Genomic DNA, 60,948 nt, shown 5'->3' on the forward strand with positions numbered 1-60,948 from the left:
ACCCTGATGTTTTTCCATGTCACATCCTGGAACCCCAATATTCCTCATTGTCATGCTGTCATACCCAGTGACCCCAATGTTCCTCTATGTCACACCAGTGGCCCCTGATGTTCCTCCATGTCATGCTCAGAGAGACCCTGATGTTTTTACATGCCACACCTGGGGACATCAATCCCCCATGGCACACAAAGGGACCCCAATTCATCAGGGCACACATTATGACCCCGAACCCCTGTTACACCCAGTGACCCCTATCCCCCATGTCACACCTGGTGACTCCGATTCACCATGACAAATCTGGTGACCCAGATTCCCTTTCACACCAGGGATCCTCCATGTCACACCCCGGGACCCCGATCCCCTGTTCTGGGGACACCCACTGGGCAGTATGAAGAGAGTGTTCTGCACTCTGCCCTCCTTCACCGTGATTCCTTTTCCCAGGACGCTCCTCTCCTGGACCACAGTGCTCACCACGGCTCCAACCGACTCGTGGTGGATGGAGAAGCAGCAGTCAGTGCCGAGCTCTGGCTCAGGTTCAGCTCTCCTCCGCTCCCTGCTTAATATCGACCCAGGGACGTGAACGGCTGCCCACCAGCTCAGTGCAGAGTATCACTTCCTGCTCGGGGTTTAGGCCACTCAGCTCCAGCCGAAGAGAATCACCATGCAGGCAGCACTCCGGTGGGCTCCCTTCCTGCCTATTGGGGCCCCCCCAAACAGCGGTGGAAAGCTAAGGCCTGGTAGTTCTGCCACTGCCCCAGACACCTATCATCTTCCTCTGTCCCTTCTTCCTCGCCCACTGCCGCCTCTCTCCTCAGCTCACAAGGATCATTAATGATGGAGAGAGAGTGCGGACTCATGGCTGCGCCCCTAGGTGGCAATGCGCCCTAGGCGGCTGCCTAGTTTGCCTAGTGGAAGCACCGGCCCTGCCTGTCAAAACTAGGTACCCGCTCCCCCCCCAAAAAAAATGACATGCCAAATGTGGCATGTCAGGGGGTTAGGACCACCTAAAGTGGAAGTTCCACTTTTGGGTGGAACTCCGCTTTAAATGTGTGGGAAGTGTTACCGGTACTGATGGCAGACCCACCTCAGGCCCCAGGCCTGGGAATATTGCTACACCAATAAACAACAAAACAAACACCCCTAGACTGTTCATTTATGTGACAAGCCGGAGGGAACAAGGAGGGATTCAGGGATTTGTTCAAGTAAATGTGTGGTGGTAACCAGGGGAGCCCATCAAGACAATACTCAGCAGTTCCTGCGGGGACAGTGCTACACCGGTTTTCAGCTTTCAGCGCTCTCACACTTCGAATGACAATTGCACGGACATGCAACGCTGTACTCAAATTAAATTGTTATCATTTTTTCACACAAATAGAGCTTTATTTTGGTGGTATTTAATCACAACTGGGGTTTTTTTTTTTTTTGCTAAATAAACAAATAAAGACCAAAATTTTTGAAAAAAAACAAAACATTTTTCATATTTTGTTAAAAATTTTTGCAAATAGGTAATCTTTCTCCTTCATTGATGGGCACTAATTAGGTGGATCGGGTGGACACTGATAGGCTGCACTGATAGGCACTGGTATGCTGCACCAATGGGCACTGAGGTGGCACTGATGGGCAGTGATAGGTGACACTGATGGGCACTGATGAGGCTGCACTGATGGGTGGCACTGATAGGCGGCACAAAGAGGTAGCACTGTTAGGCAGCACTGATGAACACTGATGGGCAGCACTGATTAGTGACACTGATGATGAGGCACTGATGGGTACTGATAGATGGCACTGGTGGGCACTGATTAGCAGCACTGGTGGGCACTAAGGGGACCGATGTACCTCTAACAGAAGCTGGTTAACAGTGTTTTTCTTTTCTTTGCGCTGACAGCGTGAAGAAAAAGAAAGAAGGTAACCAGCTTTTGTTTACTTCCGTGATCAGCTGTTATTGGCTGACAGCTGATCTCGTGGTAAAGGGCCTGCTGTGATTGGCCCTTTACCCTGCTCTGTGATCAGCGCGAGAACGGGATTTATGCCCTCTCTGCATTTTAAGCCCACGCTGTAGCCGTCTTTCGGCTGTAGAGCGAACGCTAAGTGGTTAAGGGCCCTTTCACACTGATGTGCTTAAAAACCCAGTATGTATTTGAAAAATGCATATCGCATTTTTAGTGTGTTTTCAGTGTGTTTTTTTGGTGCGTTTACTGGATTCCTGACTCCCAGCATGCACCTGTGAAACTTGGACATGTGACTCAAAAAACGCTGGTGTGTTCTCTGTTGGGTTCCCAATGAATTACAAAAGCACACCAAGGATGCAGCACACTTATGTGAAGAGTTACATGGGATTTAAAAGGGTATACTTTTCCTGGGCTTTTGTCATGCTGGAAGCCAGGGTGTGTTTTAGCCCAGCAGTGTGACAGGACCCCAAGGATCTTACATTTTTGTGACAGAAAAAGAACTTGTGCACAACTACTTATTTCAATAAAGTTTATTTGAAATTAAAAAAAAAGAACACAGACGTCCACACAAGCCTTTTGCGCAGGCGCAGTCATTTGGTCACATATAAAGACGATTGTGTCCGGTCGGCCATGTTGCATACTGGCAGCTTAAAATGTTTTTTTTACAAACTAGATAAAGTTACAAGCAACCCTCGATGGTCTATTACACGCGTTCATGCTTATACTTTTGCAGTGATAATTGACATTTGATTCAGGGGGACTTTTTTCTCTCATACAGCACCGAGCTGAGTCCACGTCAGCAGCTGAGGAAAATCACGTGACCGGACTCACTCCCTGCAGGCCCCAGCCTCCTGTTCGTAGACTCCTGCCTTCAAAGCTGCTCTGCCCGGAAGGCGGAAAACCACATGATCTCAGCTCTTTGATCCCATTGGGGAAGGCGCTCCGTGCTGTCCAATCGGTACAGAGCAGTGTTGCCATGCGCCTTGCCCTCTAGGCAGAGCTGCCTGGCAGGCGTCGCGGGTCTCCTGTTCCCCTGGATGTGGTCCGGAGTGATGACGTTGCGAAGTTAGGCCCTGGGCGGAGCCGGCTTTTCTCCAGTCGTTCTCCCCCTCACCCCGGCTTTCCTTCTCCGCCACTGACACTCGCAGCAGTTCCCGGGGCCGGGCAGGAAGGAAGGCCCGCTGCTCCTCATTCACCATGGTGTCCGGCTGGCAGGAGGCGGCGGCCCAGCATGCCGAGGAAGTGTCGGCCCGGCTGAGGCAGCTGCTGACCTCAGGCCTGGGTCTCCTCCGCACCGAGCTGGGAGTGGAGCTCGGCCTGCAGCCCCAACTCTACCCGTCCTGGGTGTTCCTGGCCGTGCCGGCCTTCCTGGCTCTGCTGCTCCTCCTGCTGCTGCTGCACTGCGCCTCGGCCCGGGGCTCGCCCACCAGGAGAGCGGCTACAGTGGAGGAAACCGAGCCGGCCCTCCACCTCACCAAGGCAGCACCCCTGCCCAGCAAGACCGGACGGCTGGAGGAGGCCAAGAAAAAGAGCAAGAAGAAGGCGGCTGACAAGGCCAAGGTGAGGGCACTGTGTGTACATACATCACACCATCTGATCGGGCCAGGTCTGCGCCCACATCACACGATCCGATCGGACCAGGTCTGTGCCCACATCACACGATCCGATCGGACCAGGTCTGCGCCCACATCACACGATCCGATCGGACCGGGTCTGCGCCCACATCACACGATCCGATCGGACCGGGTCTGCGCCCACATTGCCCGATCGGACCGGGTCTGCGCCCACATTGCCCGATCGGACCGGGTCTGCGCCCACATCACACGATCCGATCGGACCGGGTCTGCGCCCACATTGCCCGATCGGACCGGGTCTGCGCCCACATTGCCCGATCGGACCGGGTCTGCGCCCACATTGCCCGATCGGACCGGGTCTGCGCCCACATTGCCCGATCGGACCGGGTCTGCGCCCACATTGCCCGATCGGACCGGGTCTGCGCCCACATTGCCCGATCGGACCGGGTCTGCGCCCACATTGCCCGATCGGACCGGGTCTGCGCCCACATTGCCCGATCGGACCGGGTCTGCGCCCACATTGCCCGATCGGACCGGGTCTGCGCCCACGTTATCCGATCGGACCGGGTCTGCGCCCACATTGCCCGATCGGACCGGGTCTGCGCCCACATTGCCCGATCGGACCGGGTCTGCGCCCACGTTATCCGATCGGACCAGGTCTGCGCCCACATTGCCTGATCGGGTCTGTGCCCACATTGCCCGATCCGATCGGACCGGGTCTGCGCCCACATCGCCCGATCCGATCGGACCGGGTCTGCGCCCACATTATCCGATCGGACCGGGTCTGCGCCCACATTATCCGATCGGACCGGGTCTGCGCCCACATTATCCGATCGGACCGGGTCTGCGCCCACATTATCCGATCGGACCGGGTCTGCGCCCACGTTATCCGATCGGACCGGGTTTGCGCCCACGTTATCCGATCGGACCAGGTCTGCGCCCACATTGCCCGATCGGGTCTGCGCCAACACTGCCCGATCCGATCTGACCGGGCCTGCGCCCACATCGCCCGATCGGACCGGGCCTGCGCCCACATCGCCCGATCTGATCGGGCCAGGTCTGCGCCCACATTATCCGATCTGCATCATGCAGATATGTCAGTATATCTGTGTACCTGTATATATTCTCTAAGGGCAAACGGATGCAAGGACCGGAAGAATCAATGATCTACCACAGCGCTGTGGTAGTTCATTGAGATCTACAAGACGACAGCTGCTAAGGATGTTGGGGATTGTAGTTTATTCAGACACAGAGCTGTGTGGATGCCGGATAGAGCCCCGCACGACCTGGAACTTCTCCCTGTACTCCTGTCACATGAAGGGGTGCAGCATTGAGAACATGCTAAAGACGGGTGGAACATGTTCCCAAAGGTGAACCTATCCTTTAAAGTAGATTGTACAATCAGACGGTTACATCAATGGTCTGCCTAAAGCCTTGTCACACTAGTAGTTTATCTTTTATTCTATTTGTTCAACCCAGCGCTGAGCCAAAAAAAAAAACGGTCAGGTCAGAGCTGCTTTGCAAACAATCTGATGTTAGTACAGCGATCTCCCCTGCTGTTCTCTTGTGTTTTGACAGGGGTATGGCCTCCCCGCCATTGGCTGAGAGCGCTGATTTGGAGCTGGTCGTCTGCTGGTTTTCCAGCATGCTCATATGACAGAAGCCATCTAAACGGCCAGTTTGTCACACCAGCTGACATACACACGGGCTGAATGTCGGACGTTTTTTATTGAACCAGCTGATGCTGCCTGAAATTTGCCCCCGATGTGTACTTGGCTCAAAGCCGGCCATACGCCTTACAGTCAGCTTCATGTGAACTGTCATATGAGGGCCTACCTGATCTCTACAGTCAGTCAGGCAGACCCATACATTACACCGGTGCAGGGAGATCTAAAGGTACTCCCCCTGCCGCTAGGGGGCAGTAAAAATCGGCATGTGATTAACCTCTTAGGATATGTTTACGCCAGTGGTGATAGGGGGCTGTTAAAGAACATTTACCATCCCTCAGCCACTCCCCCCCTTTAGCTGGAAAGGCAGTGGCCAGGGGAAGGGTAGACATGCCTTGGCTCTGATGCATTGTTTCCGATATTCTACATCCCCCGCGGGTGCTACTGCATGCCAAATACAACCCATGCAAAAGAATGGGGCTGCAAATGCACACAGTAATGGAGCAGTAGTCAGGCATTGAAGTATAACCGAAGCTTGTTTGGCTGTACTTCTGTGAATCACAGGAGTGCAGTTCATTTTGCACTCCCGTGACCCGTTTTCAGCAGACATGGGGCTGAAGCCCCTGCTGAGGTCACAGAGCCAGTCTAGGCTCCGAAAAGATCGGAACCATATGATCAGGATAAGCCCACATGCTTGGACCGCCACCCCGGTTCAGCCTCACAGCGAGCCAGTGAGAGCCTGAGATTGCAGCTCTTGCCACCTCCACAGGCCAGCGCTCCAGTGAGTACTGGAGGGGCAGAGCAGAGAGCCGGTGACTGACAGTTGCCAGCTTTCTGCTCAGGGAGCTCTGAGAACCAAGTGATCAGCGGTGTTTGATCGCTCGCTTATCAGTTTTAGATTTGGCAGGGGACCAATGCTGCATCCACCTAGGTAAGAATGATTAAAAAAATATATATTCCATTACTTCTCTTTTAAAACGGGTGGTGAGGAGGCCATACAACGCCTTCTCACCGCCTGTCAAATGCTCTCTAAAGAGCAATCCAAACAGATGAAGAGGCTGTAGGGACTTCTAACTTCAGTTTGTTCAGATAAACTTTGACAAAAAACCCTGGAAGGTAATTTGTTTCTTTGCAGAGCTGCACCAGATTCTGTACACTCCAGTTTCGTAAATCAACCCCAGTATGCGGTGACAGACATCTGGCTGCATTGTAAAACATCTGTCACCACAAGGGCACACAGGAAACAATAGTTCCCCATGTGTCTTCATTCACATTGCAAGGCTGCCCAGGAGTGCACTGCAGTGTCCTGTGATAAAATGCAGACATGCAGAATTTTATTGCAGCGCACTGTGCCAAAGTGCACAGCAATGCAGCGCATTACACTGCTTGCTGTATGTTGCTATGAATCCAGTGTAGGTTATGTACACTTTTTACTTAAATTTTATACAAAAAAAGGAGGGGGTGGAGCCATGCAATGCGCTGAATCGCACACTACACTGCACCCTATCACAGCCAGGTACGGAAAGCTGCCGGAGCGGTAATGCATTGCAGTGCAGCTCTCTCTGTTCCTGTGTGAATTCACTCTGAAAGAAACAAGATGATAAAAAAATGGAAAGGTGAACTAATGACGGACATGTGACTGCACTGACCAATGAGAATCCCTTTTGAGCCTTCTTTCTTCCAGAACCGCATCCCAGAAGAAAGAAGACATTGTCATTGGTCAGCGCAGTCCTGTGGCTTTGCTGACGAATCACAACTAGCAGTTGCAAGTGTGTGGTTTGTTACCCCAGCTGTCAGTGGTGGTGGGTGTTGGGATTTTTAACTGCTAAGTGCAGGGACCAGAGGAGGAGGGGGTTGTCAATTCCTTTTTTTTTTTTTTCATAGGAAAAGGTGAAATGATTCTTTAATTACATTTCCAGGATAGATAATATATTTGAGATCATTCGTAGGTGTGCATGGAGTTCAGAGTGAAGGCCCATACACACGTGCAGATTGTCAGCCGAAAAGATTCGGCCGACGACCGATCGGCCGATTTTCGGCTTGTTAGTATGATGCTTCCGGCAGCGCACTTTCGGCCGAACAGAATCTGTCGTGCAAGCATTAAAATTTTTGTATGCCGACACCAGAACGGCCGATTGTTCGCCAGTCAGTACAGATTTCGGCCGACAGACAGCACATTTGCAAGACTGGGCATGCTCAGAAAAGAAAAAAGACAAGGAAAGTTAACCATCACATGACATCACTTCTGCAGTCAGATGTTGTTGGCCGACAAAATTAGTGTGCAGTCTATTGCAGTTTTCAACAGACAAGACAGCCCGTGGACAAAAGACGGCCGATCGTTCGGCCGACGATCGGTACGTGTGTACGGGGCTTTAGGCTGCCCATACATGTTCAATTTTCTGTTCGATTTACCAAAAACCATATAATATGGGCTCAAAACTAAGCAACACTTTTAATTGTATTGTATAAGGCAGGACTTTGTGCTACATAGTTGAAGGTAAATCTAAAGACCATTGTATCATGTATAGCTAGCCTTAGTCCCCTTTCACACTAGTGGACCGTTCAGATCTGCCTGTCAGTTTTTCAGGTGGATCTAAATGCATGCCTATGCATCTCTATGGGGGATTGGATGTTCGGCAAAGACATGTCCGCTGACATACGATCCGTCAAATCTGGACGGATGGAAACCCTATTTTCCATCCGTCCAGCAGATTGGATGGGATGAGAATGGACAGGTGGTCCGTTCTCATCCGATTCCCCCATAGAGAACAGCGGGGACCTTACAGCTCTGTCTCTACACACAGCGCAGAGACAGAGCTGCCATCCACCTACCTGCTCAGCGGGGGATCGGTGGATGGATCCCCCGCTGAGGAAAACTGAGTCCGCAGACGGACTCTAAAGTGTGAAAGGGGCCTTAGGCTTTAAATGATAGCTTCAAAGAACAATGTTTCCTCAGTGTAAAAAAAAAAAAAAAACTGACAAGTATATATGTCAGTCTTTATAGAAATGTTGTTAGTGTTGAGCTCTCGTCAGTATTTGAAGGACTCATAATTCATATTTTTATTTTTTAATGAATCTCCTATATTATGAAGTGTAATGTACTTCTAATATTGTAACATACAATTGGTCCACAAGCCTCTACATGGTGCATGAAGTCTCTCCAGCCTTTAATATGACAGCCATGTTCAACATTCTGTTATTGTGCAGGCGGCTTTCTGCTGCAATCTGGTTGCTGTCTGTTCCTTTGACGTGATCTGATTGCTGTGTACATAGCCCGGAGGTCTGCACTGCTCTGTACATTGTGTCCTGTATACATCTACAGGGGATGTACAGCTTGCTCTTCATTGACGCTGGGTTATTGGGTGGAATTTATAAGCTGCCTGGTTCAGAGGAGCCCTCCAGTAGAGTATTTATTTAAAAGAGAAGTTTGGGATTTATTTTTTATTTATTTTTTTGGAATCATACTTACCTAGGTGGGTGCATCATTGGTCCCCCCACCGGCATGAACACTGTGAACCGAGCGATCAAACACTGTGCATCGCTCTGTGAGCAGAGAGCTGGTGACTGTCAGTCACACCGCCTCCTCGGCATGGCTCTCTGCAGCCAAAAACTGGGAGCTGGCCGCACACTAAACCAGAGTGTTTGGCATACGGGCAAGTCTGTGACAGCTGTGAAGGTTAATGGATCTTCTTCTGTTCAGTACACAGAAGAAAGTGAAGTGAGACATTGCCCACATGGCAAGACATTTGTTAGCTGCTGTGCTGACCACATGTGTCCTATTGACCCCAAGTGAGACCTCCCCCCCTCCCCCAATCATCTGTCATACTAATAATGGTTAACTCCCCAGTGACCGATCACACTGACTTTAAGTGACAGAAATTAACACCAGAGACTTAACTGAACAACCGAAACCCCAAAAAGGGTCCCAGCAGACAGCGGCCGGGTAGAGTTGTGGTCAGCAGCTGATATTTTCTTTCTTTTTGTTTGCCTTGACGCTTTTACTTGAAATGATGCAGCTGCCTGACCTCTGCCCCTTCCCACTGGATTTTTTGGCTTAAGAAAATATAGCATAAAAAAGCCTTTTTACTGTAACTGCTGCAGATGTGTGACCGCTTCTTGTTTTTGGTGTCCAGCATTTTTAGATAGATATGTTTATTGCCTTGGCTTCAGAAAGAGAACCAAAGTCCTGATCTTAATCGGAGAATAATTATGTATAAAGATTATGCACACCTCTGTGATATCGGCTGGTTCCCTGTGTTTTATCCCTTTAAAGGATACGTTCACCTTTTGGAACATATTCCAGCAGCTGCAGCTCTCCCCTCCTCCCCAGTGACAGTGAGTGGGCACCTTCTCCGGCGTCCGCTGTCACTACTTTAAAATACAGTGGCTGTGTGAGGCTTCACCTGCCCGTCCACATCATTAATTCACAGTTCTGTCAGTGGGAAACTACAAATACCGACTGCCATTGCGGCTGTCTGCTTGGAGTTTTAATGAACTACTGTGGTGATAAGCGCTTTGGTATTTCATTCGCTCTTCTTGTCAGTGTGTATCTTGTCTGCCTGTACGAGGTACGACACAGACAAGTCTGCATGAGACCTGCATGGCACCTGTCATCTGCTGATCATGGGTGCGATGCTTTCCAGGCTCTAATGCTGGATACACACAATACAAGTATCTTTAGATTTACCAAAACCATATAATATGAGGTCAAACCTAAACACTTTCAATGTGTATGCAATCAGGCAGGCCCCTGCACTACATAGTTTAAGGTAAATCTAAAGGAAATTGAACAAAAGTTGTATAGTGTGTATCCAGCCTAAGGGTCCTTTCACACGGCCGCTCCGTGTGTCCGCAAATCATCCAATCCGTTTGCGGATAATTTGCGGACATAATGTAAGTGAATGGCACTGCGGGTGTCAGCGGAATACCATCCGCTGACACCCGATTTTCCTCCTGTCAGTTCTGTTCCGTTTTTACGAATGGAACAGAACCCCATTTTTCCTTCCGTGTAAAAAACGGAAAGGAAGGAAAATCGAATGTCAGCGGTGTCATCCGCTGACATCCGCAGTGCCATATACTTACATTATGTCCGCATATCATCCGCAAACGGATGGGATGATATGCGGGCACACGGAGCGGATGACAGAAATGTCATCCGCTCCGTGGAAAAAAAAAAAAAAAGTCCTGCAGCGGACCTTTCACACGGAGCGGCCGTGTGAAAGGAGCCTTAGTAAAAAAAATAAAATAAACGTACATTAACCTGCAAAAAGACGTGCATTTATTTATTTATTTTGGAAAAGGTAAACTTATCGATTTAAAAGATAGAAACATGGGAGATTTTTTTAAAGTTGCAAGGCTGTCCTCATTGCTTCACTGCTTTTTAAGTCCATGACCGGGAGCATGAAGGCCACTCAGGGGGTCCCGACTTCCCTGGATACATGTTCATGGTTATTAATCCAAAGATGATGATCATACTGGCATGTACAATTAAGGGTTTTGGAGTCTCAAAGTTTACCGGATGTGTCAGTTGATGGCCTGTGAAGACTTGACATTACTCCATTGTCTTCCATATTGTCAGTGTGCTGTCTGAGCACAGGCAGAAACTGTCCAAATTCATGTGACCTCTGACAGCCATACACTGCGGCGGAAGAGTGGGGCACAGACAGAGCAAGTATAGATAAAAATGGGGGAAATGTAGATGTTTTGTAAACTTACACCACTATAATTAAAGCCTAAGGCTAGGTTTATGATCTGATTTGATCTGATTTTCAGCACAATTATGTAGTGCTTTGCTTGTTTTAAATTTTAAAGTAATTGTAAAGTCTCATGATGTTTATAATTTAAAAAAAAAAAGAGCAGCCCGGATTCTCTTCTTCTCGGGTCCCTCTTCGCTGCTCCTGGCCCCTCCCTCCTGCTGAGTGCCCCCACAGCAAGTAGCTTGCTATGGGGGCACCCAAGCTAAGCTGCAGCTCTGTGTGTCCATTCAGACAGAGCCACGACCCGCCCCCGTCCCCTCTCTCCTGATTGACTAACTGACTTTGACAACAGCGGGAGCCAATGATGCCACTGCTGTATCTCAGCCAATCAGAAGGGAGCGTCCTGGACGGCCGAGGGGCTCGTAGACATTGCTGGATAGAGATTGGGCTCAGGTAAGTTCTAGGGGTGCTGGAGGGGGGCTGCTACACACAGAAGGCTCTTTATCTTCATACATAGAATGCATTAAGATAAAAAAAACCTTCTGCCTTCAATGCCTTAACATTGTCTTCAGTTACTTCCTGCTTTCCAGGTCTAGACAAATGATGTCATACATCCCAGAAGTCTTCGGAAGGGGAGGTATTTTCAGTTAAGCACACCCTCCTCCCTGCATGCCTGAGCAAAGGGCAGATGAATTTCAGGAAGTAAATGCTAAATAAATGCAATTCAATGCTACATGAATCATTTCCCCTACTCAAGATGACCACTGCCTGCTAGGATTTTTTTTTTTTTTCCCAAAGTGATTTATCAGCAAAATAAAGAATGGAGACATGGATGATTGGGTGAGTTTGTCGTGCTCTTATACAGTGAAGTTCCAATTTGGGGAGCTGGTACCCAACAGCCAATCACTCATACGTGCTGATAGCAGAATGTAAACGAGCCTGTCAGTGAAAGTTTAAAAAAAAAAAAACGTTGTCGGGTTCCCTCCACGATCCAAACCAGGCTTGTCTGGTATGTATTTTAAGGGGGACCCCACACCTAAGAACACACAAAATGGTATGGAGTCCCCTTCCAAAACCCATACCAGACCCTTTAGCCATCTGTGTCCCATTTGGAATATTTTTTTTCATCTCCTGTCCCATACCTGCAACAGGAAGTGAGAGGAAATCCCTCTAAAGGGAGGAAAATCTGTGGAAATCTTTAGGGTCACCAGAACTTGTGTTCCCATTGGAAGATTGCTCCTTTGTTACTGTTCTCATAATAACAAAATCTTTGGGATTTTCCTTTACTTTCACTAATCAGTCCCCAGGGCAAATGAAGGGGGTGAATCTCCTTAATGGGGACACAGACCGCATTAAAAACCCCTCTACTCTAAAACTAAAAAGTGAAATAAAGTGTTGAGTACAGTTATATTGCAAGAAAGAAGACTGTATAATAATCATTGAAGGAGAAATATGGCCAAAACTTTATTTGTCTGTACTTCTATGGATTACAGGAGTGCAGTTTGTATGAGTTGGGAAGCCCATTCATTGAGCATTTTTTTGTTTTAATGGCGACCCTTCCCGCTCTGGTATTGCATACAGACAGAGGAGAGCCTTCCCCACCACCAGGATGCCATGCAGTGATCAGTGATGCTGGCTATTGCCGGCATGCACTGATCATTTGGGAAAAACCTGACAGGCTGGACTGTACACAAATGAATCGATTAACTTTTGTACAGCCAGCCTGCCCATTCATGGATCAAAATTCAGATTCAGCCAGTCCCTGCTGAACCAGCCAAATTTCACTCCATGTATAGCCACCTTTAAGCCAGCCATAGACTGTTCGAATCTTGGACAGTTCAGCAGGAACAGGCAGTCCCAGGGGGTATACTCCCACTCTCAGCTTTAGGCATTCAGTTTTTTTTTTTTTTTTTTTTTTTTTTTTGCCTAGTCAGGAGTTAGGCCCTAGTTCCTTGCTGGGATTTCTGGTCCTGGCATTTTTTTTTCCTATCTTTGTTATTTTGTTCCTGTGAGAATCTACTATCAACTGCCAGACTGGGCAACGGACTGGATAATCTAGATCCAGAGGGTCCCCCCAGTCTGGCCAGCGAGCGCACACAGGTCTCAGCTCTGCGCTAGGTTAGCCACGTCCTAGCCTCACTGGATGGCGGCTGGCCTGTGAGTTAAACGATGGCACATACGACCTGGCCTCAACCCGATCGCAGCTCATTAGAGGCCTTTTCGTCCCTCAGGGTACAAGGGATCTAAGCCCTTCAGAGCCTCCACCGGAGGTTTCAGGAGTACCTGGTCTGGCAAGTCATGTCCACAGGTCTGGAAGAGCCTGCTCAAGGCTTCCTCTGCATGAAGGGGCGCCCTCACCCGTATCTGGGGTGGGGGGGATGTCTTTGCTGGTTTCTGAATCCGTGGACCTCCCTGGTAAAAGACAAGTGGGTCCACAAAGTCATTCAGTCCGGCTACAAAATCGAGTTTCGGTCTTATCCTCTGGAAATAATTTTTCCTTCCAACCTGCGCTTGTCCGTAGATCCATTGGACAGTTTGCCTTCAGGGGCGTCCAGTATGCATTCAATCGGACAATGCCATGGCCTATATTAATCACCAGAGGGGCACATGGAAGTGCTCTGGTGGCTCGGGAGGTAGCTGGTATTCTAAGGTAGGCAAAACGATTTGTCCCAGCCCTTTCTGCCATACACATTTCAGGGGTGAAAAATTGGCAAGCAGATTATCTTAGTAGACAGGTGTTGGACCAGGGGAAAGAGTCGCTTCATCCAGAGGTGTTTCATCAGTTGTGCCGCCGGTGGGGTACTCCACCTGAGGCCTCTAGTCTCAACAGGAAGGTACAGAGGTTTGTGGCACGGTCTCGGGATCCTCTAGCTGACGCCACAGATGCTTTAGTGGCTCCTTGGAGCCAGTATTGTCTGATTTACGCCCCCCTCCCCAGTAAAACGTCTGCCAAGACTCCTGCGCAGGATCGAGGCAGAAGGGATTCCGGTGATTCTTGTGGCTCCAGACTGGCCTCGCTGGTCTTGGTACGCCGATCTGATACAGCTGGTCGCGGATGCTCTTTGGAGATTTCCTCTCGGGGAAGATCTGCTATCCCAAGGGCAAATCTTCCATCCTGCTTTACAGTCGCTGGCTTTAACGGCTTGGCTGTTGAAAGCCAGATGCTAAGGGATAGAGGCTTGTCTGATTCAGAGATTCCTACCACGTTAAAAGGCTAGGCAATCTACCTCTAGAAAGATCTACCATCGTACTTGGAAGATGTGCATTGCGTGGTGTGAGTCTCTTGGGGTTCACCTTCACTCTCTTTCTGTGGCTCGGATATTGGCTTTCCTCCAGTGGGTGGTTGAGCAGCGCTTGGCCTTGTGTATCAAGGGCCAGGTTTCGGCCTTGGCGGTTTTCAACGTCCATTGGCCACAAATACCTTGGAGTGCGTCCCTTTATCCAGGGAGTTCGACACTTGGTTCTTCCAGTGCGGTCTCCATTGTCGACGTGGGACCCTCAATTTGGTGCTGTCTGTTCTTCAGAAGCCTCCCTTTGAAATTCTTTGGTGGGTTCCCCTGCTTACATTGTCCCAGAAGATGACCTATTTGGTGGCTATTATCTGTGCCCAGGGTGTCGGAGCTGGCTGCATTGTCTTGTCTTTTACCTTACCTGGTGGTTCACAGAGATAAGGTGGTTCTTTGTCCCTGTCCGTCGTTTCGTCCAAAGGTCGTCTTTGATTTTCATTTGAATGAAGACCTTGTGTTGCCTTCCCTGTGTTCCAGGCCTAAACATCCTTAGGAAACTGTCTTGCATTTCCTGGATGTGGTTCGGGCAATCAGGTTGGACCTGACAGTACAGAGTCTTTTCGGAAGTCAGACTCACGATTTGTCTTCACAGATGGACCTCGGAAAGGATTGACTGCTTTTGCTTCAACCATTTCCAGATGGATCAGACAAACTGCGATTCAGGGTCAGTTCCTCCTTTCCCTATTAAGGCGCACTCTACTCAAACGATTAGTGCTTCCTGGGCCTTCCGTCATCAGGCGCCAGTGCTGCAGGTTTGCAAGGCGGCCACCTGGTCGTCTGTGCACACTTTCACAAAGTTTTATACAGTGGATGGAAACTGGATGCTTCCTTTGGCGGCAAGGTTTTGCAGGCTGCTGTTTAGAGAACCTGGTCCTCTTTGAGGGTGTATTGTTTTTTTTCAGGTGAGCTACAGTTTATAGTTGAGCTCCATGTTACCATGTTGGCTACGGTTTAGCCTGGGGAATTTTTTCTTGCTGTTCCCACCCCTCATGTTTGACACTACTTTGGGACGTCCCAACTATCAAGAAGATAAGGAGCTGTGTCTGTCAATGAACGAAAAATAAAAATGGGATTTTTAACTTATTATAAAATCCATTTCTCTGATGTTCGTTGATGGATACAGCACCCACCCCACTATGGAGTTGGTTTTCTTCTGACACTGCTTGTAACAAAACTGAATGCCTATAGCTAAGTAGGAGTATACCCCCTGGCACTGCCCCATAGGCGTAGTCGTGTTTTTTTTTTTTTCTCCCTGCCTAGTGTCCTACTCCTGTAGGCGGCAGCATAACCCAACTGTCAAGATAAGGAGCTGTGTCCGTCAATGAACATCAGATAAATGGATTTTATGGTAAGTTAAAAAAAATCCCATTTTTTTTTTTTTGCTAGGAAATGACTTGGAACCCCCAAACATTTATATATATATATATATATATATATATATATATATATATATATATATATATATATATATATATATATATATATATATATATATATATATATATATACACACACATTTTATTTATTTTAGAAGAGACCCAAGAGAATAAAATGGCAATCGTTGCAATATTTTGTCACACCGTATTGTGCAGTGGCCTTTCAAATTATATTTTTTGGGAAGAAATACTTTCCTTGTAGTGACAACCGAGCCGCTGCTAAGCCACATCGATTGTCTTTATAAGAAAGTCGACCGTCTGCTCTAAACAACGGTACCAGGGTGATGCCTCTAGCTGCAGGCATCACCCTGGTAAAACCCCCTGAAGCTGAGGTCGCATATTTTGCGTTCTGTTGGAGTGAAGGGGTTAATATAATTTCAGGGAGTTGCCAGATTGCAGTACCATTGGTTGTGGTTTTATTAGTAATCAGTGTGACGAGGAGAGCTTTTCTTTCACTAGAAGAGATGCTGTTGTAAATGTGATAGCCAATTGTGTCATTTTGTATTGGGGATAGATTACAGTCCGAGTAGTGATGTGCAGTGGTCAGTAACTGGCAATATGATTTGCTGCTATGGACGGCACTTTGATTTGATTTTTACTTTTCTATCGAAGACTGAATGTTTCTTGTGGAATATGTGTAAATTGTCCAATACGGAAAGTGAGGCTGTGAGTTTATACAAGCACGAGGTGGAAAAATACTTAGCCGTATTCTGAGATCCAGCCGCTGTAGCATTTCCACACATGGCCGAAGTTCAAACTTGCCTCCTACAGAATGAATGTGCCTGAGATGTCCTCGTAGCAGCTGAGAATTCTTGGTAGGGGCATGCATGGCTGCTTGGTGTGTCAGCCTTTTCTGTTAGAAGAGACTAGATTGTCACGGGGGTGTCAGAGGTCTGATGCAAGAGGTTTGCCATTTTTAGTTACTTGGAAATCTGTGTACTGGTAATTCTTTGTATGTACTTTATCATTTCTGGAGTGTTTTACACTTTTAGGAGAGCGTGCATCTGACAAAATTCAAATTATCTTCGCTCAATATCACTAAATGGTGGCTATACACGCTTTGATTTTTTTTTTTTTTTTTTGAAGTTTAATCAAAACGGTTCAAAAAAATAAATCAAATAGTCAGGACTTCCCTTCTAAATTATTCAGACTCAGTTTTGATCAAATTCAACCAAACTGCTTTGATCAGGCAGGGCAGAAAATTATCAATTTTGATCGATCGGCAGCACAGAGATACTTTTGTGAATATGATTTTGTATTTGATCAATCAGATTGTGAGATTACATGATGGAAACAGATGTGATTGTTGACTTTTTGATAGGAAATTACGAATGTATCTTAATCGTTTTAAAGTGTTTGTTACCCCCAACATTTCATATTCCCGATTGTGTCTTCTGTGTGTACCATGTACTTGTATTGCTTCCTTTATGTGAAATCCCTGGTGTTCTGTCAGTCCCTCTGCTTTCCTATTAAAAACTGACCACACTGTGCACCATGGTCAGTTCTCTAGCTATGCTGGGAACTCTGTGTACTCTCCTCAAATGATCACCAATGATCAGACTTGTCAAAAGTGTTTTTATACCTTTTTTATAACTTATGATGTCTGATTATGCCCTACTAAGTTTGATAACATTTTGGACAATGGGTCATCATTTGTAGTAAAGTGGAACTACACTTCATCCAAGCACCACAAACCAAAAACGAAATTCATTTTTAATATTCAAAGCAAACTCCCCCCCCCCCCCCCCCCATCCATCCATGTCTCCGTGCTTTTTGTTGAGAAATCACTTTGAAAAACACCCCCTAGCATTTGTAAAGTAAGGCACTATCTTGAGTAAGAGCAGATAATTCTTGCAGCATTTACTTTCTGGAATCCATCTGCCCTTAGCTCAAGCATGCATGCAGGAGTGTGCGCTTAACTGAGAGAACCCCTCCTCCTCTCCTTAAGACACCTGGGATGTATGACGACATTTGTCTAGGCAAGAAACCAGGAATTAACTGAAGAAATGTAAAAATACTATTTTAAAACAAGCAAATGTGATCTACTTGCCTATCTATTTACGAATGCCAACAACCTAAGGATTAAAAAGTCGATTTTTGACTATTGTGTTGAGTTGCAGTTGAGTGGGAGGATGAGCTTCCACTTTAACTGATGTAACATCAGCCTTTGGTGTGATTATTTCCACTCATAAAAGCACCTTATTGAGACCCTTCACTCATACAAAACACCTCATCCCTACACTCTTCTCCCCTCCGGCTGGGAGGACCTTGTCTTGTGGCATGTCATTAGGGGGCCGCCTGCCTGAACCAGGAAAAGACAGCCAGCTTCTGCTGACGGCAGGAAAGCAGCAGCGGAACAATGCTGGATTTACTAAATTTATGTTTTTTGGAGGAAAACCCAGCAGACAAAGTAATAGAGGAAAGAACAATATAGAGTGAAGTTCCTCTATAACAATAGTTCCCATATACAGTGGATATAAAAAGTCTACACACCCCTGTGAAATTGTTTGATTCCTGTGCTGTAAAAAAAAATGAGACAGGGCTATTTATAACTTTTTCCACCTTTTTTTTAATGTGACCTATAAATTCTACACCTCAATTGAAAAACAAACTGAAAAAGTAAAAATAAAAAACGAAATGTGGTTGCATAAGTCCCCGTTCACACTAAGGCCACAGGTCGCCTCCCATAGGGAAGCTGCGGACCCGTTCTAATAAGGGCGACACAAGTCGCTCCGACTTAGAAAAAGGGTCCGGAGCTTCTTTGGGGTGACCAGGAGGCGACCGCCATAGACTTCAATGTTATGAAGTCCGTGGCGGCCGCTCCGAGGTCGCGGCGCACTGCTCGCACCGCGACCTCCGAAGTAGCGTCGCCCCTATGTGAACGGGGCCTAAGGCTGACCATACATGTAAAATGTTTCTTTAGATGTACCAAAAACCATCGTTAGGCAGGCCCTTGCACTCCATAGTTTAAAGTAAATGTTTTGTAAAGTTGTACAAAAAATTGAACAGTTATCTTTGGCTCATTTTTTTTCCATCACAGAAACCTGATTTCTCTTACGTCCTCCGACAGTCGCCGCCTCTTCATATTCGTCACATATGGGGTATTAGACTTTGCTCCGAAGGAGTAGCTAGGCAACAGAATATGTTAACAATAAAGCTTTAACATATCCCACCCTCAAGGGGTGGTCCCCTCAGTCAATACCCTCCTACTTCCTGCAACCATATCCCAGTTTTAATGTCTAGCTTGTCAGGAGTGGCTGGCTCTCTCTGTGCTGGGACTTTTTGTCCCAGACTCTTTCTTCTTTTTGATATTTTGTTTGAGTTTTCTCTCTACCTTTACTTAGCTGTTATTTTTGTCAGCATTAGTTAGTTCTTCGGACGAAGAGGATCATGCGGACTGGGTCTCGGGCTGATCCCCCTGGTCGCAGGTCGTGGGTCAGTGGCTTCCCAGTCTGCCATCGAGCGTTCAGCCAGGTAACGCTCCTGGCACGGTGAACGACCCATCCCTGTTCGGTGCAGGGATGATTGGTGAGGTGGCTACCTCACCGGACGCTGTGCGGTTTCTGAACCGCCATTGTGTGCGTCTTGAGTAGCGACTCTCCCTGCCTCATGTGCAGCGGCTTGTTCGCCTGTGCGGGTTCCCCACGCCATGTGAGGTAAGTGTATCTATGTGGGGACCTGTCTGTCGGGGGGGGTCTCAGTCTGGGACTGTGTAACCTGCCTTTAATCACACTGCTTGTCTCCCTATCTCTCGGCTGCATGCTGTGGGCTGCAAGGGGGGGGGGGAGCTGTATGACACTGAGTATGTCAGGCTGGGCAGTGTGAGGAGCTGTGTGCTGTGGGGCATGTTTTTAATGGCATGTTGGGGCATATACAGCGATCGCTGCGGCGATCTAACATATATCCATATTATGGGATGATATTGTGTGTGATTTTATGCACTGTGGAGCGGCGATTTCGGCGCCAAACGGCGCCATTTTACCGGCGCCCGCTCCGGCCGCATGGTTTACATGCACGGCGGCCATTTTCTTGTAGCCTCCATAGGCTTACATAGAGCGCCCTGGCAGCATCACTTCCTCTCTCCTGGAAGCACCGATCGAGGCAGCAGCAGCAGCGGAGTCTCCTCAGGTTTTATCCTTCTATTCCTGTGTTCCATTGCCTGTATTCAGTCTGTATATTCCCTGTGGGGGTCTCATTGTGCCTGAGTGTGGTGCGGTGGGCTGCGCTTGCCGCGCTTGCTGTAAGGGGGCAGTTAACCCTTGGTTGTCTGGCATACAGGGGCAATGGATTCTCAGGAGGGCTAATTTCCCACAGTCTTGGTGGAAAGCCAGGGGACCGCTGTTTCCCCCCCAGGGGGGGATTTGGCCACTATTGTGGCTGGCCTTGCTGCACAGGTGCAAATGCTGGTGGCTGCTCAATCTACTAAACGGCCCAGAGTTGCTCTGTCCTCTGATTCTGAGGGTGAAGGTGATGGGGCTGTTCTGGCGGGGACCCCCCTATCGGGGTCCCGCTCCTCTCTGGATCTAGTGGGGTCTGAGGTAGAGGCTGAAGTTGAGGGGGTTGATAATTCTCCCCCTGGCTCGCCTGAAGAGCTTGCAATCATGGATGAGTTGATTGCTTCCATTAAGCAGACGCTACGTTTGCAGGACGAGGTGTGTCCCCCAGCTGCCTTGGCGGCTTATGGGACGCAGAGAAAACGCAGGACGCCGCAGGTCTTTCCCTGCAATGCTGATTTTCAGCGCGCTGTTAAGGACCAATGGCGCGATTTGCGCAAGCCTTTTGCGGTACCAAGTAAATTTAAGCTGCGTTATCCTTTCTCGCCTGCCACTGATGAACGGTGGTGTGTGCCTCCGCCAGTAGATCATGCTATTGCGGTTTTGAACAAAGCCACTGCGATCCCGGCAGAGGGATCCCCTATTTTCCGTGATGCCACGGATAGGAGACTGGAGTCTCTTGCCCGTCATACTTATTCTGTTACGGGTTCTATGCTTAAGGCTCTGTTTGCTTCTCTCATGGCGGCCCAGGCGATCGCAAGTTGGACGCAGATGCTTAGGCGCGTCCTAGTGGCCGATTCGGCCTCAGCGGCGACCCTGGATATGGTGGATCAGATCCACCAGGGTGTCATGTATCTGTGTGATGCGGACCTGGACCTGATTCCGTTGGCCGCGCGTGTGCACAGCGTGGCGGTGTTGTCTCGCCGCCTGGTTTGGTTGAAATGTTGGTCGGTGGACCAATCTTCACGTAAAACCTTAGCCAATCTGCCTTATGATGGGTCTCGCCTTTTTGGGGAGTCCCTGGATGTGTTGATTAAGGGGATTACTGGGGGTGAGAGCACTCTCTTGCCCCATTTCCCCAAGGCTAAGGGGGCTTCTGGGAAGAAGCATGCTAATTTTCGGCCCCCTCAGGGGTCCTTTCGTGCCTTTCGGCCGCACTACAAGGGCAAACCGTTCAAGGGCCAGGGCTCTCAGAAGAAGCCCTGGTCTGGAAAACAGAAGTCCGGCCAATCCGGACCTGCGGCCCATAACAGTTCGGCCTGAAGGGGCGCCCTCACCCAGTTTTGGGGTGGGGGGACGCTTGCTCGGTTTTCTTCAGCCCTGGTTGGCCCGTGTGCGGGACAGATGGGTTCTGGAAATCGTTCGATCTGGTTACAAGATCGAGTTTCTCTCTCGGCCAGAGAGCAGATTTTTTCCCTCAAATCTACAACTGTCTCCAGAGCGCCTGCGGGATCTGCGCCTGGCGGTGCGGGACCTGAGGGCTCAGGGAGTGGTGGTTCCGGTGCCTCATCGGGACAGATTTCGGGGGTTTTATTCCAATCTGTTCACTGTGCCCAGAAAGGAGGGCAAGGTTCGTCCAATTCTGGACTTGAAAGCTCTGAACCGCTCTGTGCGGGTTCGCAAGTTCCGCATGGAATCCCTGCGCTCGGTGGTGGCTGCCCTGGTTCCGGGGGAATTCATGGCCTCCATCGATTTGAAGGATGCGTATCTTCACATCCCCATATTCGAGGGTCATCAGAGATACCTTCGATTTGCCATTGCGGAGGATCACTACCAGTTCGTGGCGTTGCCCTTTGGGCTCGCCTCGGCTCCGCGGGTCTTCACCAAGGTGCTTGCACCGGTTCTGGCATTATTGAGAGCCCAGGGCATTTCTGTCCTGGGGTATCTGGACGACATTCTGATTCGGTCTGCGACCAGTCAGGGTCTGGAGAAGGACCTGTCTGTCACGATGCAAACTCTGCAGGAGTTCGGTTGGACGATAAATGTTCCAAAGTCGACTCTGAGTCCGTCGGTTCGTCTTCCCTATCTGGGAATGATACTGGACTCGGTGCAGGCGAAGGTCTTCCTGCCGGAAGACACACTCAGGACTCTTCAGGAGGAAGTCAGGTCCCTCAGGGACGTTCCGAACTCGTCTCTGCGGACGTGTATGAGATGTCTGGGATTGATGGTCTCGGCTTTCGAGGCGATTCCTTTCGCGCAGTTTAACACGCGGGGTCTCCAAGCGGAGATCTTGTCCAAGTGGGACGGGCGACCTCAATCTCTGGATCTTCAGATCTCGTTGAGTCATCGCACCAGGGAAAACCTCCTGTGGTGGCTCCAGTCCCCGTTGGTGTCCGGGGGCAAGTCGTTTCGTCCGATCTCGTGGACGATAATCACCACGGATGCCAGCCTGTCGGGCTGGGGTGGTGTTCTGGGCGTTCTGTCCGCCCAGGGGACCTGGTCGGAGGGGGAGTCTTCCCTCCCGATCAACATTCTGGAATTGCGTGCGATAAGGCTCTGTCTTCATCGCTGGACGGACCGGCTGCAGGGCTGCCCGGTTCGGGTGCAGACGGACAATGCCACGGCGGTGGCCTACATCAACCACCAAGGGGGCACCAGGAGTGCCCGAGCGGCTCGAGAAGTGGCCGACATTCTGTCTTGGGCCGAGACTCATGTCCCGGCGATAACGGCGGTTCACATTCCGGGAGTGGAGAACTGGCAGGCGGACTATCTGAGTCGCCAGACCCTGGATCAGGGGGAATGGTCTCTCCACCCGGCTGTCTTCCAGATGTTGTGCGCGAAGTGGGGTCTTCCAGATGTGGACCTGTTCGCGTCTCGCCTCAACTACAAGGTGAAGAGGTTCGTGGCAAGGACGCGCGACCCTCGGGCGGACGCGTCGGACGCGTTAGTGGCCCCGTGGCATCAGTACAGGCTGATGTACGCGTTTCCACCGATTCAGTTGCTGTCCCGGTTCCTTCGCAGGTTACACTCGGAACGCAGCACGGTGATTCTTGTGGCACCGGACTGGCCTCGCCGGTCCTGGTACGCAGACCTCGTGAATCTGGCGGTCGACGCCCCCTGGCGTCTGCCTCTTCGGGACGATCTACTATCTCAAGGACCGATTTACCATCCTGCTTTACAGTCGCTGGCTTTGACGGCCTGGCTGTTGAGACCGAGGTCCTGAAGGAGAAGGGTCTCTCTCCAGAGGTTGTTCATACCTTGATCAACGCGAGGAAGTCTTCCTCGGGAAAGGTTTATTACCGTACTTGGAAGGCCTATTTTGCCTGGTGTGAGTCCAGGGGGTTTTCACCCCGCACGTACTCGGTTTCCCGTGTGCTGTCTTTCCTTCAGACGGGTGTCGATCAGCGTTTGGCGCTGGCTACGATAAAGGGTCAGGTGTCTGCGCTGGCCGTTCTGTTTCAACGTCCCGTAGCTTCCAACTCCTTGGTTGGCACTTTTATTCAGGGTGTGCGGCATCTGGTTCCTCCTAGGAGGGATCCCTTGCCCCCTTGGGACTTGAATCTAGTCCTGTCTGTGTTACAACGTGCTCCTTTTGAACAGATCAGGGAGATCTCGTTGTCTATGTTGTCCAAAAAGGTCGCCTTTTTGGTGGCGATCACTTCGGCTCGCAGAGTGTCGGAACTGGCGGCTTTGTCCTGCAAGTCTCCGTACCTGGTTGTTCATTTGGATAAGGTGGTCTTGCGACCTAATCCTTCTTTTCTGCCGAAACGAGTTTCGGAATTCCATCTTAACGAGGATATTGTTTTGCCTTCGTTGTGCACGAAGCCTAAACATCCTAAGGAGGTGAGATTGCATTCTCTGGATGTTGTTCGAGCGATTAGGGTTTACCTTAAATCGACTGAGTCTTTTCGAAAGACGGACTCCTTGTTTGTTCTTCCAGAGGGTCCTCGGAAGGGCATGGCGGCTTCCGCCTCTACCATTGCCAAATGGATCAGGCAGACCATTGAACAGGCTTATGCCTTGCAGGGGAAGGTTCCCCCTGTGCCTGTGAAGGCGCACTCTACTAGATCTCTGAGTACGTCTTGGGCCTGTCGTCATGGGGCTTCTGTAGCCCAGGTGTGTAAGGCGGCGACTTGGTCGACCGTGCACACTTTCACAAAATTCTACAAAGTAGATGTTCAGGCATCGGCGGATGCTTCCTTTGGCCGCAAGGTTCTTAGTGCGGCTGTTCCCTAGGGTCCCTTGTTGGGGACTCCTGGCTGTTGGGATAAGTTTTGTATCCCCTGGTTTTTTGTCTTTTCCTGGGTTGTTGCTCCTGTTGAGCACTTATTTTTGCTGTTGCCCAGCTAGTTCCTTCCTTTGGTAAGGTTCCTTTCTTTGATGTGGAGACTGCGTTGCCTTTCGGCGCGGATGCGTTTCCCACCCCTCATGTTTGCACTGCTTTGGGACGTCCCCATATGTGACGAATATGAAGAGGCGGCGACTGTCGGAGGACGTAAGAGAAAACGGAATTTTTGTAAAATCTTACCTGTAAAATTCCTTTCTCTGAGTCCTCCGACAGTCGCCGCCCCCGCCCCTCTTTTGGGGTTTGTATGTATACTCTACTGCTATTCCACTAAAACTGAGATATGGTTGCAGGAAGTAGGAGGGTATTGACTGAGGGGACCACCCCTTGAGGGTGGGATATGTTAAAGCTTTATTGTTAACATATTCTGTTGCCTAGCTACTCCTTCGGAGCAAAGTCTAATACCCCATATGTGACGAATATGAAGAGGCGGCGACTGTCGGAGGACTCAGAGAAAGGAATTTTACAGGTAAGATTTTACAAAAATTCCGTTATTTTAACAGGGGTGTGTAGACTTTTTATATCCATTGTATATGTACATACTGTGTTCTCCTTCCCTGAATCGCATTTTCAGTTTTAATACTTTCTGTGAAAAAATGTTAAGGTTTCTATACCTGGAATATATTTTATTTTTTCCCCTCATGAAGTGGGGCTGTGCCCACACTGTATGGGTCAATGTATCGTTTTTTTCCTAAGGGTGAGCATGAAGTTCATACTTGCCTAATCTGCCAGTCCTCTGGAAAGCCGCGCTCCTCCGCAGTCCAGCAGTAGACTTTTCCTGTATATGGTGCATGATGACATCAAGAACAGTCCAATTTTAAGACTGCTGGAACGCAGGAGGGCCAAACTGGTTTTGTGCAGGGAAGATCAGTAGGTCAAGCAAGTATCTCCACTGTTTTGCTCCCAGAACAAAATGAATAATTGTAGCTCATGTAGTACGGGCACAGCCCCACTGCACAGGAGGAGAAAAGACTTGCCTGGAGTTCTGCTTTAAAGTTGGATGCTTTAGAAGAGGGTAATGTGTGTAAATAAACATACCTGTCTGCTGTAATTATGCAGATCTTGCAGTGCTCATTTCCAATGTCCAGGGACATATAACTGTCAGTCTTTCCACACATGCCAGGGTGCTAGGGGTAACCCTGGACCCTGAACTGTCCTTTCAGGCCCACATCCAATCCTTGTCAAAATCATGCCGCCTAAACCTCCCTAACATCTCTAAAATACGCCCCTTTTTAACCAACAACACACCAACCTGCTAATTCATTCCCTGGTTATATCTCGTCTCGAGTACTGCAACTCCCTCCTCATTGGATTACCTTTACATAGACTATCCCCTTTAGTCCATCATGAATGTTGCTGCTAGACTCCTCCACCTTACCAACCGCTCAGTGTCTGCTACTCCTCTCTGCCAATCCCTCCACTGGCTTCCACTCACCCAACAAATAAAATTCAAAGTACTAATAGTTTACAACGCCATCCACAATTCTGGCCACAGCTACATCACTAACCTGATCTCAAAATATCAACCAAGCAGTTCTCTTTGGTCCTCCGAAGACCTCCTACTCTCTAGCTCCCTTGTCGCCTACTCCCACGGTCACCTCCAGGACTTCTCCAGAGCTTCTCCCATCATTTGGAACTCCCTACCCCAATCTGTTTGACTGTCTCATAATCTAGCTATATTTAGATGATCCCTGAAAACCCTTCTCTTTAAAGAAGCCTATGTGGATTCTAACTAATATACTGTTTCACTTTCTCCATCAGCTCACCCCCCACAGCTATTATCTTTTTATTCAATTGACCCTCCCTCTTAGATTTTAAGCTCTAACCAGCTGGGCCCTCGGATTCCTTTTTGTACCAAATTGTACATTTGTTTATTTTGTGAAGCGCTGTGCAAACTGTTGGGGCTATATAAATCCTGTATGTTAATAATTATTATAATACAGCCAGACTTAGGCCACCTGATCTATAGCAGCTCTGGATTATGTCTTCATTCACAGTGACTGAAGATGCTGTTGATGTCAGCACCACATCTGCTTCAGGTCTTGTGATACTGAAACTTTAGCACAGCATTAGTTAATTATGGAGTTAACGGGTACATTTCTATAAATTCTAACTCTACAACCCTCCCTTATACCATCTTAAATATTTACAGAAGACCAAAACCTTAAATTAAAATAAGGTTTTGTCCATTATTCGAGATTCTCCTCCCTTCGTTTTACCAGGTTAGGGAAAAATGTTTTCAGAGAAGACCAAAATACGCAATCCTATTCTTATTCTATTCCATAGTGGATACCGTAATCCCTTATGACCACTAGCTAAATACGTTTGTTAGTAATGCAGAAATTGGTTAGGAGGGAGCGTGTAGCCATTGACAGACATAGAAGTCTGTTGTGATATTTACAAATTTATGGAAAATTTTCCACGAACGCTGCCCTATACGACATCATTGGGAAAGGAATGCTTGCCACCGCCAGTAAACAGAAAAGTGTGGGGTTACCTTGCTGAGCTGCAGGGGTTGCAAGCGATTCCAGGATTAAGCAAGGCAAAGCAATCCTTTATCCAATGCCGGTTGTAGATGGGATATTACTACTCCAAAACTAAAAGACCGGTCCCACGCTCTGATTTCTTTCACACAGCAACGCCCCTTTCTTCTTGTGTTGGCTCAAAACAAGGTGCTCCACCAACTAGGACTGTAAATCCAATGGAAACCAGACTAAAGGAGTCCAATTGGACCGCTGCTAGACTTATAGTATGCTGATTGCTTTGCCTGGAGTTTAGCGCAGCCGATGGGGCCTAATGGTGCATCAAATGGTAGTTGCATTTAGGGCAGTTTGCACCCAGAGATGAATGCTTGGGACGCAGACTGCATTTGTGCATTCATCTTTGTGTGCTCATTGCTCTAAATGCAAATACTGCTCTGTGGACCACTCAGCCACAGCAGCTGACAGCCTCTCATAGACTTTTATAGGCAGCCAGTAGCAGGGTTAGACGTTGCGCCTGCACCTAAACGCCAGAGGCTCATGCTGTTGGGCTGAACTTCCAGTGTACATGAGGCCTAATATGTGCAATGAGCAGGAAATAAGGCTGTCCGGGTAGCAAAATTAGCAACAGCAGAGTATAATTATTAAAAACATATATACTTCTTTAGGACTTTGGAGGCTTTTTTTTTTCTCTTGGTTCCTTGCCAAAAACTTTGGTTGCACTTTTGCATTTTTTGCATATCTAACATTCTTGACTTTTTAATCTTCCGATTTACCTTTTTTAATTTAGAGTCTCTCATTTTGTTTTTTCTTTTTGCAGCCTAACGGTCGCCCAGTAGAGCTTGCTGAGGAAGAGGTGATTGTTCCAGTCAAAAAAGAAAGTCCAAAGCAGCCACTTGACGCTGACAAGAAGAATGAAAAGGTGACTTAATCTGCAAGTGTTACATATTCATTTATTTGGGTAAAACAAAACGTGCACTAAATATGCAGCATTCTAAGATTCCTTTTAAGTATTTTAATGAGCAGTTCAGTCCCCTTGATATGCTTGCTGCAGCCCGCTGTGCTGTTTTGTAAATAAATTTAACATTTATTTACATGCCCATTTGTAGCAGACTTGGCACTAAACGAGGGAAGGTTTAATGACCGACTTTCAAAGGCTTAATTGTTACAGGGGTGTGAAATGCAATTTTCTGCTTTACAGTGACTCTACGCTTTTATCACTGTAAGGCCTGTCGCCTTTAATCTTTCAGTCTGCTCAAAGACTAATAACTTGTACTTCTGGTGTGGGGGAGCGATAACTGCTTTTAAGCTCTAAAGCCTAGTACACATGGGCCGAATGTTTAGCAGCATCGTCCGGTTCAATTGAAATGGGCCAACATTCGGACCATGTGTACTACAGTTGATCTGACAGAAGCTGGGCATCCAGCCGCCTTCTGTCGAAGGGGCATGACTGAAAAGGTCTGCCAATCAGCGCGCTTAGCCAATGGCTAAGATTATTGGCAATACACATTTTGACAATAATGTGCATATAAAGTTGTATGTGCAATAGAATTATTAATTTAAAAAGAAAATGATGCAACTTAGGGGCCCTTTCTGGGTTAGCATTGTGTTAGGGCAGCCCGTGATTTCTAAATAGATTCCCAGTACACCACTATGTAAGAGACCTGGTCTGCAGCAAACTTTAAATGCAATTACTGTGGGGAAAATAAATAACTGATCCCCTGCGTGTTTGCCCACTTACAAAGAAACAAAGGGTCTATAATTTGTATCATAGATGTATTTTAAGTGATCAAGGCAGAATATCAACCAGAAAAAACATGGTTGAATAGTTAGGTTGAAAAAAGTCTGTCTACTTCAACCAATAAATAAAAAATAGCATGCAATCCCATAAACACAATCCTATAACCATAGTTGATCCAGAGGAAGGTAAAGAAGTCCAGCAAAGCATGATCCAATTCGCTCCAATAGGGGAAAAATACCTTCCGAATACCCCAAGACACTTTATATAAATGTTTATAAATTGAGTTGCAGTTTAGTGAGCAAAATATGTTTTGCTTGGGGATCACATACTTGACTTAGTGCTTGGTGGTGAAACCCTTGTTGGCAAGTACAGTTAATGTCCAGGTTTGCGCACATCTCGGGGGGATTTTGGTTCACTATTCTTTACAGATCATCTCCAAATCCTTAAGGTTTCTTGGCTGTCGCTATGCAACTCAGTTTCAGCTCCCTCCATACATTTTCTATAGGATTAAGGTCTGGGGACTGTCTAGACCACTCCATGACCTTAATGTGCTTCTTCTTGAGCCACTCCTTTGTTGCTTTGGTGGTGTGTTTCGGGTCATTGTCATGCTGGAAGACCCATCCACAACACATCTTAAGTGTTTTGGCTGAGAAAAGAAGGTTCTTTTTCAAGATTTTACACTACATGGCCCCTTCCTTTAGCCCCTCAATGCTGCAAAGTCGACCTGAACCTTTAGCAGCGATATGGCCCCAAAACATAATGTTTCCACCGCTGTGCTTGATTCAAGGGATTGTGTACTTGGGGTCATAGTCTGCATTTTTCTTCCTCCAAATACAGCAAGTTGAGTTAATACCAAAGAGCTCAATTTTGGTCTCCTCTTACCACAGCACTTTCTCCCAATCCTTCTTTGAATCCTTTAAGATATTCATTGAAAAACATCAAACAGGCCTTTTCATGTGCCTTCTTGAGGAGGGGGACCTTGCGGGCACTGCAGGATTTTAATCCATGGCGGCGTATTGTGTTACCAGCGGTTTGTTCAGTGACTGTGGTCTCAACTGCCTTGATCGTTCACAAGCTTCTCCTATGTAGTTCTGGGCTGATCCCTCACTTTTTTTCATGATCATCCTTACCCCATGAGGTGAAATCTTGCATGGAGCTCCAGACCGAGGGCGATTTGCTGGATATTTTGTTGTTCTTCCATTTGTGAAAAATCGTTCCAATAGTTGTTGCGGAATATGCAGTTCGGTTTTGGGCACCAGTTGGATATTGGGGAACTGGAGAAAGTGCAGAGAAGGGCAACCAAACTGATAAGAGGCATGGAGGAGCTCAGCTATGAGAAAAGATTAGAGGAACTGAATTTATTCTCTCTTGAGAAGAGGAGATTAAGGGGGGATATTATCAACATGTATAAATGCATAAGGGGGTCCATATAGTGAACTTGGTGTTGAGTTATTTACTTTAAGGTCATCACAGAGGACAAGGGGGCACTCTTTACGTCTAGAGGAAAACAGATTTAGTCTCCAAATACGGAAAGGTTTCTTCACTGTAAGAGCTGTGAAAATGTGGAATAGACTCCCTCCAGAGGTGGTTTTGGCTAGCTCACTAGAGATTGCTTTAAAAAAGGCCTGGATTTTTTTCATAGGTGTACTTTTAATATAAGTGCATAATACAATTTTGTTAGGTAACGTTGATCCAGGGAATATCCGATTGCCTCTCGGGGGATCAGGAAGGAATTTTTGTTCCCCTGCTTTAGCAAATTGGATCATGCTTTGCTGGGGGGTTTTTTCGCCTTCCTCCTGGATCAACTGCGGATATAGGATTATCTATATGGGATTGTATGGTTGGGTTTTTCAATACTATACTGTGTTTTTTTTTTTTTTTTTTTTTGTTTTTTTTTTTTTTTTAAACCTGACTAACTATATAAGTTGTCTCCTTCTCACCAAGCTTCTTGCAGGGGGTCTTGTAGCCCATTCCAGCCTTGTGCAGGTCTACAATCTTGTCCCTGATGTCCTTTGGCAGCTCTTTAGACTTGCCCATGATTGTAAGGTTTGAATGGAAGAAGGAGATTCTGTGGACAGGTGCCTTTTCATACACATAAGTTGTCGTTAGGAGTACTTTCTTAAATTGAGGGGACTAATCTGTGTACCACATGAGCCACATACTGTAGCCAGTGTTGCCAACCGTCACTGTTTTTACTGACAGCCAGTAAAAAAATTAGCACTTTTCACCTGCCAGTAAATGCCAGTGACAGGAAAAGGTTGTCAGTAAAAAAAAAATATGGCTGTGACGCTCAGCTCAGAACTAAAAATGCGCAGTTCTGGTCTGGAGCCGGCCAAGACCACCCAAGTGCCTGTTACAGTGTGTTTGGGCAGGTCTGGTGTAGGCAGTGCCTGAGCAGGTCTGGTGATGTCATGGTGCAAAGGAGCCAAACAGACTGGCTGGAGCCCCGTGTACGAGAGGAGAGTAAGGCAAGCCGGGAGTGGGACTGTCAGTGTTTGGACTGAAGGGACCACCTGGCATGTAGAGGGACTGTCACTCAGGAGGGGATGTCTGTGATCTGTACTGCTGCACACTGCTTTCAGTGTCACTGTGAGAGTCAATTTTGTGTGTGTGCGGTACATTCTAATTTCTTACCCTCCTGAGTCCTGCCCCTGAGCTACTTACTGTATTTAAAATAAAATAATTTGTTGCCTTAATATCTACCTTTAAGGGTTCATTCACACTAGTGCGACTTGTCAGGCGACTTGGTCGCCTGACAAGTCGTGGTCGGTCGCTCGCCATTGAATAGTACAGGACCCGTTCTAATAGGAGCGACACAAGTCGCTCCGACTTAGAAAAAGTGTCCTGTACTACTTTGGGGCAACCTGGAGGCGACTTGCATTGACTTCAATTATATGAAGTCCCTGCAAGTCGCGCCGAGGTCGCCCCAGCAAGTTGTGTCGTGCCAGTCTGAATGGGTGCTAAATCACATTGCTAATTGTATATTGAACTTGTTTGTTGCCTAAATACTGAAATTTGCACTTGAAACTTGTCATTTTGTAACTTTTCGAGATGCCAGTAAAAACCTTGCTGTGTCAGTAAATTTCAATCTGGTAGGTTGGCAACATTGACTGCGGCCAGTCTGTGGGAGCCAGAATTATTGTTGGTTGTTAGGGATTCAAATACTTATTTTACTCATTGAACTGCAACTCAATTTATAACATTTGTATCATGTGTTTTTTTTTTTTTTTTCTGGATTTGTGGTTGACATTCTGTTTCTATTTAAAGTACACCTATGATAAAAATGATAGACCCTTCATTTCTTTGTAATTGGGCAAACGTACAAAATGTGCAGGGGATGAAATAATAATTTCCCCGCTGTAAATGTGTGTTGCAAAGCACTGCAATGTGGTTTTGTCAGCCCCTACTGTATTTTGTGTTGGGATGCTATATGAGAAGAACGACAATTCATTGTGCAGATTAGCGGGCACGAACACAATGCATTGGGTTGATGCCGGCCTAAACAGCTATTGGAACTTGGTGACTACGTACACAAATGGTAAACAATGGCTTTCTATTGGATGCGTACATGGTTTCTGAAGGTCCCCACTTTATTTTATTAGGTGAAGAAGAATAAAAAGAAACCAAAGGCTGATATAAAACAATCTCAGCAGTCGCCCAGCCAGGATAAAAAGGAAGCAGAGGAAGGTAAACCATTCTACTCTCCTATTTTTGTCACTTGAATAAATATAATCTATTCTAGATATTGAAGAATTCGTCCGAAATTTGCTGTAATGCTAATTTGCAATGGAAGAAATGCAGAAGAAAAGCCTGGAATATGCCTTCTTTTTCTTTTCTTTTTTTTTTTTTCCGTGACTCAGACTATGGGGAATGGGAATGAAAGCAAAATCTGGATCTCCTATTTATTATAAGTAGTACCACTTTACTTTTGTTATACAGGCACCAGCATAATCTACTTGGGCTGGATGTCTTGGCATCCCATTCTTAGTCCATAGGGTTCAATATTGAGTTGGCCCACCCTTTGCAGCTATAACAGCTTCAACTCTTCTGGGAAGGCTGTCCACGAGGTTTAGGAGTGTCTATGGGAATGTTTGACCATTCTTCCAGAAGTGCATTTGTGAGGTCGGGCACTGATGTTGGATGAGAGCCTGGTTCACAGTCTCCGCTCTAATTCATCACAAAGGTGTTCGATGGGGTTGAGGTCAGGACTCTGTGCAGGCCAGTCGTTTATCCACCCCAAACTCGCTCATCCATGTCTTTATGGACCTTGCTTTGTGCACTGGTGTGCAGTCATGTTGGAACAGGAAGGGGCCATCCCCAAACTGTTCCCACATAGCTGGGAGCATGAAATTGTCCAAAATGTCTTGGTATGCTGATGCCTTAAGAGTTCCCTTCACTGGAACTAAGGGGCCAAGCCCAACCCCCTGAAACAATCCCACACCACAATCCCGCCTCCACCAAATGATTTGGACCAGTGCACAAAGCAAGGTCCATAAAGACATGGATGAGCGAGTTTGGAGTGGAGGCTCTTGACTGGTCTGCACAGAGTCCTGACCTCAACCCGATGGAACATCTTTGGGATGAATTTGAGCGGAGACTGCGAGCCAGGCCTTCTCTCCCAACATCAGTGCCTGACCTCACAAATGCACTTCTGGAAGAATGGTCAAACATTCCCATTGACACACTACTAAACCTTGTGGACAGCCTTCCCAGAAGAGTTGAAACTGTTATAGCTGCAAAGGGGGTGCCAACTCAATATTGAACCCCCATGGATTAAGACTGGGATGCCATTAATGTTTGTGTGTACATCTGTATTTTCTTTTTTCCATATTGGTAGTTTTAGCATTAATTCCTGGTTAACATTCAGTCATAGGCTAGTATTTTTGTGTATCGTTCTAACGTAGTTTTGAAGTCCATTGTTAGACACATTTTATACTTCACTCTAAAAAAATATATTTTCCAGTAATCTGCAGTTATATATTTGAAAAAAATGCAGCTTGTATGCCTTTTTGGAACATGTTTGATGTAGGTCACGTGATCGCTTTACCTTTAGCGTCACCACAGTTTAGTGATACTTTTAAGAGTGCCTACGTTTCATACAGCAGTGCTGGAGAAATCTCAGAAGCTAAGTAACCAATGCTCTTTGGTCTCTTGGGGGAAATGGTTTCTGTGAAAAGTTGTGTTTTTATTTAGAAGTCAGGTCCGCTGTGAATTTAGCTGTATTGGCACAGCTGTTGCAGTCACTGTTAATTGGGTTTGTTCTAACTAACCAGCTGACTCATTGGAGGCAGTTGTATGCACGTTTAATTAGCAGTTTTCAGCCTAGGGTAAGGGCTCTTACACACAAGGGTACAATTTGCTGCATACAGATCTTTAACCTTTATGGATCTGAACGCAGCAATATTGTATGCTATGGACCCATGCACACTCATTCAGAGTCAGTCAAGGTTATTCTGCGCATGAATCCCTTCCTGAATGGCTAATTTTAAGGGGGAGATGTACACTTCAATGTTTAAGCAGTGACACTGCCTGGCTAAAAATCGATATTTACGTGTCAGTCCTGAGCACTGCCCGGTAAGCTCAATGTTCACTGTATGTAAAAAATTAGAACAAACTTCAACCTTTTTCTTTTACCTAATGCTCACTGTAGCACAATAAAATAATACCGGCTGCACTTTTTTCTGCATCTGTACTGACACAACAGAATATGAGGCCTTTTTGTGTTCATGCTTTGAGACCATGCATTTTAGGTATGTGGATGTTCCCTATACACAAAGCTCACCTTTGCTCAGGTCCAGAGTTTGGCAAAACCTCTTTCCTTCCCCAGTGCCACCTCTAGTCCAATTCTTTAAGTGTGCTGAGAAGGTGCTGGCTTTGTTTCAGACAACTTCTAATACACTGCCGTAGGCTACCCTTACCTGCCGGTAAAAACACAACTGTGATTGCTGCATTTTAAAGAAGTTCGCCTTTCGTAACATGTTATACCCATATTCAGGGTCTAACATGTTAAGAACGGATCACCCCCGCACCTCCCCTGATTCCCTCATCTGACAGCTAGTGGGAATCGCCACTGCCCCCCAACACCGCTCCATAACCAGCCCCCCCACTAGCTGTCACAATTAAAAAAAAAAAAAAAAAACATGGCATAATGGGGCTCCGCCCTCCCCGTCCAGCTTCGTCATTCATTCAGTTTCCTGTGATTCACAGTGCTTCCACCCGCGTTTCAAATTGCCTTTCGAATCCGTCATATTATCACTAAACTCCTAGGTCCTTTATCATTGAGCGGCTCAACATGCTGAATTCACAGACCCATGATGTTACCCGCCGGCCTCCATTGCTCCCCCATTGTTGGCATTGTCTCCCACCAGCTGTAGCAGCTATGCACTGACAAAGAGGACTGCTTCAAAGTAAAATATCTCACTGTAAATACCATTTTTAAAACCGTTTGCAGCATCTGTTTGAGCAATGGGAAGGCAGCATTTTAAACCTGAGCTATGTTACAATTTCCTACTATTTTAGAAGAACAGTAGCTATTTTTGTTGGCTAGTATGAGCAGTTCACCAACTGAACTTCCTTGCCCCCCTGGTAGTGCACTTTAGATAGCTACTGTGTGTGACCAGAAATCTAAAATGTGAAATGGAAGAGCATTTCAGGCACTTGTTTTCCTTTTGCGCTCTGATCCCTTAATTACTCTGCTTAAATGGTGCACTTAAGGCCTTATTTTCTCTCTATAATAATTGGATTATATTTATTTTTTGTATAGGAAACTGGGAAACTAAGATCAGCAACAAAGAAAAGAGACAGCAACGCAAACGTGACAAAGGAACTGACTCAGAAATTCTGCCTGACAACACTACATCAGTCACTGAATCCTTCATTATGGTGTCATCTCAGTCAACAAACCTCAGAAAATCTAAGGGTATGTTCATACAAATGTTTTTTTTTTTATCAGCGTGGCTTCCTTTTCAGTGCTTACTTCTCCAGACGGAGAGAGCATCTGAAAACCATGACCCTGCAATAGGGATCGACCAATGTTTTTTTTTTTTTTTTTTTTAGAGCCGATACAGATTTTCCGGCCACCCTTCAAGGCCGATGGCCGATATTCTGTACATTTAAAGTTTTATTTTTTATACCGTCCTTTTTACATTTTTTTTTTTATCACTTTTATTGCTGTCACAAGGAATGTAAACATCCCTGGTGACAGTAATAGGCAGTGACAGGTACTCTTTATGGAGGGATCTGGGGTTTAGAGCACCCCAAACCCCGCCTCTGCACTTAAGCATTCATAATGCCAAGATTGGCTGTTCAGTTTTTTTTTTTTTTTTTTTCAACCTGGCGCCTTTAAGGCTCCAATAATTGGAAGTGATGTCATGACAAAGCTTCCGTGTTACTACATCGGAGGCCCTATCAGAGCCAATTCCGGCTTTGTTCAGGTCTTCGGCCAGCCGGCGGATGACCTGGATGGTCGCTTAGGCCCAGAGACGCAGCGGGAAGGGGGGGGATGACCCCGCTTGCTGCTTGTAATAACAGCTGAATGGCTGATTAGCCACATCCGTTATAACAAGAAAGCCGACCGCCTCCTCTAAAAAAAATAAAAACAGCACTGGGGTCACTCCGGTAAAACCACTTGAAGCCATATCGGCAAGTTTGTGACCGTTACCGATACTTCAAAAAAAGTGAATATCTGCCCCACTGAAAATTGGTCGATCCCTACCCTGCAACAGACCAAAGATTTACAATAATAAAAGTTTTAATGAGGACCTCTGCTCTAAGAAGGGTAAAAGCTATTGTATTAAAACTGTACTAGTTATAAGAGCTTTTGAATTCTGTACATGCAGCTTTTAGTGGATTTTTGTCTTATTTACTAAGCCTGCAGGTTAATATGCAATCTAAGCCTGCAGGTTAATGATAAGCAATCTATCACCAGGCATCCCATTAGAGTTATGTGTAGATAAAACTATAATTTTTTTTTTATCTTCATTGTAAATCCCCAGGCCCAAGTGAGGTGTCTGCAGTAAATGGAGGTGGCTGGAATGAGAAGCCTACTAAAATTTCATCCCAAGTCATAGAGGAAAAGTGGGTTCCACCGGCCACTGGCAAGAAGAAAGCAGAGCCTTGTACATGGAACCAGGATGCTGTAGATACTAATGGAAAGGACTGGCATGCACCATGGAGTGAGCGTTCAATCTTTCCTGGCTTAGGTACTGCACTGAAATACTACACGATCTATATTTGTTCTGTATACTCTTTGTATCATCACTTTCTGTAGACCTGTTTAATGTAACATGAGTTTGCAGTAACAGACATTTGGGGAAATTACATTATCCGTTGCCATTTCTTGTAACTTCTATCAAGTTGCGTCTTTATTTATAGATCTTATATGTTCTGTTTGGCTCTATTTTAGCTCCCTGGTCAACGGTGGAAGCAAGAATCTCTGCATCAGAACAGAGGCCACCCCCTTTCTCTACCATTGGATTAAACAATTCTGTGTCTGGTATGTGGCGACCAAGAATCTCTGGTTGTAGCCTTTTTTAGGCCCATTTTACGCAGGCGTTCCGCTTGCCCATTTTTTATCCATCCGTTGATGGGTGAAAAACGGAAATCCATGCATCTCCATGGAAAAAAGTGTGTAAACCTATGATCAACCATTTACATCCGCTTCCATCAACATCCGTCTTTTGGAATAGATCAAATCCCTAGTTTTTTTCTCTGTTTTTAAAAAAGAAAAAAAAAACGGAACGGACGATGTCGACGGACAAACAGTTCATTTTTGCTTTGGTACTGAATGTAAAAAAAAAAACCCCCATGAACAACTGATGAGAAACTGATATAAACTGATCAATTTTTTCTTTGAAAAAATGTAACTGAACTGATGAAACAAATGGAACGCTCGTGTGAAAGGACCCTTTAGTCCCCTTTCACACGTGCGGGACCGTTCATTTCATGAGTTGAGTCACGTCAAAATGGATGAAGTTTCCATTCGTGTTATCGCCCTTTTTACATCCACTACCAATGCAAAAACAGATGAAAAACGGACTATTTGTCAGTTTACATCCAGTTTTCTTCCGATCCTTCTTTTTTTTTTACGGAAGAGAAATAGAGCTTTGATCAGTTAAAAAAAAAAAAAACGGATGTTTGCGGATGTAAACTGATATAAATGGATGATCATCTACATACACCTGTTTCTCGTCCGTCAACGGATGGATGAAAAACAGACGGACAGCATGTGTGAAAGGGGCCTTTGTCTTAATGGGAGAGATTAGTAAAACTGTTGCATGTGTGTATATTAACCAATCAGCTTTTAACTTCAGCTTGTTCAATTAAGCTTTGAAAATAAAATCTTTAAAGCTAAAATGGTTACCAAGTACAGTTGCACCAGATTCTGTGTGCACCAGTTTAAGTGAATCTCCCCCAGTGTGTTTTGTATGTGTACCTCCTATGGGTTTATTCGGTGTTTATCATTGATTTCTTTTTTTTTTTTGTATTTCTGGGCTTTTACCATATGTAAAAGAGTGCACACATGAGGAGCTCTGTTAATGGATAATAAAGGGAACTATCCTGATTTATAGGAAAACACTCAAAATGTGGAAGCAAAAAAGTTATCACTGCACATCGCCTTTATTGTGTTGTGGCTCTCTGGGTTGCATAAGTCACAAATTATGCATATCCAAGATGCATAGTGAAATTAATATCACATCTCCAGAAATGTAAAAAGAGAGAAACCGCTCTCCTGTATATAATTATTTTGAGCAGAATTTCCCTGGTTTCAGTTCACAGCATCTTTTGAGTAAATTGGACCAAAAGCCTTTTGTTCTGTTTTCTTTATATCCTTCCTATTTTTGGTTCTCTTGTACTGCTCTGCATATAGTGTGTGTGTGTACACCTACAGGTCTGTTATGAAATATTATAGACATACATATTGGAAATTAACGCACAACTTCACCAAAAAGGGGAAGTGTTCCATTTGTTTGCATCCCCCGTTCCCTCAACCCCCACCCCGCCATATTTGACAGTTTTTTTTGTTTTGTTTTTTGGAGGGGAGCAGTTACCTTTTTTTTTTTTTTTTTTTTTTTTTTTTGACAGGTACCTGCTCTAACCCCTGCAAAACCTCCTACTCCTTCCCCCCACACAGCCTTTCTGGGGCACATCACAGGTCCCAGAAGACTGTGGGACTATTCACAAAGCACGACTCGCACATGCGCAGTAGGAAACTGGCTGTGAAGCCACAAGGCTTCAACATCGGTTTCTCTTACCTCAGATGCAAGCGCCTGCATCCAAAGCCAATTTGAAGAATTGGCTTGGATGGGGACACATCGCTGGATGCCTGGACAAGTAGGAGGTGTCATATTAAAAATCAGCAGCTACGGTATTTGTACATTTGACATTTTTTTTGAGGAGACTGGAGCTCCTCTTTGTTACCTGGCTGACCACCTCTATATACAGCTGGCGGTATGTGCTGAAAGACAACTCATTAGATTAAAGCTTAGCTAATGAAAAGGACTACACAACTGTAATGCTGTCTGTTAGAGTTTTGTGGTCATTTTGGAAGGCTTCAGTAGTCTTTCAACTAGAGCAAACCACCACCTGCTGTTTAGGTGGAAGTGTTTCAGTTTTTAAGGAACCATGTAATTGTGGTGGAAATTAATGTTAACCTCTGCAGTGCCAGTCAAAAGGGCTTTGTCATCTACCTTAATTAGGTCAATTGGTGACATGAAACCACAGGTACCAGATTGTTGTAGACGGTTTACGCTTTCAGTTAAAGTATGTAAACTGCAATAACACTTATTTTATTTTCTTCTTCCTTTTTGGTCTGTACAGTATACTACTAATTGTGTTTTGGTGCAAAAAATATCTATGGCTCCTGATAAAAATCTTGACCTGATAACTTCCTTTTCTCTCTGCCTCTTCTGCACTGGTATTGATTACATTGTTCCCATCTATCTCTTTGTACTGTGAAATCCCCCTATCCCTGCATATTCTAGAGAGCGAGAGGGCTTCCTTTTCTAGGGTGACAATGTTGCTCCTTGATAGATACCATGGGGTAAGTAAGTGTGGTCATCCTTGGACAGAGTGTATTACTGGCAGGATCACCATGTAAAAATGTAGGGCTAGGAAATCTGGAAAAAGAATTCACCCAGGCACATCTACAGCTGCTAAGTAAAACCTATTACAGTTTTGGAAACACTTTAAGCTGATAGAAGGCTTCCAAAGTTGTCCAGTGTATGGCCAGTATTAATTTGAGCCAATGAACATCTGTATCTTAAATTACCAATTTAGCTGTTGAATCGCTGCAAGATTTGTAGGTGGTGTCACACATGCGTGATGTGAGTAAGGCATGTGATTTGTTCACCCCTTGCATGTGTGGTGGTACACAGGAAAATGCCACATAAAGAAAGAACATGGTATGAACAAGCCCTGTGTGTGTTGTCTTGTTCAGTAAGCTATATAGCATGTTTGCCATACCAGTCGTTATTGTCCGTTTTCATTGGTTTTTGGCTGCTGGAAAAACACAATTGTCATAGCCTAGTGCCTTGGGGCTGTAGTCAGAAGTCAGATTTCAAATTGCACTGAAAATTTTGGCTGGAAAAAAGTTTGAATGTGACAGTTCTTAGTTTCAGATTCTCATAAATGATGTTGAACAAGATTGCATAAGAGAGTGTATTATTTACATTATAATTGCTTATCTGGCAGTGCTGAATTTTTCTAATTTATTTTTCAGCTTCTGTTGGTGATCCAGTTGCTCAACCCAATGCATCTGACAGTCAGTGGGAGGCAACACCCAATGAGCCCAACATCGATGATGAGTGGTCTGGTTTAAGTATGTATGAACTTTATTGTCCCTTCCCTATTTAAATAAGTCATTCTGGGATAATTGCTGGCTGCCTGTTGTCTGCACTAAAAATTACTTTAAATGGTCTGTTACCCCTACATATACCCAGTGAAGCCGCTGGCCTCTGATCTACACAGATGAAACAAATCCTCCTACATAAGTTGTACAGGTTTATCTGAAGTCATCTCTTCTCTACAGCTGTTCAAAGTCCAGAATTTAAAAAAAATGTGTCTGAGCTGTCTGTAAATGGCTGTGGAAATTGAGAACCGCGCACCCTGCACACAGGAACAGATCTGAGGCTGTCATTCATAGGCTATGTGCTGGAAATCCCTCCCTGTCGCATTCTTCTGGTGTCAGGAAAACTTGTCAGAAGTGATTCATGCTGATAGAGGAATGAGGCAGTAGGCAGAAATGACACTTGGTGCTCTGGACTGTAACAAGTACACACTATAGAGGGATATGCTTTGTTCAAATTTCATATCTGAGGTTTATAACCACTTAAAAAAAAAAAAAAAAAAAAAAAAAAAGCAGCACCTCTTTTAAGTGTATCTAAAAGCAAAACTTGTTCTTGAGGAATTAGGCTACCTATCCGATTTTTGTTACTACCGGTGTCCCCTGTTGCAGAGATTTTCCTCACCTTTTCCTGGAGTCTATTATCCTCAAATTCAATGTGATAGAAATGCCCAAATTGTGGGCTGTCCCCAGAACCGTAATAAAGGGGAAATTTTTCCATTGGGGACACTAGTTCTGGTGACAACCTGATGGCTATGGGACAGGAAGTAAAGGAAAATCTTCCCAATGGGACATGAATGACAAAAAAAAATATCCAAATATCCAAAATAAAAAAAAGGTTTTGCCCCTAGTTCTGCTTTTAAAGGCTAACTCCATCTTTTTTGCACACAGTTACATGTTACACCTGTATTTAGGTCTCTATCACCATGTTTTAAGCCCTGTTGTAGGGGGAAAATGTTGGGGACATGGCTTTGGGTGGGAGTGAGCAGTGTGCTGCCATTGCAATAAACCTTGGCTTGAATTGAACAACTTTAGTGTGCGGCCGGTTATTTGGATGATGGTTCAAATGCCACACAGTTGAAATATTTAGGATTAATGTTAACGTGATCTCATTCACAAATTTTTGCAACATTGGATTTAATGTGTTAGTCCCCATTCACGCTGATGCTAATTCTATGTAAATTCTATGTATGTTCTAATTCGTAAGGCATATATTAGCATGTGATTTGAAAAAACATGGTTTTCAATGAAGGCCGTTCACAGCTCTGCAATGTGGTTCTGATCCGGTTAAAAAACTGGTCCTGTGCAAGTTTAGTGTGGTGTGAATTTCATCTCCATAGACTTCAATGGGACCAGATTGAAATTGCAGCCCTGTGTTCACATCAATATGCAAATCCAGCTGGTATTTTTCTATTTCCCTTCTCTCCTGTCAAAAGCAGATTAAGGAGTGGAGCCACCACGTCCTCAACTGATGAATCCTCAGCTGTCAGCGGGTTTCCACGCTGATAGCTGTATGTAAACAAAAGAATGCCGGCAGTTAAAAATTCAGAAAGGAAAAAAAACAGCATGGGTGGTCCTCCCTCCAATCTATGCCAGGCCCTTTGGGTCTGGTACGGATTTTAAGCGGGACCCCACGTCAAAAATCTGTGCACAAGGCCTGGTATTTTTTTTTTTTTTTTTTTTTTAATGGCATTCTTTTGTTTACATTTCAGCTGTCAGCTGATGAGCCATCAGTTGGGTCGCGGCGTCCCTAACAACCCACTTGCGCACAGCTGCGATTTCTTAGTTTGCATTGGAATCACACCTGACAAACCCAAATCGCGCTATAAATTCACACCTAAATCGCACAAAAAAACTTATGGAATTCACACTGCAGTAGCGTAAACCGGGACTTGCATGGTTTATTTGCTCCAAGGGATAATTTTTTATGTTTGAAAAAGCTTCGGACCCAGCTGATCAGATTGGGGTAAAGAGCCAATCACAGCTGTTCTTTACCACATGACCAGCTGTGCCCAATAACAGCTGATCAGTGTAAACAGGATTTGCCATTATCGGTAGACCTCTCCTCACACTGACAGTGCATGAGGAAAGGAGAGCCAGGAAGCAACAACCCACACAGGGACAGCTACACTGATCAGGGCACTGATTGACAGTGTCCTGGTTTATCGGTGCATCCTCATCAGCACACATCAGTGAAGGAAGTAAATTTCTTTATTTAATTTTATAACAAACTCATGTGGTCACTCCCCGTAGAGAGAGAACAGCAGTCTGCTGTTGTAAACACAGCAGACCGTTGTTCTCTCAGGAATCAGCACAGAGTGTCTGTGATCCACCTATTTAGGAACACAGGTCTCTGTTGATTCCACAAGCCCATCCCCCTCAGTTAGAAACATCCCCTAGGCATACACTTAACACTTTTGATTGCCCCTGAGTTACCCCCTTCCGTGCCAGTGTCGTTATTACAGTAACAGTGCATATTTTTTAGCACTGATTACTGTAGAAATGTCACTGGCCCCCCCCCCAAAAAAAATGTCAATGTCAGGGGTCTGATCTGTCCGCTGCAATGTCGCAGTCCCGCTAAAAATCGCTAAACGCCGCAATTACTAGTAAAAATAAATAAAAATTCCAAATCTTTCCCTTAATTTATAGTAGCAGAATACAAATTGGCCTAAAATGATGAAAAAAATTGATTTCTACATTTTTTTTAAAATTTGTAATGTTATATAGCAGAATGTGGAATGTCTGTGTTTTTTTTTTTTTTTCAGAATTATCGTTTTTTTTTTTGTTTTTGTTTTTATAGCGCGAAAAATAAAAATTGCACAGGTGATCAAATACCACCAAAAGAAAGCTCTATTTGTGGGGAAAAAAGAACATCAATTTTATTTGGGTACAGTGTCGCATGACCGCGTAATTTTCCGTTAAAGTAACACAGTGCCGAATCGCAAAAAGTGGCTTGGTCATTAAGGGGTAGAGCCTTCCGTCTAGAACTGGTTAAATACTACCAAAAGAAAGCTCTATCTGTCAAGAAAATGATAAAAAAATTGATTGGGTGCAGTGTTGCATCTTTCTTTGGGTTTCTATTCTCATCTCCAGTACCTTAGGGCAGGTGGGCTTCTGTAGTCCCAAGAGGTGAACTGGGCATTGCTGATAACACTGCTAAGGGCATATAAATTTACCAGCTCTTACCGGAATTCTGGCAGCATCTGCGAGCCTTTTTTTTTCCCCACCGATTTGAGCACATATGACAAAACTTTTCCGATGGTATATTTACAAGACTAAAAAGGAGCAAATAGGAGAAGTTCATTAGAATTTACACGTACCTGAGAATATATATATTTTTTTTTCTTGTTTAAACTTGCTTAGATGTAGAAGAGTGCTTGTATAATATAACTTGCTGTGAATTTTAACAGATGGTCTGAGTTCCGCTGACCCTAGTTCTGACTGGAATGCACCGGCGGAGGAATGGGGGAACTATGGAGAAGAGGAGCCAGTGTCCCCACCACAAATCGAAGATACAGAGCAAGAGGTTCCAAAGGTAAATTTAAAACTGCTTTACTCAGTCTGTTTTGCTCAGTGTGTAGAAGGAATGAATAGTAAGGCAATTTCACACTGCAGCGTTTGTATTTGTACATTGTAGCACTTTTAAAACTCACTATGCATTTTTAAAAATGCATATTGCGTTTTAATTGCATTGCATGCAGCACATAGGCCATGAATAGATGATGGTTAAGGATGCCACTAGGGCTGGCTCTTTAACCAATCTATTCATTGGTTGTTAAGGATGCTGGCAGGTGGTTAAGGAGCCGAAAAACCAGATTGTCATCCTTCACAACCAGTGATAATGCCTCCCTGTTGTCAGGATGCTACCACCGGAGGGGGGAGGAGGCGGAGGGACAGCGGACAGAAAAAGGGAGCATTGGCTCCCAGAATCTGAGGGGAGGAAGACCGGACCGAGCTACTGGTGAGCACCAAGGGGACAGTAGCCTATGCAGGGAGGCTGTTTACATCCCCAGCTGTTTACTGGTATTTGAGGACACACCTGCTCCTTAACCAGCAAAAGCACACCTTCTGGGCAATTTTGTTGCAGTTCCAATTGACTTCAATGGAAGGAGAATCTTTTTAAAAAGCGCATCAATAATGCAGCATGCAAAACTTTTCAAAATCGCAGTGCAAACGCAGCACAGCGATGTGAAAAGTTTTAAAGGCTTTAATGGCAAATCACTTGATGCACTTATTTCCTGTTTGGAAAGGGGCGTTCCAGCTTGGAGAAAGTGCATTAGTGGGAAAGGGCCTTTTATAGTTTACATATTTAGTATTCTATGTGTGGAGACCTGGGTTAATCTGTACAGATTAATGCATGTTTTTCACAATTTTCTCTCTGCCCTGTTCACACCACAATGCTGCCTTTTTAATGCATGAGGTTGCCAAAAAAAGTAAATAAAAATGGGTTCAAGGAACATTACTTATCTTCAATGAGATGTTCCCCTTTAGCTGCTACGTCCTCCTTTTGATTAAGTATACCTCTTCCAATCCTCCCCTTGTACCGTAATCTTCTGATGTGGCAGCTGTTAATAGAACTAAGAGGCTGTGACAGGCTTAGAGTGCCCACTTATTCTGCCAGCTGCTGTATTCATAGAAGCTGTTACTATAGCTTTCATTAATGAAACTGGTTATATGAATGGAGAATGGGTAGATGATTGATGGGTCTACCACCTCCATTCATAGACCATGTTTCATACATAGAAGGTGTAGTAACAGCTTATATGAATGGAGCAGCAGGGTGGAAATGGCAAACCTACTCGGGCACTCTTGATTATTCAAATGATGGCTCTTTTAGTTCTATTAACCCCTGCTGCACCAAACGTTTGCAGAAGTGGGGGCAGGGCATTGGCAGGGGGAACATTTTGTCAAAAGGACAACATATAAGCATAAGGGACTCCTTAAAAAAATGATGTTTGTGATATTTCAAGTAAATACATTTTTTTACGACCCCTCCTCCTTTGTACACAACAGTCACTGGCTTGTGTTAGCATGCGGGATAGTGTTAAGGAGCCCTTACAGTGCCACTGCATGAGAGTTGGGTTGTTCAGAAATATTCTTGATGTTCACTGGGAGTTTTAGAGCAAGCAATGAGGCAGGGCGATGTAACAAAATCCCTGTCTATCCCTTTGTAGTGATCAGCCATATGGTAAAAGTGAGCGGATCATAAAACTGTATGTATTTTACAAATCATCGGACAGATAAACAGGCCTTAGAAATTAGAAATGTATTTTAGTGTTGTTTCCTTTTTAATACACAGACATATTTAGCAGCTTGTTTCGGTTTCAGGTTTCTGATGATGAAAAAGAAAAGGAAGAAACTACTGCCCAAACTTCTGCCAGCAGCAAAACCAAGAAGAAGAAGAAAAAGAAGAAGAAGCAGGGAGATGAGTCGGGCTCTCCTACCCAGGTATTTACTGCAAAAGTCCCAGCTGCAACTGGAATAGATAAACCGCTTAAGCAGAACGATGCCCACCAATTTTAAATATTTTAACTCATTTCAATTTCCCTAGAAAAAAAAAAACTCAAGTTAGAAATGTTCAATAAGTGTTATTGAATCTTTAATCAAATATAATGTTTTCTGCAGTTTTCTATTGCATTCTGCCTGCTAAGGCATGCTCTGTGTAATGCTACATTCAAGGTATGCCTGGCGATAAACTGCTGCCAATATTTCAAGCCCTCAAATGGCTGGTGTCCTAGCTGGTCACATGTACAGGACCATGTTGAAGCAGTAGTAATGCTTACATTAGTAAAGGGGTAAAAAAGCTATCTCTTGGGTTTGTTTTAGTTTTGTTTTTTTTTTTGTTTTAGTTTTTTTAAGTCTTTAGGTTTTATTTTAAAAAATATGGTAAAATGCACAATTTTCTCCATCTGTGATCATGTTACAAAAAGAGTTGCTGTATTACATTTTTTCTGAGGGTTTTTGAAGGGCTGCAATGGTAATTTCAAATGAAATTAAAGTAGAACTCCCGGTAAACTTTAAAAGCCTAGTAACAGCAGAACAGCAACGGACTCTCAATCTAGGGCAATGTAATACAATAATTCCTTTCTGCCACTAGGTGTCACCCACTTCCTCTGAGCTCAGGCTGTAATGGAATTCCCCCAGGGGGCATAGCTAACATAGTGATAACATGACCATATGTCAGCAGGGACTGAGCTACCGCTTACAGCCAGTATGAGACACAATTCATTTGCTCACGGGACTCTACTGAATAAATATGTTACTGTGAATCTACAGTTCTGACCTTCGTAAAATAGTGAAGCTGTGTACACCTCATCCATTCATACATGCAAGGCAAAATTTATGTGCGGTTTTTGTTTTGAAAAAAGTTCAGAACTGTAGTTTCACTCTACACACATCTATATGATGGAGAGCCCAGTAGCTGAGGATCTGCGGACAAGATAACCCTGTCAGCAGCATCCACTCCTGATGAAGTGAACCTGAAGTTCATGAAATTTGTTGAGATGTTGGATGCACTTTTCTAGAATGATTGTGCCATTTTAGAGTATCATTTCATGGAGTGTGTATGTGTGTGTAATATAAATGATATATATAAAATATTTTATGCTGATGTATGATGGAATACAATAAATCAGCCTTATTTTTAATTGGTTTTCTCTGTGTATACTTGATATATTTTTTCTTTGTAATGATTCTTGAATTGATACATTGCCTTTAAAGTATTCATACCCCTTGACATTTTCCACATTTTGTCATGTTTTACATTTTTGGTTGTATTTTTTTTGGAATTTTATGTGATCAACACAAAGTAGCAAAGAATTGTGAAGTAAAAGGAAAATGATAAATGGTTTTCTGTATTTATTAAGTGATGTGCCTCATTTAGGCTACATTCACACCTGAGCGTAGCGTTTTACCGCGATTTTTGCGGCGTTTTTTACCGCGATTTTTACCGCGATTTTTGTGCAGGCGTTTTTAGATTGAATAGAGATCAATGGAAAACGCCTGTAATCTGCCCAAAAAGAAGCTCATGTACTTTTTTGAGCGTTGGGCGTTTTGTATACAGCGTCAAAACGCTCAGATGTGAACAGGGGCCATTGAAATGAATAGGATTTGTCTTGTTGGGCGTTTTGAGAGCTGATCCTAGAGCAGAAAAACGCCCCAAAACGCCTAGATGTGAACGGAGCCTTAAAGTTCCGTGGACCAATTAATTTTGTTGTGTTTGTGGAAATAGGGATGGAGGCGCACCGCGTATGTTCACCCGATCACAACCCAATTTTTAGCCATTATGAGAGGTAGCAGCCCGGCACAGCTTTGGCTGGTACCTGTCAAAGAAGTGACGTTTATTAATGTTTCCTCTGCATGGAGAATTCTTTAGTGGAAACGGTAGTCTACAGAAAGGGGTTAACTCTCCACAATCTACCTAAAACTGAAATCTCAGTTTTGAGTTAACCATTTGGTGACTTTAGTTAATTTCCTTTGCCAGTTGTTAGAGGAGCCATGTATCTTGCTAGCGTATGTTAAAGCTAAGCGCTAAAGAAAAATACAAACTTCACATGCAGTGAAGCTCATTGCAGCAGCCTTGCAATGTAAGTAAGGACGCCGAGAGCCTGCCAACAACCCATAGCATTAGAGGTAAGAGCCGAGTGGTGGCTACCAGGGGAACAAGGGATAAGGTAAGTAAAATGTGTTTTTTAATGGTACCCTAGACAAGATTGAGCATTTTAACCTTGGTAGTGTGGGGAAGCCCTCACTGCCAGGGTAGTTTTGAATGAGCTTTAAGTTTGATATTTAGTGTAGGGAGTGTAGGGAAGTTTGATATTTAGTGTAGATCATAATTTACACAGGAATCAGTGACAGTGTGGCATGCTGGCACATGGGCACTGGCAGAATGTGCCATGTGCAAAAGACATGCATGTAATAAATGTAGGACCTTTTTGGTAGGATTTTACAGTTCATGTATCTCTTGGGCCCCTTTCACACATACTGACCTTTCATCAGTTCAGCCACATTTTTTTGTCCTCAGTTTTTTTCAGTCAACATCAGTTTCATATCCATTTTTCGTTCCCCTTTTTGTCTTTTTCACCTGTTCTTTATTTTTTTTTTTCGTCCGATCCATTTTTTATTTTTTTTAATCGGATGAAAAATAGGGCTTCCATCTGTTCAAAAAAAAATGGATGTTGAAGGAAGCTGATGAACTGATGTAAATGAATGATCCTCCATTTACATCCATTTTTCTTTAGGAATGCATTGATGTCCGTTTTTTTTTTTTTCATCCAACGGATGGATGAAAAACGGACGAACGGTGGTCCGTATGTGTGAAGGGGTCCTTAGGGTTATTCCAAAATTTGGTATTTCAATACTTTCTTCCATTACATTCTGTGCATGCTGGTGGGCTGAGGTGGTTTCCATGACAACCGGCCTTCTGTGTTTGCCAGTCTTAACAGGGCTTGCTGAACTCATTACACTTTAATCTTTCAGGAAACAGAAGGCACAAGGGAAGCCTTGGATGATTATAAAGAGGATTCTGCCCCTTCTCCACCTTCTGTAATTATCCCATCAATCATTGGAAAAAGTAATGAACTGAAAGAGGTAAATTCATAATTAGTGAAGGCTTTGATATGGTTAAAGGAATTTCCTTTCTTATGAGTGGGAGCCACTGTTGGCTCTGAGTTGCTTTCTGGTTGCATTGTGTTAAGAGGCCAAGGGGGCCACATCAACCTCAGATTTTATTACCTTACATGGGTGTTCAGCTGATTAGCAGGGAGCCGTCTGCCATTTCACATCAGTATTTAGGGATTTATAATTTATTAGACATACATGGCATGCTGGGACAAGATATTATGGCAAAGATGAGATTTAAGAGATCCATTTTTAAGATTATCTCTCTAATATAATTATTGGTAGCCTTCAATCTGCATATGTAGGGTTGTTTTCTCTCCTGCTGGAAGTTAAAGCACAACTGTAGTCAGCCATACATGTCATTACATGAGTACCCCAATTAGCTTTAGGGAGGACAGGGATAAACAAAAAAAAAAAAAGCAAATGCAAACAAACTGTTCCATGCAAAGAAGAAGAACCTGGACATTTTTCCTGCTACTAACATGGGAGTGTTAGATTCCTGGTCCCTTCCTGTGCTCTGCGGTTCGTCCTTCTAGGCGACAGCAGATGAAACCACAGAGAGCAGCGAGGAACTGGGTGTCCAGCACTTGCATAATTATCAGAATCTGGAGATTCTTCAGCCAGCAATTTCTCTACTGCAGAGATTGGATGGGCAGCAACAGGCAACGTGAGTATCTAAGTTCCTTGCAGATAACAGTTTGATTTCAGCAAAGGGCAAAATGTTCTGTGGTTAACATGGTTTACCCTGCAAACCACCTTCACTCATAGACATCTATGGACTTAATGTATGTTGACAATCTGCTTGTTTTCTCTGCATCTTTCAGATGTACAGATCTGAACTACAAATTGGATTGGTTACATTCAATGGGAGAAAGATGTTTTAGAAAATTGTAGTTTTGTTTAAACTTCTTCCTGCAGATTTTTATTAGGTCTAACAGCGGGTCTCTTATATTCTGTACACAGACTTTGAAGGAGAAGCATGTGCATACAGTCTTGACTGAGTCTTCAATATCTACCGTGCATAACATTTCTGAGAAGAGCCCATCTCTAGTGCAGCAGCCACAAGAGGTTATCATTGCTGCTGCCAAGCAGAACATCGTGCCCCCACCATCACAAGGTAATATTGCTGTGGATAGGTAATGTTGATTGAACATCAGTTTGGGTTTCACTATACAAGGTAGTGTTATAGTTTTAAAGTAATCTAAAGCTGAACTCCAGCCTTCCATGAACTCTTAGCCTTACTCTCGGGTCACTGCACACTGAGTTTCACCGTGTACATTAGAAGCTTCAGCATGTCAGGACCCACCTCATTTCCTGTCTGGTAGACCCTCTGCATCATATGACCCTTTCTTCACCAGCATGACCTTCTCTGACCCTCTCCTTTTTTTATTTATTGGATTTAATTTAGTTCAGTCATGGAGGCTCAGCATCTCATACCAGTGTAACATAGTTAGGTTGTAAAAAGACACAAGTCCCTCTGGCTCAACCAATAAAAAACAGAAAACCCAACCATACAATCCCATATACACACTCCTATACCTTCAGTTGATCCAGAGGAAGGCGAAAAACCCCAGCAAAGCATGATCCAATTTGCTACAGCTGGGGAAAAAAATTCCTTCCTGATCCCCCCGAGAGGCAATCGAATATTCCCTGGATCAACTTTACCTAAAAATATTAGTACCCATTTATATTATGTACACCTAGGAAAGAATCCAGGCCCTTTAAAAACAATCTAGTGAGCTAGCCAGAACCACCTCTGGAGGGAGCCTATTCCACATTTTCACATCTCTTACGGTGAAGAAACCTTCCCGTATTTGGAGACGAAATCTGTTTTCCTCTAGACTTAGAGTGCCCCCTTGTCCTCTGTGTTGAACCTTAAATTTAATAACTCAACCCCAAGTTCACTATATGGACCCTTTATGTATTTATACATGTTGATCATATCCCCCCTTAATCTCCTCCTCTCAAGAGATTCTTCTCCGCTATGGATTCCCCCAGTTCTACCCCCCCTTAGTATGTATGATGCATTCATATTCTTGTAGCGTGGCAGCGGTCGGCTTGCATTCCACCGCCTCATAGGAAATGACGTAGTTGGTTTACGATTTCTGGGTAAAGCTTAGACCACAATGCATTTCGCAGTAAATGCGTCATCAGGAAGTCTGACTTGGCTAAAGTCCCCACTCTTCCTTTGGGCACCTGCTGGACTGGGATCTGTGCACTTGTGGTTGGGCCTCCACGACAGCCTTGCCATCATTGTGTGGGGGATCTGACCCTTTTTACTGTGGGGGGTTGTCCAAAACACAGTGGTTCCTAAGCCTTTTTTCCTTGCGGTATCCTTATTAGGATTATCTGCTTAAAAGGCAGACGGTCCCACTTGTAGCGGACTCATTGGTTTCCAGGTTGAATAAAGCTACCTTCATTCTGGTTGAGGAGTCCCCAGCCTTTACACATCCAGCTGATAGGAGGGCGAAGGTTCTGGCACACCATATGTTCGCTGTGGCTGGTATGGACCTTAGGCCGGTGTTTACTATTGCCCTGGTGTCCCAAACTCTGACTGAGTGGGCTAAACTTTTACCCTGGGACCTGGAGAGTAAATCGCTTCCCCCTGTCTTGTGGAGCTGGCGGATCAGTTGCTCCAGGGGCTACAGTTTATCTGTGATGCTTCTTTGGATGCAGCTCCTTTGAGTTCTAGGCTGTCTGTATCAGCAGTGGTCCTTCGGCGTATTGCAGACCAGACTTCTAAGAAGGCCTTATCGGATTTCCCCCCTTGTAGGGGATCGCCTGTTTGTAGATTCCTTGGATGACATTGTTAAGGGTATCACAGGGGGCACGAGTCATGGGATCATAGCCCTTCAGGACCTCCACTGGAGGTTCCAAGAGGACCTGGTCTGGCAAGCCACGAGCAGGCTCTTCCAGACCTGCGGACATGGCTGCCTCTGCATGATGGGGCGCCCTCCGTATCTGGGGTGGGGGGACATCTTCGCTGGTTTCCGGATCCGTGGATCTCCCTGGTACAGGACGAGGACGAAAAGGTATTCGTCAGGCAACAAGATCGTGTTCAGTCTATCCTCCCAAAAGGTTCTTGCCTTCCAACCTGCACTTGTCCCCAGATCGCTTACAGTATCTCTTTGGGGTAGTGCAAGACTTGTTTAAGTGGTGATCTGTTCCTCATGGCGCTAAACTGCTTTGTGCGGGTACAGAAGTTCCACATGAAGTCCATTCGCACGGTAGTGGCGTCCTTACATCAGGGGGTTTTCTTCTCGCTTCGATCAACATCAAGGACGCCTACCCGCACATTCTTATATGTGCCGGTCGCCAGTGCTTACCCTGTTTTGCCACGGACGAGGAGCAGTATCCGTTTCTGGCATTGACCTTTGGACTCTCCTCTGCTCCTCGGATCTTCACAACAGCGTTGGCCCCGGTGCTGGCATTGTTTGAGTCAGCGGGAGATCGTAGTACTGTGGTACTTGAGCGATCATCTTCTGCGAGCGGAGTCTCCGACTGCTCTGATGGACAAATGGAGATTACTCTGCGAATTCTGAGGGAGTTCGGTTGGATTCTGAACCTTCAGAAGTCTGCTTTGGTTCTGTCCTCAAACTGGACTATCTGGCTCTGACTCTGGACTCTGCCTCAGCCAGAGTGTTTCTTCCTCTGGAAGAACTCCAGATATTGCAGGAGGCCATTCAGCTTCTGTTGTTCAGTAGACAGTCATCCCTCAGGGCTTACATGGGGGTGCTGGGCCTGATGGTGTCCACCTTTTTGAGGCGGTCTGTTTGCACAGTTCCACACAAGATCTCTGCAAAAGAGTTTCTGGTGAAATGGGACAAGTATCCGCGAGCTCCAGAGGTGGCTTTGTTCTTTGGGGCTTCGACAGGGAAAATCCTTCTCCCCTCTACTGGATTGTTGTCGCCACGGGTGCCAGCCTGTCGGGTGGGGAGGCGTCCTCAGCACAGATGTGCTCAGGGGGTCTGGACTCAATACTGCCGATGTACTGGAACTCTGAGCGATCAGACTTGTCTGGCTCATTGGACAATTCGTCTTCAGGGGTGTCAGGTACGGATTCATTCGGACAAGGCCACGGCCTTGTTCTTTTAATCACCAAGGAGGCAAAAGTGTCCTGGCAGCTCAGTAAGTAGCCAGCATTCTAAGGTGGGCTGCTGACTCGTTCCAGACCTCTCGAACTCCTGCCATGAATCCTGTGCAGTATTGAGGCAGAAAGGATTCCGGACGTTCTAGTGGCTCCAGACTGGCCTCGCCGGTCTTGGTTCGCCGATCTGGTACAGCTGGTTTCTGATACTCCTTGGGGACTTCCTCTCAGGGAGCATCTGCTGTCCCATGGACCAATCTGCTATCCTGCGTTTTTCAATTGCTGGCTTTGATGGCTTGGCTGTTGTTAACGCCAGGTGCTGAAGCATAGAGGTTTGTCTGAGTTGGTGAACCCCTTCGCTGTTGAAAGCTAGGAAATCTACTTTGTACGTGGAAGACATACATTGTGTTGGCGTGAGTCTTTGGTTCATCCTCGCTCCTTTTCGGTGGATCGGATTTTAACCTTCTTTCAACGGGGGGTTCAACAGCAATTGTCCTTGAGTACCATCAAGGGCCAGGTATCGTGTTTGGCCACACCCCCCCCTGGTGCGTACTTTTCTTCAGGGTGTCCGACATTTGGTTCCTCCAGTGCAGGCTCCGTTGCCGCGCTGGGATTTTAATTTGGTGCTTTCAGCTCTACAGAAGCCTCCCTTTGAATATATTCAGGAGCTTTTCCTGCTTTCGCTGTCCCAGAAGTTGGCCTTTTTTAGTTGGTGGCTTTAACCTCTGCGCACAGGGTGTCTGAACTGTAGGCGTTATCCTGTTGTTCACCTTATGGTGATTCACAAGGCTAAGGTTGTACTTCCCAAGTGTCCCCCACCTCCCCCTTGTCCGTCATTCGTTCCTAAGCTGGTCTCTGACTTTGACTTTCATTTGACTGAAGACATTGTGTTGCCTTCCCTGTGTCCCAGGCCTAAACATCCAAAGGAAAATGCCTTGCATGCCTTAGATGTGGTCTGGGCAATTAGGGTGTACCTGGCAGCTACGGAGTCTTTTAGGAAGTCAGACTTTCTATTGTGCTCACGGACGGACCTCACAAAGGGTTGTTAGCTTCCTCTGAAACCATTTCCAGATGGATCAGACTTAGACGGTGGTTCAGGCCTATTCCATCAAGGGTTAGGTTCCTCCTTTCCTTGTCAAGGCGCCCTCTATTAGGGCGCCTAGTGCCTCCGTGGCTTTCCATTATGCGTCAGTGATGCAGGTTTGCAATGCTGCCACCTTTATCGTCGGTGCACACTCTTACAAAGTTTTTATATAGTGGATGTGTTGGCATCTGCAGATGCTTCTTTTGGCCGCAAGGTTTTGCAGGCTGCTGTTTAGAGAACCTGGGCCTCTTTGAGGGTGTATTGTGTTGTTTTCAGGTGAGATCCAGTTGTTTATGGTAGAGCTCTGTTACCTGATTGGCTATGGTTAGCCCTGGGATTTTTTTTCTGATGTTTTTCCCACCCTCATGTTTAAAGCGGTAGTATTCCGCTTTTTGACACTTAACTACAGGTAAGCCTATAATAAGGCTTACCTGTAAGTACAATTAATATCTCCTAAACCAGCACGGTTTAGGAGATATTTGCAGTGCATGCAGCCGCTCACGAGAGCGGCGCATGCGCTCTAAAGGTCCGGGGGGACCTTCAGTTTTCCTTGCCGGGAGCTTGCCGGAAAATCACTCTTGCACGCATGCGCGGGAGTGACGTCATTGCGGCTCCGGCCAATCACAGCCTACTCTGTATCTAGTGTTTGGTATAGGATTGTGTACATGGGATTGTTTTTTTTGTCTCCCCCCCCTCCCCCCTTTATTGGTGAAACTAGATGGACGCTTTTTTTTTTTTTTTTTTTTTTTTCCTCGACCTAACTGTATTGTTCATCATCTTTTGTAGGGAGTGTTTTTGGGGATAAATTGCAACATAGTTGTTTGTGTGTGTTTGTGTGTGTTTGTGTGTGTATGTGTGTGTATGTGTATGTGTATGTATATATATATATATATATATATATATATATATATATATATATATATATATATATATATATATATATATATATATATATATATATATTTACACACACACACACCTTGCTCAAATTTAAAGGAACGCTTTTTAATCAGGGTATAGCATCAAGTTAAACACTCCTGGGATTTTTGAACTGGTCAGTTAGGTAGCAGAAGGGGTTGTTAATCAGTTTCAGCTGCTTTGATGTTAATGAAATTAACAGGTGCATTAGATGAGAAACAATGAGACAACCTCCAAAACAGGAATGGTTTTACAGGTTGAGACCACTGACCTTTTTTTCCCTACTCGTGTGTTTTTTTTTTTTTTTACTGTTTTTCACTAGTTTTGCATTTGGATAGGGTCAGTGTCACTACTGATAGCATGAGGTGATACCTGGACCCTATAGCGGTTGCACAGGCAGTCCAACTCCTCCAGGATGGCCCATCAAGATGTGCCATTGCCAGTGTCTCCCAGCACAGTCTCAAGAGCATGGAGGAGATTTCAGGAGACGGACAGTTACTCTAGGAGAGCTGGACAGGGCTGTAGAAGGTCCTTAACCCATCAGCAGGACATTTGTGCCAGGAGTAACAGGATGAGCACTGTCAGAGCCCTACAAAATGACCTCCAGCAGGCCACTGGTGTGATTGTCTCTGACCAAACATCAGAAACAGACTTCATGAGGGTGGCCTGAGGGCCCAACATTCTCTAGTGGGCCCTGTGCTCACTGCCCGGCAATGTAGGCATTGGCATTTGCCATTGAACACCAGAATTGGCAGGTCCACCACTGGCACCCTGTGCTTTTCACAGATGAGAGCAGGTTCACCCTGAGCACATGTGACAGATGTGAAAGGGTCTGGAGAAGCCGTGGAGAACGTTATGCTGTCTGTAACATCGTTGAGCATGACTGGTTTGGTGGTGGGCTAGTGATGGTCTGGGGAGGCATACCCATGGAGGGGCACAGACCCCTACAGGCTAGACAATGGCACCCTGACTGCAATTATCAGGATGAAATCCTTGGACCCGTTGCCAGACCCTACGCTGGTGCAGTGGGCCCTTGGTTCCTCCTGGTGCACGACAATGCCCGGCCTCGTGTGATGAGAATATGCCGCCAGTTCCTGAAGGATAAAGGAATTGATACCATTGAATGGCCCCCACGCTCGCCTGACCTAAATCCAATAGAGCTCCTCTGGGACATTATGTTTCGGTTCATCCAACACTGCCAGGTTGCATCTCACTCTGCTCAGTAGCTCAGTAAAGCCCTGGTCCAGATCTGGGAGGAAATACCCCAGGGCAACATCTGTCTCATTAGGCGTGTGCCCCGACATTGTCAAGCATGCATACAAGCACATGGGGGCCATACAAACTGAGTACCATTTTGAGTTGCTGCAAAAAAATTTCAGCAAAATGGAGTAGCCGGCTGCATCATTTTTTCACTTTGATTTTCGGGGTGTCTTTGAATTCAGCCCTCTGTAGGTTGATCATTTTAATTTCCATCAAACGATGTGGCATCCTTTCATTCCTAACACATCACCCAGTCCATATCAGTATAGATATCCAGCATGATATTTTCCCCCATTGAGATCTGACGTGTTTTTGAAGTGTTCCTTTAATTTTTGTGAGCAGTGTATATAATATAAAAATATATTCAATGTCTCACAAATTACTAAATCCTAGCTGCCCGCGTTTGGTTAGTATTCAGTGCAGTCCCTATCCCTTGAGATGCTTCATTTAACACAGCTTGTTTCTCTCTGATTTTGAAAGTGTTTTCATGACTTCATGTAAAAGAGACAGCAAAGTTTCAAAATAAATTGTTTCTAATGAAACTAAAATGTGTGTTTTCAGCAAAGTCTGAAGAGAACTGGGAATCCCCTAAGCAAGTGAAAAAGAAGAAAAAAGCCAGAAGAGAAACGTGATGGCCTTTCATCACTGGAACACCTGTTCAGACGCTCTTGAAGGTGATGCTGTTTATGCAATAATTTGTGAACTTGTACAGAATTTTATAAAGAGAATTCTGCATTTTTAAAGCAACTACTGTCAACGTGACCTCCCTGAAGACAGGTGGAAGAAAACAAGGAACTCTAGGTTCACACACAAGATCAAGAACGTGGAGCAGCAACGGAAAAAAAAAAAGAAAAAAAGAAAAACACTGAAGATCCCGCATTTGCCAACTGAGAACGTTCATTTGATATACTGAAACACAAGACTTTAATTCCTGATTTTACAAAACAGTGATCTGTTTACATTCATTTTGTGCCCTACCTGGCCTCTGAGATGAACAAGCTGGGTGATTTTTTTTTTCTTGTGAAGTAACATTTCTGCTATCTCATCATGGAAACATCTTTTTATCTTGTGTCATTTCAATATCACAGGCTATTGTTATTCAGTAGCGCAGCGCATTAACCAATCACATGCAGTGCAAGAGTCATGTAATGTCTGTGTGAACCTTCAAGCACTGATCAGAAGAATGGATTGTGAACTGGTGAATGTATGAATCATTGTCATTTACATCAGGATGTCTGCTCCACTAGCATTGTCCTCCATTTTTGTATTTAGGATGTATTTTTTTAAAGAAAAGAATCCTTGTCGCCTTTGCAGGGGGCAGCTGTTTTGTGGATGGATGTAGTAATCCATGAGATTATAGCCTATAGATTCATCACAAGGCAGATGACCGATTTTTGATTGGCTGACTTAGTGTGACACACAATATGGCTGTTTCTGGTCTGTGTGCGACAGGTACTCTTTAAGGCGTGGCATTATGTGATTTGTTTGTCACTTCTTATACTGTGTTATGTTCCTAATGAATTTTTAATACTTGCACTAGCCGTAGTGTGGCTAACCAGTCGTGTTTCATGTGAGGGCCATCGGTCACAAATCCTCATAGACTTGGCCCTAAAAAAGTTGATTATGCAGCCATTTTTAATTGTTAACGTGAATTATACTGGTTTTTGTTTCTTTGGATGGGCATGGTGGCTTCAGACAGCTTTAATTGATGTTGAGACCTTCAATAATCAGGAATCCTTTTTTTTTTTTTTTTCTTTCCCTGCCTTAAACTCTCTAGTATTTAGACTTCGTTACCCGAAGTTAGTGTTTTTATAAAAAAAAATACATCTGTAGTTGTAAGAAGTATTTGCCAGCTTCAGACTATGTTGATTTAAAAAAAAAAAAAAGAAAAAAGCGTGTGGTTTTATCACCATTTGCAGGCAATGTTATTTCATTTTATTAAACTTAGTTAACTTTGTATCTATTCCTTCTTCTGCATGGTAAGTCAGACTTTGTAAATAGCCTTACCAAATGTTCTTTGAAAAATCAGCAGCAATCTAGGAAAAGGTGTGGACAAAAAAAGCCATGTAATATTGTTTCTCTTTACTGTACCTGATGGGATATAATGTGCTTATACCAGTTATAACCAATGGTACTGATCAGCAGCCTAATACTAGTCCCCTTTTTCTTCTCCCCTAAATTTAAACTTTCCTCTTCCTTCCTTCCTTCCTTCCTTCCTTCCTTCCTTTTTTTTTTTTGTACCTGAAAGGTTTACTTATTCAAATATTGAATGGGAGAAGGGTAAAATAAGCCGTTTAAAGCGACCCTGTCACCACTGGCAAAAGTAAAAACACGGCTTCCCTGTAAAAGGTTTATATTTCCAGGAAAGGTTTATACCCCCCCCCCCCCCAAGTTTCCCTTTTATTTTTATTTATTTATTTTTTTTTTCTTCCCTCTTAAGCCATCACTTAACTCTCCACCGTGCCTCTTTTGGGAGTGGAGATCAGTGAGCCAGCAATGCAGTCTGGGCATACCTCCGACCTGTCTTGCTGCCCTCCCCTTTTTGTGACATCACACCACTGTCTTATCAAGTCAGAGATGGCCCCTCCAATGTAATAGACTACATCCCCCAGGCGGCAATCTGATTTCCTGTAAAGACCCTCCGCACTCTGCAGTGAGGAAGCAAGAAGAGAAGGGTTTGGGGCACCTAGCCTTTTCTTTTTTAATCTGTGCCTGGAACCTGAGAAGTGTCAGATGACAGCGGCGCCCAGAGCTCTTCAAGACCGAAAATTTAATGCACTACAAGCTGGAATAAGTAAAACCCAACTTTTACATGGTTGGCTGCATTTAACTTTAGGTGATCACAAGATCGCTTTAATGTGGAGCCTTCGCCAAAGAACGATGTGAGCTGCCATTTTTCTGGGAGGAACCCAACAATCGCAAGGTGGAGACTGACTATTAACTGGAGTTAAAGGTGTGTTGCTCATCGTAATGAAATACTTGCTTTTAATTTCCGACTTGCACTGGAAAAAAAAAGCATCTGAAATCTGGTTATTATGAGGGAGCAACTCCAGTGTTTACTGCCCCTGAGTATTATTCAGTACTGTTTACAGATCTACCAGAGGCTTGATAGGTTTAATGTGAGTTTATACCTATAGAATGCTAGTGTTCATTGTGTGCTGGGTACAAGTCCGCCGTATTTTTTTTTTTGGGGGGGGGGTGAGGGAGGGGGAGGGGATTTCCTGATTAAATACTAATTTTTTCACAGATGTATTAAAACAAAAAAATAGAGATTTTCAGGAACATGACAAAAAGGTTAACATGTTCAAAACTTTTTTTTTTTTTGTTTAATTCAGTGATATTTCTAAGTTGATTTTGTTTAAATAAATCTTGCAAATTAAGCTTGTGTCAACAGATTCATTCTGACAACAAGGATTTCTTTATTATATTGGATTTATATAGCTCAAACAGTTTGCACGGTGCTTTAGAACATGAGGGCAGATGGTACAGTTACAATACAATTCAATACAGAAGGAATTGGAGGGCCCAGCTTGCTAGAGCTTACAATCTAAAAGGGAGGGGCAAATGCTACAAAAAGTAATCACTGTGGGAGATATTGGAAATACAGCAAATTAGAGGCGGGATTGGCTTCTCTGAAGGGGAGGGTTTTCAGAGACTGAGTAGGAGAAAGTCGGACAGATTGGGGTAGGGAATTCAAAAGATGGGAGAAGCTCGGGAGAAGTACTGGAGGTGAGTATGGGAGGTTATGAGGAAGCTAAAGAGCAGGAGGTCTTGAGATTTGGTTGATATTTTGTGACCAGGTTAGTGATGTAGCTGGGGGCCGAGTTGTGGATGGCTTTTTAAGATATTCATTTTTTTAATTTAATTTGTTGGGTGAGTGGCAACCAATGAAGGGATTGACAGAGGGTTATCAGATTCTGAATGGTTTGTAAGGTCAATGAGCCTGGCAGCAGCATTCATGATAGGCTATCCCCCGTTCAGTCTATGTAAAGGTAAGCCAATGAGGAAGGAGTTGCAGTAGTCGATGCAAGAGATGATCAGGGAGTGAATTGGGAACTTTGTGGTGTCATTGGTTATAAAGGGGGGGGGGGATTTTTAGAGATGTTGCGGACCTTGAGGGGGAAAGCTTTGGACAGTGATTGGATGTGGGGCCGAAAAGAAGGCATGCAGGGATGGGTTGATGGTTGTGCCATTGATCTTCACGGAGCAGTTGGGGGAAGTGGCACATGGGGGAGGAAATATTATGAGCTTGGTTTTGGAAAGATTGAGGAAGGGGTGTGACATCCAATTTATGTTGGTTAGTAAATTAGTGATGTATGAGGAGACTGAAGGAGTAAGTTGAGGGGTAGAGCAGTGTTTCTCAACTTCGGTCCTCAGGGCACACTAACAGGCCAGTATTACCTTGGGGAGATGTAGACTAGAATGCTGCAATCACTGAGCAGCAAATGATATCACCTCTGATGTATTTCAGTTTTCTTGCAAACCTGGCCTGTTAGTGTGCCCTGACAAACACTAGGGTAGAGAGATAGATTTTGATGATGTTCGTGTAGAAATAATCTTGGAAGCAATGGGAGGCAATCAACTTACCTAGGGAGGTGGTGTAGATCAAGATTAGGAAAGGTCCTTGTACAACGTTGGGGGACTGTGATACAGAAAGTAAGAGGAGAGGAGGAAGTAGAATTGTAAGTGACACTGAAGGTGCGGTGGGACAGGTAGTGTGAGCACCAACAAAGAGTATAGTCAGAGACC

At 45.1% G+C, this 60,948-nt stretch overlaps 1 protein-coding gene across 1 annotated transcript; it reads left to right on the top strand.

The window, feature by feature from the left end:
- The first annotated feature begins 2,921 nt into the window (after positions 1-2,921).
- Positions 2,922-57,062, top strand: MTDH (metadherin). The gene is made up of 12 exons (XM_082258327.1): positions 2,922-3,509; positions 27,469-27,570; positions 31,992-32,076; positions 35,153-35,308; positions 36,384-36,590; positions 36,794-36,883; positions 40,109-40,207; positions 43,642-43,766; positions 45,560-45,679; positions 48,710-48,820; positions 49,814-49,967; positions 56,761-57,062. The coding sequence occupies exons 1-12, from the start codon at positions 3,147-3,149 to the stop codon at positions 56,829-56,831; spliced, it is 1,683 nt and encodes a 560-aa protein (XP_082114453.1). The 5' UTR covers positions 2,922-3,146; the 3' UTR covers positions 56,832-57,062.
- Positions 57,063-60,948: the final 3,886 nt, after the last annotated feature.

This window comes from Pelophylax lessonae (genome assembly GCF_965119305.1).
Source record: "Pelophylax lessonae genome assembly, chromosome: 5".
In the NCBI taxonomy this organism is placed as follows: domain Eukaryota; kingdom Metazoa; phylum Chordata; class Amphibia; order Anura; family Ranidae; genus Pelophylax; species Pelophylax lessonae.

Coding starts and splice junctions, on each gene's coding strand:
- MTDH (XM_082258327.1), top strand. CDS start 3,147: ATGGTGTCCGGCTGGCAGGAGGCGGCGGCCCAGCATGCCGAGGAAGTG. Junction 45,680..48,709: donor AGTCGGGCTCTCCTACCCAG/GTATTTACTGCA, acceptor TTAATCTTTCAG/GAAACAGAAGGCACAAGGGA. Junction 49,968..56,760: donor CGTGCCCCCACCATCACAAG/GTAATATTGCTG, acceptor GTGTGTTTTCAG/CAAAGTCTGAAGAGAACTGG.